A 67,355-nucleotide genomic window follows, 5' to 3' on the forward strand; every position below is an offset into this window, starting at 1 on the left:
AATCAAGAATGAAGACGAAAGAAGGCAATTGGGGACCAGGACACGATAGAGCTCACTTGGGAATGGTGTTAGTGCGGAGACTACAGGGATATCACAAGAGACTGTGAAGCGCTAGCTTCCTTTTGGGTATAAGAACCGGTTTCAAGTGGATGAACTGCGACGTAATTCCGGAGATGCTAAAAGCTTCCAAGTATTTCCAGATCTCCGATTCGTTACTGGGTGACCAGAACATCTAAATAGAGGATAGCACTGAGTTCGAGGTAACGGCAGGGCCACCGCAAAACTAATCTTAGGACTAATACTGTGGAATCCCATTTACATAAGACAGGACCAAGATGGAACTAGAGAATGAAACAAATATAGTTTTGGACAATGTGGCAAACTGGATAAATAGACATCAGTTTGAACCAGTACCGGAAAAGATAGAGGTCATACTACTTATTGACAAAAAGAGATGTGGAAAGTTTAACATCGATCTAGAAAGGCACACAATCAAACCAGAGAAAATAGTCCTGATCGAAGGAATGACGCACAATCAGAGTTTAACTGGAACCCTCACGCGAAGAGTAAAGCGTGAAAAAGACGGCTTTAGCTGTACAAAATTTTAGCAGGCTGATGCCAAGAGTCAGGTAAGAAAAACAGGAAGGCACTTACCTTCGTGGCGGATTCCATAGTTCTCCAAGTAACCTCCGTCCAGCTAAACCTATCAGAAAGCTCCATAAATGCTCCCTTTCTCTGATAAGTAAAAGAGCCTGAATCACTTCCACCCTTGCCGTCATGGTCGACAGTATCACAGTGCCATTGGGCATCATAATCGAAAAGCAGGAGGTAATGTATGAGATCAAAAGCTCACTTGAGAGGAGTGACTAGATATAATGCTAGAACGAATAAACTAGATCAGAAAGCAGAGGAGGAGATGCACAAAAGATAACACAGGAAATTACTTTTTTGAAGAGGTGACCTGCCACCTAACCCGGATCCCTACTGCTCAGGTATGTTTCCAGGCTTATCCTCACGAAGTAAGAAAGGCATCGAACGACTCGTGCATCACATGCAACGCTGTCGCAACGATAAAACTCACGCATGTAAAGTACTGCACATTTCTTGAAGAGGACAGGGCAAAAGCTAGAAGAAAGCCGTTTTCCCCCTTTGAGCTCTGTATCGAATTAATAAACGGTTCCCCTTCAGTCAGAGTAGTATTAAAAAAAAAGTACCAGCGTAGAACCAGCAACAGAGGAAGGTTAGGTAGCACTACCATAGCAAAGACCAAGCAGCGAGACTTATTATTTATGAATGAGATTTACATATAAACCTGTTATAAAGGAGATAAACGTTGAACCATTTGGCTTTACGATAGTGGATATCTATATTTCGTATTCTTACAGCAAAATTATGATTGATTCTATTGAAAAAATTCCTTTGGTTAAAGTAAATACAGCGAAGCAACAAGAGTTAATAAAGATGAGCCGGTCCTAAGCCATTCCTAGAGCTTGAAAATAAGCTGTAGAGCTGCACTAAACAGGCTTGGAAGACTTTTTTATTCGATAGACAAGCCGAAATATACTCAGAGACTAGTTCATCGTGATAGGATGTGTCAAACGATTGTGATTTTAGTGCTTTGAAAAACTAGCAAATACGTTGCAAGCATTTGCGATCTTTTCAGGAGTGAAACTAAATTTTGGAGTTTATTCGGATCAGTGAGCTAAATATTGTCAATTTAGAGAGCTTCATAAGCGTACTCTATAGTGTTTGTCTTAGCGTACTGGGGGATCAAGGAAATTATTCATAAAAACTAATTATAGGATGCTAATAATGCTGAATGGAAAACAAGCGCAGTACTAATCTAAGAAAAAAGAAAAAACAATGTTCTTGAATTTAATTTCAATTAAAAAACAATTGCATTTAACGTGGTAAAAATACTACTACGATAAACGACGTTTTATTTATAAGGAAGTTATCTAAATACATGAAAAAATTTCAATTTACAATCCCGCCGTTCATTTTTTGTCACATATATACATACTTTAGAAACACGTGTCTCTATCTTGGTAAGGGAATCGGCCTTGGTACTCGATTTTCACAGTGGAGCAGATCGGGTATATGCTTTCTGGAGACAAGTTGGTTGGCCCGGTAGCGGTCGGCGTCATTTTCGTGTGGAATATGGCTTCGCAACCTGTTCCGCCTATAGAAAAATTAGCGAATGTATGTAAGCCAGCAGATTCATTTAAAACGTATGTAATGTGTGCAAGCTTTGGTTTCTATCTGAAGCGCGCCATATAAATGCGTAGTTATATTAGTTCATCCGCTTTTAATCCAGAGAGTGTATTCAGCATAAAAACGAATAGTCCTAAAGAAAACGTTCTGATACCCTTTTTTTACCATCATAAATACTTTACCAGATTTAGAAAAGGATTTTTTTAAAATTATCTTAAACCCTGAGGAAATGATCAGCGAATTAGGGACATTATTTAAAATTTCTGTATACATGTCAACGTTGATAAAAAAAATTACACCATATTTAATTAGTGTGGTTAAACAATTTTTTGGAAAGCTAATAGTTGCTTGAGTAGCAGAATTAACGGCTTGATGAGTTTCTACAAATAATGTACATCAATAATTGCAATCTCAATGCAGGCTGTCTGCACATAATTACATCGAATAGAACAACAACGCAGTAATGACTAGATGCAATGGCGGCTAGCGACGCCGACTGCTGAGACATTGAATCAGGAACTTCAAAAGTGCGTTCCTAATCGCCAATCGTTACCCCATCTTATAATTCGTAGCGTCAACCTAACCTGTTCGTTATCCAATACAAAGATCAGCATCATATACAAAAGAGAGTTACTACGACGGACTAGCTTAGATTCGTCGCGACGTAACAGGCTAACTGTAAAGGTATAACTGGGCTAGGTCGACAAGCTTTGCCACACATTCAAACACAATTATACGAGTCAAACAAACGATATTTGTAATTCATGTCCAAGCTTTGCTTGGCCTTGTCTATTGTGTGACAACACAAGATCTTCGTACTTTATGTATAAAATTATTACATAGTGCTGAAGGGCAATTCATTTATCCTGCATAGGAATTTACATTCCTGTGCTTAAGAGATTAAATATAATTTGGAGTAAAAAAACATATCGTAGTTTTACGAAATTTATTATGTTTTTCCTTTATGGTCCTAATGTAATGATTCAACACTTTTATTTACACTCAAAATTATATTTATACCAGCAATCCCATTTGTCTCAGTAATCATAAATAAAGAGGTTAAGGCAGAATGTTATGGAGAGTGCTGTATTAATATATGACAAAGAATGTCCTCTCGAATAGGAGTAACACACTCCATAAATTAGCTTACTATACGTAAGAATCTTTAGAGAGCAGACACGGGATATCTTGGGAAGTGTTGAAAAGTTAAGTGTTACGTCGATGTAGTTCTATAACAGCAAGATGGACAGCGGTGAAAAAAGTAATGGCGATAATTAAAACTCTTAGACACTCTTGAGAATCTTTTTGCTTCAAAAATTTTCTAAACTACTTATAAAATCATTCTTTCTCAAAGGTTGAGCGGCAGTCTAGTTAACCGAGAAGGTCGAGTATGTTGTAAAATAGCACCTTTACGATATAACCTGGTTTTTATGATCGCACTGATACTTGTGGCGCTATTTCTATGATGATGGGCTTGTAATTCCTCAGGGTATGTCCATGTTATTTTTTCTCATGTCAAGTTCTTCACACAGCAAAATTGAGTAGGCACACAGTGTCTTTGTTGCATTAACAAAGTAATAAAAATAATATGGCTATTTGACGAAGACAACAATTATATTCATATAGTGATATCTTTTTTTTTTAAATATTGAAGTGACTCCACATGTCAGTCCCATGCTTCTGCTTCACTTCCCAGTAGGACGACTATGAGGAAATTTTTGAAAGGACTGCAGAAACATTATTACTTAGCAAGCAAATGCAACCCCACATTTAACAGAAATGTTTTAGTGGCGCTGCATAAATATATCATAAAAAGACGTAAAACATTTAATATAACTATATATTATGGTTGCCCATATTATATTAACTAATATAATATGGGCAAACTTGAATAGCTTAATATAGTCCGCATGTCTAAGAAGCACGAAAGATGAATTGGTTGATAAGCTACTTAATCAAAGCTATTGATATTTTTTTATTTTTCCAAAAAAATAGCGAATGATCGCGATAAAATGCTTAAGGCATTCTTAGTATATGTTGCTTAAAGTGAAATCCTAGAACACATAAAGCTTGGAATTTTCTCTTGCAGACACTGGGGCAAGAATTATAACAAAAGTTTTTCCCTGTTATGATGTCATTTGAGCAACTATAGTAGTTGCGGAAGGTTAATTATGGTAAGAATGCGTCCCATCTAAGTGAAATATATTCGAGTAAGAAAATTATATTATTTTCTCAAGACCTTGATGTTATCGTTAAAAACTTCCCCGTCCAAGCTCATCGCCTTTGCTGAGAACATGTTTCCATGTTGACGCAAAGAATGCTGATCGTGCCGTACCCAGAAATCCATCACTTAATTCCTTCCAGCTCTCCTTTAGCGTTGCCAACTATCCGGTACGTTTATGCTCAATTCTTTTTCAAGCTCGTACATAACTGACGTTGCTTTAAGCATGATACAACCTTGTGTGATACATGCGGTTTAGGCATAGTATACTGCTAATGTAACCTCTTAAAATACATCAAACACACGACACGAATGGACGTACGTTGAAGTGTTTTCGCTTCTTCGGCCACAAAGTTCGTCTGTTTTCTTTGTATAATTGGTGATTGATAACATTTTGTTTTATATAAACCGGAAACGATGCTGCTCCACATAAGTTCTAGAGCAGTCGTATATATTACTCAACTTCCACTATAACAAAACTTACTTCAAATCTTTCTTAGATAATATAGCTCTGAAACGGTGCCTAAAAACCTTTCTGCTTTAAGTCAATGGTTTATTTTGTGGCAGCTTCCGAAAATGCCTGAAGAAGTGCGTTGGAAAATTCCCCATGAAGTTTTATTTTAAAGGCTCGGAAGTTTATTACAACGAAAGAAAAAAAGCCAAATTTGATAGTTTACATAATTGAAGCAACAATTAGCAAACCGTTTTTTTGAGTAGTACTGTCATGTATACTTTTGTCAATTGACTAGTTCAGGTGAGTTTATTAGTACTTGGTTAGTGCTTTGAGACTTTTTGCGCTTTTTTATACTTTTTGTGCTTATCAAACTTTCGGATTTTTTATCTTAGGCTTGTTATTGGCGCAGAATTTCATTCTGCTGGACCTTTTAATACCACGTGCTTAATTCATATTCTAGCGAATCTACACCGGTTAATATTTATTGATTTACGTTTGCCATTAAAATGGCAAAAAAGTGGCCTGAGATTATAGATAAAACCTAGTACTATGACCGTGAACAAGACCCCTCTATCGTATGCAAAAAGATTCTCGAAAGGTCCTTGGTATTGTTAGATACAGCCTTAAAAACAGAAAAAAATCAGGACTTAAGCCTGGTACCTCATATATATTAGGTAAGTATGACTAACGCTTCATAGATACTCTTTCTGTGCTCATATAGTTGTAAACGTATATTCATTTTTGAATTTTTATTATAACAGTTGATATGTGAGATTCGGCCACGTTTATCCGGCGAAATATCTTTACCCTCGGTCGGTATTCATTACTGCCAGGTGAGTTTAACTTCACGTTGCATGGTTTAGGCCTCTTCATGATCTGCCCACATACATGTCAACGGGATTCTATTCTTTCCAAAGCCGGTTAACGCGTGACACAATTAGCCTTTGACGCCTCCAAAGATACCCTGCATAAGGCCGCCATAATAGGCCACCACAACCAGGTTTCCGTCGCCTTTAAATACAGCTTGCCCAATGAACTTCACAGACAAAGAAAGATCGCAACTATACAAAACAAAAATATTTTTTTTTTGTTATTTCATTTCACCTTTATCGGCTATGAAATTGTTGCACCTATACCGAAATATATCAGACTATCAATATGGAGATTAGGGTGTAATAAAGAGATGTTTTTAACAAAATATACTGCACTGATTTAGGGAATCAAAAGCAAATTTATTTGTTTTGTTTACAGGTATTCTGTTATCTCCATCTGGACTTGCTAAAAAGTCCAAGAGATTAATAGGCAACGAATCCCATATCACAGGAAGTTAATACACCAGATACCATCGTAGTAACTGGTATCCGCAAAAAAGTGTGTCTAAAGTCATTTCTGTTCGAAAATGTAATGAGTAATCCAGGGGCACTTTTGTGTTCTAGTTTGATGAAGATTCTAGTATGATCGCGACCTAGATTCAAGCGTTGCTTTTATAGAGACTGGTCTGCTCGTTTTATCAACTGCTCTTTCGATTGAACAAAACACCTAGCAAACAATATTCGGTAATAAGCTCTTCCGAACAAATTTTAGATATGCTCAACTCACGAGACGTTCTAGTGGGGTCAAATGTTGGATAATGATTCCGAGCAACAAATTACATAGTAAAATTAGCCAAAGGCACATCAAAAAATAATCTATTTGTCGCGTAATGGATTGTCAAACCAAATGCTCATGCTATCACAGCCCGTTAACTAATATCATGTCAAGCAGTGACGCCTAATTACTAAGCCTTATGCAATTTTGATTACAAATAATAAATCTAGGATAAATTTGGTAGCTGGTGGCATATCCATATAACATAGCAATACTCATTACATCCGGTAGTAACAATGATGACAAACAAAGAAGTTCAAAGTTGGGCTGGACGGCGGCGTTCCGTACGTACGGTTTAGAGTTGATCTACAATTACAGCGAGTATTCTGTATGGTTATTTAATACGATAGCATTGGAAGAAAGAGTACTTTACATAAATATCAAGAGATCAAGACCTTTGATGTTGCATTTGAGTGTATTAATGTTGATGTCACTTGCAAGCCCCTCAGTCAAGTAAATTTATATGGAGTGCCAATCCTAACAATTCAAGTATGATGGAAAAAGGAAGAAAGAATGAATTTGTTTATTGAAAATTTTTTGGATAACGATACCAGACCGGCGGCGCATGACCGGTTTGTTTCTACATCACTGAGTGAAAACCTGAGTGGCAACCAAGCTTCTAAACTATACTTATTAGATCTGTTGATATCTTTGTGACTGCCTATAAAATGCATTCTCGACCTTTTGCTTTTTTGTCATTGTCTTATAGAAAAGCTAGGTGTTTTTTTTACTAGCCAAGCTTAGTTCTCCTAAGAAAATGGTGCTCCTTTTTGAGTGTTTCTGTAAGAAGGTGACACATGTTCCTATAGCTGAATTTAACTTCTCAATTTGAAAAAACGAGAACATCGATGGTAAACAGATTTTTATTAACGACGACGACGTTTAAAGATGCCAGTACAGTTGAACAGCCATGAGCTTAGTCATGTGCGCCTCAATGTGCTCTGTAGTTAAATGGTGTAATCTTTTTCCCGAAACAGTGTACAGTTGCAATTACCGTTGTAGCAATGGTCAAACGGTCCCCAGTCAAGTTGACGCATAGTATATAATAGAACTATTTGATGTCTGCCTGTCCGACTATGGTGACCATCACTGCCTCTGCAGGAAAGACTTTAAGTATTTTTTTTTAAGATTTAACTAATTTGGGTAGCTAATGAATCTATGGAGTAGGTTAACTTGCCATGCATATTTCTATAGTAGCACGACGAATTCGCCAAATCACTGCTTTATGCTGATACATCCAGCTTCTACATCTGAATGAATTACACGTGGGCTTGAAGGAGTAATGGTGTACCTGTCCAACGTCGGCCGCGGCATTACCAAGCAAACGTTTTTAACCTATTAGAAAAATCCGTTGGGGCGAAATCTATTACCTACTCCTTCTACTACCTTCACGAGTCAATCTCCTTCGACATACTATGGGAACTGTGCATAAAAGGCTTTCCTCTGTACTGTCAACGGTGCCGCATAAACAAAACAAATGCTGGAAGCTATTCAGAACCTTATTGTTATACTCCTGTTGATTGGGGAAGACCTATGGAACCTAAAATTTGTTAACAAGCGGCTTGCCTGGCGCAACGCGCCGTGACTTTCTATGGGCACGGTTTGCCAAGATCTAGCCTGAATTAAGCAAGTACGACAAAACTTTAATTCATCTCGACTTGCCGGATTTTGAGCGCCTGGAGGGCCGTTCGTTAACTTTTATTACGTCACCAGACAATCTAAAATTATCATAAGCCATACACGTTTTTTAAGTGAATAGAAAAAATCAAAAATGAATGGCATACGCAAATGTCTACGCACAAATCAAAGCGCATACATATTTATCGATGCACCTGGTGGTACAGGTAAAATTTTCCTAGCCAGCCTAATGTTGGCATTACGGAAGGTGGCCCATGTCGTTGCATTCTTCCGGCATCGTGGCAATATTAATGCCTGACTGCCGCACTGCTCACTTCCGGTTTAAGATCCCGACTTAGGTTCACAAGCATTGTGCGTACAACAAAGAAATTGTATTGCTCAGCAGGGCTCATTGTTTCAGACAAGTGCCACATAAGATAAGTGGCCTTTTTACCATTAACGTATGCTCGACTGATGTAGCTTTTGGTGGAATTGTACAGAAGACGAGATCGAGGACGTTTGCGTCCAGCGATGACCTTGCATTTATTGAAGCAATGCCACGTGCACAAGTTGGTAGTCAACATGCTGCTCGTTGCGTTTTATGCTGCATACTCCGGCTTCCTGCTCGAAATTGGTGAAGACAGGTATCTTTAAAATTCCAGCGGCACAACTACGCAGTTTAAGAATATTATAGTTCAACACGATTCGATTTCATTTGAGTTCAATGGTCACATTTGGACAGACGTAATTAGTTATCATTAATAGAATGACGAGGGATACTGACGTTGCCTCGATCGCGAGATCATCTGATCACTTTTTGAATGACGCGTTTTCAATCACGTTGCGGATGAAGCCGACACAACTCACTTTCTTTACAACTTCGACATTAAAGCTATCCCGCCTCTCACTTCATATTCTGAACCTATTACCCACCATCCTTACGCGCAGCCTGGGCATCCCCAAGCTTTGCAGCGACACTAGGCTAGTCATCTACGATAAATCATAGACGACTAGTCTGGTGCTAAACCCATGGTCGTAAAAATCGACATGGGCGCATTCCGAGAATAAGTAGTGTCGCTGTCAAGAATTGCGCTCTGACTCTCCGAGGACGCAGATAAAGCGCTAAGCTGATAGCAGTTTTCGGTACAGTTATGCTTCGCCATAGCGATTCACAAAACCTAAGGTGAAGTAGTCAACGACTTTCTACTTTTGCCAACTATAACACGCTTTAAGCTGCGACCGCACTTCCGACCATGCAGTAGTGTTCTTAATTATGGCACTCAAAACACTGTTATGCACAGAGTCTTACAATTACTTTACCTTTGTAACGCCTACAAATCTACCCGTGGGCAACAAAGTCCAGCGTTGCTTAGCCTCGTACACGTAAGGCGCCTCAGATTATCGGTCAAGCTCTTGCTGCTCACTAATTTCACTGTTGAAATTAATAAAGTTTCGCTGAAACGTTTTTTCAGTTAAGTCTAGTTGATCTTCTGATTCTTAGCTTTCTCTAGGATAGCATACAGTTGTTGACCAGTGTCCATTGCATAAAAGTGACGCAGTTACGTGGAGACTTAATTAGGTCGAATTTTTTTATTCTTATCTTCGCGGCAATATCGAATAGCTATTGTTGAAAAAAGACGGGTTGCTTGCAATATATAATTAAGTTGACCCTAACGATTAATAATTCGATGAGCATAATTTTGCAGTACTGTTATTTTTTTTCTCTTGCATTGTGCGTAGATTACGATCCTCGCCACCTTCACCCAATAGGACTTATGCGTATTGTACACCGTCGATGCGATTCGCAATTGATCCGAAAATATTTGTTCTGCCTTGTCTCGTTGTTTTCTTTGCTCGGATAGTCTCGGTGCCGTAAAAAAGTGTTTCGCGATGTCGTACTTGATCACATTTTTAACAATAATTCCATTGCTTGAGCATTATACGTTCTCTTATGCTTTCTAATTCTAGTTCTACCTTTCGTTGTTATGTATTAAGTGTAAAGGTTGCTTTTTTGGAATTCATCCTCTAAATTTTGAGTGACGGCATGGAATTCTGAATGACAAGGAATTTATAGCGGCGTTCAGTACTGTTTTGCGGATTAATGAAGCAAGTGTGAATAAATTGGGGTTGCTGACTGTGTATTTTTTAGCGAAAAGCTTTTCGCTAATAGTGTGTTTCTTAGATACGAGTCGTTCGTTTCTTCTAGACACTTGTATGTCATTTAACTTTTTTCTGCACACAACAGTAGCTTCCCGTTACATTTTTGAATAGTTGTGCTTTATATTAAGGACAAATTTTACCTATTCTACCGATATCTGCCGAGATATTTTCGTTTGGTTGCTACATTACCTGCGGCGTTTAGTACTTGAGCGTCGTTAGTTGACATAATTGAAAGTATCTACTGATACTGAGTATTCGGATATGCAAAAAAGGCTCGTTGTTTTATGATAGAGATTACTACCGTCTAATCTTCATCCGAAATATTGAAATTTATATAGCATTCATGACATCTCTTCGTTTAGAAAATACTCCTTCGTGTAGTTGCATTGCGTGTTCCAGTCCCTGTCACTATTAATTTATTTTATCGGGCTCTAAGTAAAGGGAGATATCCAAGGACCTTAATTTGACATAGTCATTAATGTCGTTTATTCGAATCTGTAGAGTAAAGGAAAATCATCTCGACACTTCAATTAATCAACACGGAGTATCAGTTCTTTCTTGTTCATTTCAACCTTATACATCATTTGACCACCTTTTCCAGACTGATGTCATATGTTTGTCTTAGCTCGGCTGAAGTCTCTAACCCACCATTTTTCTCTTATGGCGCATATAGGTGTACATATATGCTCACCTTTACTCGAGTAGATTTACTGCCAGACACTCGTAATACTCACGATGTACCGACATGACCACGTGACGAAAGGACCGATAGTGGAAAGGGTGGACTTATAAGCTATCTATATAAGCGACTTGGCTTGTTTGGCGTAACAAGCCAAGCAAGAAGTCTAAAAAAGATAGTACCAAAAAAAGATAAAAAAAATATATATATACCCAACACTATCTAATAAACTTTGCATACGCTATATAAATATATTGTTAACCGAAGTATCTTCATTATCCCTCAGCACGTAAGTAGACCGTATCCTCTTCGTTAAAGGATTCTTCTCTATGTCGTAGTTGCGACCTAAATGGTGTTTAATTTTTTAGGTAACTATTATGCTAGTATTTTATTTTCTCAATAGCGAAGTTTAAAAAAAAATTCTGCAAGAGGTTTACAGGATGAGGATCCGCAAAAGTGTGAAATTGTTATTTTAAGGCTATTAGTCTTAGTTTGCGGTAACTTCGCTTCACATTAGCAAACTGTTTGGCTAGGTTGTCAAATTGTGGGCGAAGTGGAGCCGTATGTTCCAACTTATTTTACAAAATCGGCAAATTAAGATAAATGTTATTTAAAAACTACCATTTAAACCCATGATGAGTGAGTTACAGTGGTGAAAAATTCAGTAAAAAATTATTGCGTAGCGTGTCTGTTCTGCCTGAAATAGCTGCTAATTGGATATGGCCGTCGGAAATGTGTATGTAAAACAATTAAATATGTTCTATGATCTATCGGCCTCGCAAGGTCAACGTATATCAATCCATATGCCTGTCTAGCTTTTGCCCAAGGTTTAGCAGGTACCTTCCTTATTTAGTTAGCTCATATATCGGCGCGATCGTATTAAATTTTCGGTCCCCTCGTCGATTCATTGTCTGTGTAATATATATATATGCACGGGTGATTTATTTTGTTGATGCTATCATGCCAGTTGATTCGCTTAACACAACCCTATTTAAATTCTACTCTGTATTGCCAACAAGAAGAAGCTTATTATAGTGGCCCGAAAATGCTGCGTCAGAAGAATTTGTCTTTAGCCCCAAGTTGAGCCTCTTTGGTGGGGTCTCGCGAAGTGGTAATTGTTTTTTTGGTTACCGTTAAAAGCATCTCCTTTCTCTTTTCAAGACAACAAGGCTTTTTCACTATTTGATCGACTCGTAATCAACAATGTACTCAAAAGCGTCTTTGTTACCTTACAATATTTGGACGTGCAAGTGTGACCAGTGGTGGATGTGCATTGTGTACATGTTTTGCACGTCGTTAAGAGCTAGCTACTAGTGGCACGCGAACGAAGTAACATTCTCCATGAGACGTTTGTGAACTCGAATTTAATAATACATAGTTGCGTCAGAAAAGGAAGTGTATGACGATATAACTGTCGAGTGTAAACGACGCAGTGGCTGAACCTGTTAATTAGATTGCACACCGTCACCTGGGCTGAGCAGTCAACATTTTTCTCTTTGCTATCCTAGTACGATTAGCTATGTAAGTAATAAGGTAGCTGTTCTAATTAACCCATTCATAAGAAATAATATCCAAACTCAATCCAGAATCTTTGGAAGCAACCGCACTTCCGTTTCCAGATTTAATCACGCACTATCTTCATAATGCAACAACTGGATAGGTCTTCAAATTACTATCTATGCCTTAAGCGGATAATTAATATAAATTAGTCGTTTGCAAATTTGTCTATTTTTAGCTTTATCAGTAAAGGATCGTACTCGCCATTCATCCTTTCCCAGCCACATAAAAAGATTACACGACATACGGATTGATATGCCCTGTTTGGACTTAGATCCTGAAATAATGCTACATCACCTACTCTTAATTCTCATCCTTCTACAGGCTCTCTAAAGCGCGCTGATCTCGAATAACAGGAATATTCTTAGTTAATTTTTTTCCAAAAGGAAGTAAATTTTTTTATGTTCAGCACTTAGTAGTGAAAATAATAGCTGGACTTTCAAAGCAACTTTCGATACTTAGTTCGTCCCTGGTAGAGGTGGTTTCGTTGAATAACAGCATCGACTGGGTATAGAGCAGTAATCATAAAGAGATGATGCACACGTCGGCGGGCGGTTGTTAACCAATATTTCAACATGTAAAAGTACTATCACAAGTTCTCTAAGTAACAAAATGCTGAAGAACAGAAATTTTTCGGTAATTAGGTGTTTCCTGTTTGGGTTGTTTATAACTCGCAGCACTCCACCCGAATGTATGCTAGTAAAGGCATGTACCACCAATTGTGCCAATGGTCTTGCGAAACTGTCCCTTCCCGGAAACAGTATGGGTTATTATTCTCCTTCGCGTAAATAGGATAAATTCTCCAAGCAAGATTATATACGAATGGGTAGTACTTAAAGATCATACTCGTCTTGGAAATATTTTCAAGTGTATGTTCTTTCAAGTATATCTTTTCAATATACTTGATTAAGCGATTTCGGGTTGGCGAAAATTTATCTGCGTTTATTTTTTTTCATCTTCAGCGTTCGAGACAGCGGGTACTAAATTGTCTGGTGTAAGCTACAACTAAAACTAGTTTATTCCGCGACGTAATTCATGCATAAAAGTCTCTCTGTTACAATAGCAAATCCCTATATAACCACATTAACCGAACTTCCATTTACTGCATATGTTGCTGATTAAGATTCGTTATCAATGACAAACGTTTGCTTGTGTCGTCCATTCTGTTTTATCTTAGGCCCTGTGTCAATATCCTTAATGTGTCGTTACCATCCAAAGAGAAACCCTTATTAAAAATCTGCGGAATTTTCTTTTGGAACTATTTGCTACCAATCATGGGAACACTGAATATTTCGAAAATTCCTTTGGTTCAATTGTCGATAAATACTATTCGCTGTTTTGGCTTATCTTTAGCCAACGTAGCATTATAGCGCAGTCTGTTCAGAAACGGCAAACACCTATAGGAAAATCGCGCCCGTTTCTTAGTTTTCAACAGCTCTAGAGTTTCTCTTCTAGAGCTTCTAGAGTTTGTCTTATGTATACTTCATTTTCCTTTCAATAGGGTTACGTGAGACTTAGCTCCGTACGTGTATTTACAAATGATACATTTACTGACCCATCGTCTACGTAAATATACTACGCAACCATAGGCGTGTCAGCTGACGTCGTCGAAGCAATGCAATTCCCATTTATTAAGGATCTGTGATTTTTGCGAAATGATTTATAGATCGCTAACCCTTTGCCGATTGATTCCGTGCCCCAATCGACTTCATTGACTCAGAGCTTTAGGAAAAAAATGTTTATAGTTAACAGTTGTTGACGTCAAAATCTATGATCGAAGAGTTAAACTAATCCTTTCAATAGACATATTTTTAGAAAAGGCTAGCTGTATTGTGTCATTAAAAGCCTTTTTTGTGAAGACTCCGATTTTATTAGAAGTTTGACCTCATTTGATACTTAATGTCTTTCTCTATTTAATACTTAATATCTGTACCTTGATATGAGATACCCCAGGTATCATTAAATTTTCTTTCATAAAAACAACTGTGTTGAATTAATCCGCAAACAAAAGGAAATAATCAGAGTTTGATATTTTATTCAACAGATTATACTGGTGTATTCATTGAGGCGCTTATTAGGATACCATTTATGTAAAAATGCTTGACCACTTCTTTAATAAATTTTGCGTTACTGATAAGCTTTAACAGCTAATTTTTGAATTAATATCTTAATCTCTGACAAAAATCTACAGGCTGCAGATAAATCCAAAGTCTATTCTATTACCACAATATTGCTAATTTTATGCGGTAGGGTTTTCCGAAATGCCAAAATACCAGAAAAGTCATTTCCAAATTTGCCTTAGTATAACTTTTACTACATCCAGATATAAATTAAACCACTGACGAAGAACATCGCTTACTAACGGTTGCTTTTGGCGTCTAGCTTCGGCACCCTTCACTATTCTAACCTTCGACTTTTCAGTATAATCTGAAGGAAAATGGAACGCAACCAACCGGTCGAAATCGTGATTAAAAAAACTAATCCCATCTTCAAATATCAAGATAATACGGTAAATTTTCGAGCTTTGGAGATGTTCATCCTGGAGTATTGTGATCAGACTTTTAACAACATCGAAGGATAAGCGCCCTTCGAGCTTAGTTTTATGTTAAGCCTAGTGTTAGTGCCGGACGTAAAAGCTTGAAAACGTTTATTCAAACGTCAATGGACTTGGGTGCAAATCGTATAAGTACGAGGCCATATTAATTTTGGTGCATTTGTTGTTTCTGATGATCAAAATCTCTTCTATGTTCTTAATGTTGATTTTATATCCTCAGAGCAAGATCCGCGTATCTAAGAAATTATAAGGCTAGCAAGTTCGATATATAATACAGCATTTTACTGCTTCTATGATACACTAGATAATAGTCTTGTTAATTCTTAAATATATAAATAAGGTTCCGCGTATCGGGTTTTAAGGGATGAAGGCAAACAAAAAACTCAAAGCCAAATTTATGACATTCAAAGACAATGTCACCCAGAAATATGAAAAAAGTGCAATATCTTGTGAAAATAGGATTAAAAACGACACAGCGTTATACGAGATTAGAAGGTAATCTTGCAACTAAAGAGCGACTATGTCACTGCAAGTCATTAAAGTTCGAGGACCTAAGTAAATTTTTAAAACTAATTTTGTCAAATGCCTCAAATGCGATCCTTCAAACAGTAAAGACAGTGGTCCTCACTGCGAGGGGGTGACTAAGAAAATAGCTGGTTGTGGTACTACTGATAACCCACTGCGAAAAATCCTGCTTTAAATAAGAAAACTTAGAAAACCAAAAAAGTCTTCAGAATCAAAACGACAGGAGGAAAGTGCCAGTGGAATAATTCAGAAGATCTAATTATAGGTTAATGAAATAGGTAAAAGCGTTAAGTATTTTGTATAGAGGTCGCTCAGAAAGTCGCATTTAAGTGGCTGTCGGCTACATGATGAATCGAGAACAGAATTGCAGCGCCAGCAAGGTTGCTTGCGCAAATTGATGTCGTTTTAAACTTATAAATTTGCTAATAAAGTGAAATATTATACTTTAATTGGATGTCAGATGAAAAAGACGTGAAAGGGAGAAGAAAGAGTTCATAAGAAGAATATGTATAAATAAGTGCTCGTAGATCAACTGGAACGCCTCTACCAGAATTGCTGACCATCAAAACTCGAATAAACACAACGAATTTTTATATAGCCAGAACATGCTTAAGTGTAACTGCCGAAGAGCTGTACAGTAATCCAAAGAAGAAGAAGTATATCCAAGCTTAGTGAAGAGGGTAAAACTCATGGAAATTAGGTAAAGTTCTATGTTGAAGCGTTAAACATTGACTACGGGAACGTAACTTAACATGATCTATGAGAGGAGGACACTGAAATACATCTTTATTGCGATCCACTTCATAATAGTCAGGGAGGGAATCCTTCCCATCGGTATGACTTTGGTAGCATACCCTACTTAATTCACGTCATAAACATTCGCCCGATTCTGTTCCGATACTGAACACCAACGCCACTGATCTCCTTTAAAGAAGAGACAGGTTTCCCGTTTTAATAACCAAAAGCTGTCTGTATTTTAGTTACCGCTCTTTCACATGAGGTGGTTGCCTGCGACATGACCTTCAGCGATAAAATATGTCTATTTTTTGTCGATTGAGTTAACCGTCAACAAAGTGAACCGAGAAGCTGCAACTGCCCATAGATCCGAAAAGTATCAATATATCAGCGGGCGATCTCAATCAACCATTCATACATAAATAAACCTTTCAAAAACCTTGAACAAAATGTTTAAAGAGCATATTCTACTCGAGTTGAATGCTGTACAATGTCTGAACAATTCGTAGTGGAACAAATCCGCTATGGCCAAAGAACCGTTTACATACTGAAAGTTGCATCGCGTAGCCGTGACTCAGTCTTAGAAGTGAGGATTCTACTCGGTCTCCTATTATCAGGCTACTGGGTTGAAAGATTCGATCTCACTTGTGCCTCTACTAAAAAGACCTATCTAACCCAAGCCCTGTATCACAAAAAGGAAAATTTGATTACAATGAAATAAATTCTAGACCAAGCAGACTGGTTCTCATTCTCTGTGAGCTGCGCGAATACAAATAGTAGGTATAATCGACTGGTAGCGAATCTGCAAGCTCTAATGAGGAAGTTCATACCAAAGGATTTCATAGGTTATCTATATTTTGGGCATATCACGAGACTGCGTCACGGTCTTATAGAGATCAAAAGAACTAATACCATCATTTTTTTAGAAGGAAATCACTAGTGCAACAAAAGCCCAACGCTATCCTACGCAGCCCAGACTTTAAAAGTCTTCATAAATAGGTTCACAGGAAGAATACAATACACGGCCTTTTAGGCGCAACACGCCGCACCGACAGAACATTCACCACAGACGCTAAAGGAAAGGCTGAGATCCCGAGGAAGCACTTTGAGGAAACATATTCGATAGTCAACAAAATTCGGCGGCGGAACCGAAGAAGTCGGTGTCTATGCACTGGAAAGAATGAAATGCCAGGCATTATGGCGTCCATCATAATAGAAATGTTTGGGCTGTCAATATACGTGGGTTCTTCGGAGATTGGTTGGTCAAGAAATCTTTCGGATAGCTATGAAGTTTCTCATCCACAAAAAAAGTTTAGAGGCAGACGTCTCCAATAAGCGGCTGTTAATTTCTATGGCCTGCAAAGCCCTGGGAAATATCATCGCTCAATCGATATACAAAAATCTCAATGCACAGGGACTGATGTCGAGCGCACAGTTCGTTTACACAATAGGATGCAGCCAGTTACTACATAGTTCGATTCAGAAACAAACTGCTATAAAGGTCAGTGCTTCGACGCTATATACTTTGATTGAACACGTCGCACAGTCGAAGCTACTGGCTTTTTTCTGGGAGTTCAAACGAGTTCTCTCCTAGTAGTTTGGCCCAAAACTTTTTTTTACCAATAGAAATAAAATTCGTACAAAATGGTCAATATTATGACAGTGCTAGTGTAACGTTTTGGCGTCTTCAAAGTATATGTATTTGACGTATATGTTGTATATAAATCCTCTAATTTCCTGCTGGGAAAAATATATGTGGATGATGCAAAAATCTACGGTATGTAAGTAATCCACAAGGGAGATCTAATATGCGGCAAGCTTTGCTAGACTTTTATAAGTGCGCCGAAGGGCTTGGCTTTGAACAATATATTGGCAAGTATGTTGTTTAAAATTTGAGGCATGTGAGTGCAAAACAGGTATATTCTCAGATAGCGTAAATGTTAGATCTTAGAATTCAACTAAAGACCTATGTCATTGCATCTACTTTTTTCTTTTAATATTCAAGACATACGGCGGACGTTGTGTTCTGTGCGATAAAACGTTCCAACTAGATTCTACGTATTTAATAATAAAAGAGCCTTATTTATACGTCAAACCATTTTGTATATATGTTGACTCCATTATAATCCACGTAGCGCCAGTAGAATCCAGATCTAATTGAAGATGAGAAACTTCTATAAAAATCGTGAATCCATTTATCAAAAAGGCCGCATATTAGTTAGCGTCAACATAATAGAGACTTGGTTAAGATCTTTTCGAGCTCGTTTTAAGATTGTTGGTGAAGTAACGTTTATAAGAATGGAGAAAGCACAATCGCATATAGTCAAAAAGCTGTTTAATATTAACAAGACCAAAAGCAAAGTTAAAAAAAAGCAAATGCCTTGAAGGAAAACAGTGCATGAGAAATCTCTTTCCATGGAGCCTATTGCGTGTATTCGGACATATCAAGAGTCACACCTAGCTACTGTACACTCAACTGCGTGTGGATGCTCATGTGATGGTGCAGTGGTAACGTTTTTACTTACTGAACTTGAAAATCTGCGACGACCCAGATTTAAATTCCGACGCAGGCGCACTCTGTTTCGTGCTGGAAGCAAGCCATCTGAAGCAGTGCATAACAGCCTAAATACCGTACATAGAAGTCAAATCACTAAAAATCTATATACATCTGCTTTGCGTTAAGCGACCTAGCAGTGTATGCAATTTCTGGTTTTTCTATTGATGACGAAAGCGTGTGTGTGCAATCCTTGTAAAGTGAGACAATGATTCATCTTATTGCTTTCGCTAGGATAGCGGGCCACGGATTTTTTAACGGGACTACCGCTGGCCGTTCCGGCTTTTGCTTGGTCGCCGCTTCCACTAATGGGCTGCGTCTCTTCACATGGAAGACGAAACATAGTCATGAGCGAAATGAGTGCACGAATTTTGTAAGCGTAGCAAAAACGCCTTTGAAAGAAACAAAGAGAAACGGGAGACAGTTGGCGAACCACTTTGCGTAGGAATATAGTCGTATGCGGTAGAGCGGTAGACAAAGAGTTTATGTCCGCGACACTTAATTACGACCGAACGATCGTCGACGATCCGTATCTATTGTTGTTTTGACACCATTCGAGTTTTTGGCACAAGACCAGCTCAGCCAGCTAGGCTGGCCCACGAACCTCTAAACGGCTAGAAGCTTGTTATCCACTGTAATTGTTGTAGGAAAGCCGCGTCAGTGCGAGTGGCAGCAGCTGAGACAGAGTTGGAAGCTCGGCAACCAGTTTAGCTGGTTTGTCTGGTTATTAAAGTTGTAGCCAGAAGTTTGCGGTTGCTACTTCTACTGCAAGCTACTATCACCACCATTACAAACGCAGCGTTTAACTCGGCTGACAAAACGGAAGAGATGTGTAGAAAGTTAAATTAAAAAAAAAGCAAAACGTTCTTGTCGGCGGGTTTCGTGGAAACGAGCCTAAGAAAAGAAACTTAGGAGAAAAAAGACGAGACATAACCTGAAGTCAAGCAAGTTAACAATAATAGCGGCATGTGTAATTCTACAAGTTGTCAATGACGTTTTTCCGATAGCCTCGGCTCTGTCTCAGAGATTCAACACCTTTGAGAAAAAACTAGAAAATATTTGCCTTAAACCTATTTCTAATCTTCTAGTCTTCGGTGGGAATGAGGTCTAAAATGATTAAACAAAAGTCCAAGAATAAAATTAAAACTCAGTCAAAAGTGGCTTGCAACATTCAGGTACGGAGGACGAACTTCTATAATGTCTCCGAGGCAATTGCACAGTGCTTAAAAAATAGTTTCATATAGTCCAAAGGTTTTTTTAGCGACCTCATAAAAAAGCAGAGTGTTAAATAAGCAGTGAAGCTCCGTGCAGTTAGAAGTCTACAATAACAAGTCTTGTTTGCTTAGGTTGAATATCACCTGGACCCTCGCCGAATCCAAAAATTGACTGATCTCACCTATCTGATTAAAATAACCTATGATATAACATTAGGCTTACAATCTGACAAAGAAAAAAGCTTTCTGATTATAAGTATTAATGCTATGATTTCCTATTTTAATGAAAACAGAAGGCATGCCATAAAAAGTGCGATTTGGTTGTAAGAACCTCGGAATTTGTTTTTAACTGATCTGTAATAAATGTCTGTACAACTACTAGCATGTCGGCATGAGGCCTAGCATGTAGGATAAATTAATACCGATGTTTTAAGTAATCTAATGTCAGCTTCTGTAAAGTATGCAAGATTCCAAAGACCATATTTAGAAGCCAAGATTAGTTTGACTCACTTTCATTACTTTGTGCAAAACTTAGCTTGCTATTAAATTCTAGGAGCCTGGTTTAGGCGGAAAGACACTCAAGCTAACTAGACTGGCTGATTTAAAGAAAAAATTTTATACATGTGGTACTATGTTTATGGATATTAATAAGTATTTTGCCGGAAAAAGGGGTGGGCATTTACTATTGACAATTTAACTAAGGTGCATACGATCTCCCTGAGGTCGAGTACTTAGAATCGGCTGGCACATGCTGGTTTTCGCTACGACTAACGGAAGTGCATTAAATCAACCTTAGATTCAAATTTCTTCAAGAAAGTAAACTATTGATTTTGGCTGTAACTTTTAAACTTAGCATATTTTACAAAAAATTATTTCAGTTTTCTTTTCATAGCCATTACTAATCTCACTCATTCTATGAGTGAAATTCAGGTCCTGTTCAGGTTTTCAAACAGACGCAGCTAAGCTTCTATAGTTGTATATATTTCTTTTAATCTAGACCCCTTCTAAGACGAGAGTTTTTATCAATCGAACTTTTGGAAAATCATATCAACAGTTGACAAATCGTGACTATGTGTTATCGTTCTATAGCAAAATCCGGACACCCACTTTTAAACCACCCCTGCGGTATAGTTATGAACAAATAAATATCTATAGAAATTTGTCAAATCTAATATTCTACAAACTGATACGACGTATAAACTTCTGGCTTACGGTAAACTTTCCAGTTAGTCGTCATTAGTTTTCTCCGCGCTATTTTAGGCTATGGAAAAAGACTATGTGTGCCAGGTTTTGCATCGCCGGAACAGTGAGTGAACTTGTGGCAAACTGCTTTGTCTAAGGCTAATACTTTCGATAGAGTTCATCATTTTATGCATATACGGACCACTCCTTAATTATACTTAAATTTATCTTAGTGTCGGCAACTTGCCTTATTCATAGCCGATGAGCTTCTGACAAATTAGAGTAGCTTAGTTTATGACCCTGCATATATGCGTAAGTGAGGAAATTCAATGACTCATGTAGGAGGCTCCTATACCGCTCATTTCAGCCGTAAACATGTCCTCGCTTGTAAACCATTATACTACAGTGTTTTATATTTTATTTCAAATAGCGTTACATGGGCATACGTCCGCTTAAAACTAAGGAAAATATTTCCAGGGCTGTGGAGACCGTAAAGGTATACGATCTCAAAGGACTTTTATTTCATAAGTTGATGTCGCACTTATAAACCTATTATTCGCAGGAAGAATTTCTTATGTAAAACCGGTCAGTATTTTCGACTATTTAGAGCCGATGAAAATGACACACTCATTGTTGCTGTTTATTGGATACTGCTACATATAATACATCGCTACTTTTTACACTAATAGCGAAAAATAATAATAATCTATTGTATAAACGTTCGTATAAATAATAAAATATTTTTAAATAAATTAATTAGATTAATTATCTTGTTATGCTGTGATATCAGAAGTGAAGCAATTGGTTTTTGAGTTTGAAAATGCCGGCGTAGACAAGTACAGGAAATACCAACCAGTTGTTCAAACAGAGGAATTTAATTGAAAGGACTATTTAATAAGAGAAAATAAAAATTTACTTACGCATTGTCATGTATTTGTAATTTACATATTGCTCAACTATATGCAATTAAATTGCTTGAATTATCCTACTTTTTTATCAATTATTTCTGCAGTTACTTTTCACCAATGTGAACGCCGACTCTATCCGAACTGGTAAAGATGCAGCTGTGCAACGATCTACGATAATAGAGCATATATGTTGACACGGGTATTACAGAAGCATTTGCCTTAAAAATTAAGCGATTTTTAATATAAATATTATAATAATAAGTCGAAAAACTTTATGCATATAGATGGACAGAATATTCGAATTTAAGATCAAATGTTACTATTGATATTAAATGAACAAGGATTCTTTTTAGGGAGGAGACTCGTCTTTTACTTCGGTTTGCTCCGAAGAATTTTTCGGAATTTGCCGAACTAAGGTCTAAAGAAGCACAATTGAGAGGAGAATACGCCTATGACATCATCATCGTTTGCAGCGCCCATCAGAGCGAATACGATAATTATAAGTAGCGCGTAAGTTCGAGGACAATTTAAAACGACCATCAAGGGATATATGGATGCCTCCATGACTCAAAATATTCAGCTGATCGTGCTGGAACAACACGGGAACAACACAATATCGAGGTTAACCCGCGAACACGTGCCGAAGATTACTCCTTAATCGTTACCAAGACTGCCTAGTTGTTCATCAGGCAAAAGTACGTCAAATAGTATCGTCCCTGTTCTGTAGACAAGCTGGTTCTGTTCCCTGATTGCATGTACTCCTTCAGTTTCGAGCATCTGATCCGCTCTTACGATAAAGCTTGTCTTGACCAATCGCCGCGTAGCAAGCGCAGCAAGGGAGGTCACTTGAGTATGGAATGCACGGAGCCTGCATCGTGCTACGTGTGGAAGACGGGTATGTACTGAACACATGAGCAGTAAATTCTTCAGACCTCAACCGCTTCCTACACGCCCACAACCTGGCAACCAAATACGTCAGTACGAACCGCATTAGCTTCCTATCGATTTCGAATCAGCCCTCGGCTTGAACAAAAAGAGTCTTCATTTGTGGCCTAACAACCAAAATACCTAAATAAAAAAATAACCTAAAGGTCTGTACCGCAAGCATAAGATAGAGATATCAATTCACCTTCAGCGACATGAAAGACACCATCGTCTGCTCTATCTATATCCCACAGTCCCACAACAGACAAGTATATATATCGAAATATTCTGAACGAAGTTCATCCGTCGATGCACAGCAATGCTATTTGCACTACTGTTTGGAGAGACTAATGTTCGTCACACATTATGGGAAGCTTTGATCACAAAACGAAGATAAAATGTTGGTCAGCTGAGCTATACAATTCGACTCAAGCCTCAACGTTCAGGCAAAACTTATAAAGGTTCACTCTGGGCCTAACTTTCTGCACAGATTCCCTTCTTCCGTGAATCGTGAATAGAATATGGCACAGAAGCCTTGTCCGATCATTTCTACATTGCCAACCGCCAAAAACATATCTAGATCAGGCAGACGCATAGACTGCGATAGACTAAGAGGTACATACAATGGGCGGGTTTCGCACATATCGAACGCAAATTCGTTAACAGTTTTGGGAATTCTAGAAAACGTGAATGAAGCGCTAGCTAGTCGACAGGCTAATAAATTCGCCCATAAACTGCCACTGTGCCCTCGTGAGATGGGTTCGAGACGACCGCAATTATCAGTGAAGCAGGTGCACACGACTCAGAGCCCGCCACTCGCCAAACCTGTTTCCATTGTGGAAAAATACAACGAAAAGCAATGGCAATTTTGGAAAGACACCTACAAGACGGAGGAGAATTACTGGAAATTGCCCTGGAAAAAGTGGAGACCAATTCGCAGGGAAATAGGTACAAAATCGTAAGAATATGTTACAGCGTGCTTAAAAGCACCCCTCTAAAAGCATTAAAGCAGCTTAAAAGCATACCTCTACTACGAGAAAACTGGCAGAGTCATAGCCGCGCTTTTGCTGACAGATCTGCCCCCATCCTGCTGTTTCCGCTGACGGCAGTCTCAATTTCCTCCGATTACAATCGGTGATGGTGAGAAGTCTCGATGCAAAAATAAAACGGCAAAAAGTTTCAGGCTCCGACGCGATCTTAATAGATGCGGTGCCAACGCTCATTAGAGATCACCTGAAAATCTTTGATGGCAACCGAAATACTTCGGAGCTTTCAGCAGGCTTGTGCTTATCCTAAAGTTGGGGAGACTATTGGGAGACCTGCCAGCTTCCCGACCAATAAACAAACTACTTACGCTGTCGAGGGCCATAGAGTACACAGCAATAAACCGCAGGTTAGTAAAGAAGTAAAACGCGCGAAAAGCATTTTCAGGCGACCAGTATGACTTTAAAAGAGATCGTTTCGCGCATACTGCTGTCAAGAAAATTCAGATCACAGAAGCGCAAAGGGCAATACCCTCCTGATTTGAAGGGCACCGCTTTGCACTTCCTCGGGAAATAAAAAGTACATTTAACTCGCTATTTCACCAATTTACAAAAGATAAGGAAGTCATATCTGAGCGAGAAACGGGTGATTCACGACGGGACTGCGCACTAAGTCAAGGCAAAATCGCCAAAGGGTTCAGTCCTTGAGGCTATTCTATGGAACATTACGTGCGAGATAATGCTACGCCTATCTCACGCCTCGAGCACTCACTGAATGACGTATGCAAACGATCTTGCCCTGGTCCCAACTAACCGGGACCCCAACATTGATAACGAATGGTAAATGTATCCCTTGCAGACATCTCGTCCTAGCTAGGGGCCCCAAGACTTACGTCTGGCGCTGAGAAAAACAGAAGCGGTGCTGCTTATTGGACAAAAGCACTAGGTAAAATTGCACACTGAATTAAATGGCTATCAGGTTGGGCTATCCAAACAGGCCAAGTACTAGGGACTAATGGACACATCATACGCCTACTACGCGGCTAAGAGGGCCGCCCAGACAGCGACTTATCTTCAGTGTTTATTCCTACAGACTAAGAAAATCTCTCCTGGGAAACATACTATTTGGCGTCGGTGATGGGTAGCATTATGCTATACGTTGCCGCGACCTGAAAAAGATGAAGATGCTACGCAGAACTTCTGGACAGAGCACGACGCCAATAGACTGAGCATCTTAAAAGGAAACTGCACCGCAGCAACAGTTTCCGTGCCGACAAATCCTTCGGGATCTTGAAATTGCCGAGCTACTGGTGAGCATAACGATAAGCTACAAGAGACAGCAGATAAAAGTACAGAGTGCGGCTAACAAACTGTAATTCCTTCTTCGGGTACTCACTCACCGAAGGTAGTTACAAACACCCAAATGTGGTACTGAAAGGTATTCGATACGCTGATCTGAAAGCTTTGGTCGAATTCATGTATAAGGATGAAATGAGCCTAGTACAGATGCAACTACCGATGTTGCAGAAATGTTGAAAATCAAAGGCCTCGCGGAAGTTACTGGCAAAAGCAAAGCTGGCGATAAACCTCATGCATTAATCTCCCCCTCTCTCGAGTCGCTTAATTTGCAACGTAGACAGTAGAATGGGATGCAAAAGAAGAGATAGAAGCTTAACCGTAAGTAAGACCTATTTGTTTAAATTCCTCGCAATCAAGCTTGCGGATTTTAAAACTAAAAATTACGCTTACGGACTTGTTCGAATTCTTCGCAATTAAGTGCTTCTAACTCTTCGAAGCATACTTTAAATCGTTTATTCGAGCCTTCCATAACTACCAATTATGGGCCCAACAATTCGGCGACCACGACCGACTAAACCGGATAACCCTTTTGTACCTGATGGAATGGATAGCATACAAGTAGGCAAAACTATTGATCTGACAATTCTAAAACTGCCGAGGAAAGTGCAAGGGCCGTAGTGAACCAAGCGGTCAGTGTTTTAGGAGGCGAAAATTGAACCACCATAGATAACACGGATAAGTCCAAGAAATATCACCGAGCAGGTAGTAACTAGCTCAGCGGCACACCAACACCAGTACCGTTAGACAGCGTTAGACAGAAATATGTGATCTCAGATGGGGCATCTTAACATAAAAGATATTAGAACTGAAAAGGTTCCAACGAGACTCTGAGATTACAAAGACAACCCAAGGGCCAAGAAACAAAAGGGCCGAATCTGTGGGAGGGACAAAAAACACGCGACGTAGATCAGTGTACTCATACTCTGAAATAACCAAGTATTTAGAACATGATAGCACAGGTTCTACAGCACGCGGACAGTCTCGACCTGCAAGAACCGAATAGGAGGAAGTATTAAAAACAATTTGATAGAATTGTAAAAGTTCTTCAACGTCTGTAAATTTTGTTTCAGCATTTGTAATCTAGGCAAAACGTATAATTGTTTTTACCAAAACTCGGAGCCCAGCGACCTTTGTCTTGCAACTGCGTCGTTCATAGTTTACCCACGTGTTGCTTGTTAGGGCCACGTCCCTTGCAATCATTGAAGGAAAACGTGCCAGCATTATTGCTATATATGTGAAACCGCCTAGAGCATAGGAGACGGCAGTCTCCGTTAAAAAGCTTACTGGATGCGTCCGTTTAATGCATACAAAAAAAAATCACAATTCTTGCCAGAAATTTTAATATAAGGTTAGATTTATAAAGACATTCGTTAATTACTGCAATATTAAATACACTTAATAACATAGGATATTGGGTAGCGAGCTATCCTTAACTTCTAACTTTTGTTGAACCGATGACGCCTTGATTATGATTGTATTACCAATGTACATGATGAAAACGAAAATTAGGCTTCTAGGTAACGAACTTAGCGAAACAAGGACAATTAGTCATCTCACTCTAATTAGAATGGAAGTCTTAGTGAGAGCGAATAAAGACTACAACATAAAAAAGACCCTTGCGCCGAAGAAGCTGAAGCTAGATCGTATAGGATAAGTAGCTTTCGCGATATTGTCGTACGACTAGAACAGATGAATTGAGTACACTTACCTTCTTTACAAAATGATTTAAGGTTTGAAGACCGTGGTGTAATCATTATAGCGCGAGGAGCAAAGTTTTATCGTATTAAATCCAGCTCGTTCCAAGATGAACACCTACTGTGACGCTCAGAAATCAAATTACATACATTAAAATAAGTAAAGTAAAAGTATAAGCAGTTGCAAGAAGAACCTCTACTATAATAAGTTTAGGCATATCTCTACGTAAAGCTACGGAAGGCACAGAATACTAACGCCACGTAGACTCCAAGCATCTGAAAATGCTATTCAACAATATATCGTAAAACCTTATATTGCGATATCCCTCTGTAACTGGTAAGTGAATAGTGCTTGGTGAAAGCAGTTGAAGCAAACCTACATTGTAAAAGCAGCTATACAGAAGTTGATAAGCCTAACAGTCCATCGATAAGTCTTTGGGCCCGGATGACTTAGTGGATAAATATCTCAACAAAGCAATCATGCTAGCTCTATGCTAACATATGCTTAAGCACCGCAAGCAACCATCACTTATACGAAATAGTAAATAATCACCGAGTCTGAATCTTGTCTTGCAGAAAAATAGCTAAGAAATCGAATAATTGTAAATTTACGGAAGGCTCCTAGTACATTAGCTTGCATTATATTTCAATTACAAGAAAGCATTAGCAGGCCAGCCACGCGGATTTCGATCAAAACGATTTTCCTTGCGGGTCTACTCAACATCCTTAGATTACGTTAAAGGAGCACCTTGCGCATTTGTATATAGTATGTTCATAGATTTCCGGACTGCATTGATTTCGGATGTCTCGAAGCGCAAAGGCACTCACTAATAACTGCAATACTAAATAAATTGAATAACTAGGATACTAGGTGGTAAATTATTAAGTTGACATTATGCAACGAAAAGTTGGTATACCATGACGTCCCGGTGAAGATACAAAATCTTCAAATAGCACCATATTAGATGACAGAGTGAAAGGGCACTAAGCTATTTCCCAGGTCATGATTTTCCTTAGCCTTAGTTCATTGTTATTGGTATAACTAGTCCTCGACCTTCCACCGATATCCGCCAGTGTAGGTCATTATGTACGCGGACGACGCTGTACTGAACAGGAGAAGCTGGTTTGACCTGTAACAAGTAGCTTAGACTTCTCATATCGCAAATATTGGTCTAGAAGATTCAAGCAATCAAATTTATGCGTGGCTGTCGGCTAGCGGGGTCTGATGTACCTCTTCTAAATGACTAAACTTTGACGTACGTGAACAAATTCACATATTGGGAATCATACTGATCTCAAGTCATACATCACTAACGAGATTAACAGTGATTAAATTTCAATACGTTAATTAATTACGTAGTATATATACGTATCATATATGATACCAAGTGACACGTATATACACTACGTAATTAATATTTATCAGACTTGGAATGAAAATAAATCGAATAGAAACATTAGTTCTCTAGAGAAATATCATAGAAAATGTCGTAGTTGCTAATAGTTTACATGTGCCTTGCAATAAATCATGCTCAGTAGCTTGGTTAGAGTGACATGAGAGTCACAGCATATAGAGTATGAAACGAAAACTTGTAGCTGGAACTAAAGGATTTCTTTAAATAAAACATTATTCAGTTCGACCTAACGCTGAGAGCAAATATCTCATAGGTAAATGGCCTTGATGAGTGCCACTTGCGGGAAACGTTTTAGTGGTCAGGTTTTCTTCAAACATGTGTCAAGTAATGTTCTAATAGCACCATTTTGAAACTGATAAGTTAGGAAGTGTGCGCCTAAGGCCATATAAGAGTCGGTCTATGTTACATTACTCCTCATGTCATAGATTTGGGTCAGGAAAACCTTGAGCAATGTTTATAGTTGCCAGGGTTGACTGATCAACCATCCAGTTATGAGAAGCTTGATGCCACCGTAGACTATGTAGGCGTTTCCTCCAAGACCATCATCATCTGAGCATCATAGGTTAAGGTCTAATATGAAAGGCTTCATCACTGTGCAAGTGACCAAGCAGAAGAAAGCAGGACCCAGAGTATCTTCTTGTTAGACTCCTGTGCTTGATCCGATTGCTGCGAATTCTTTACGCACACCTTTCTTAGCGAATTTTAAAACAGCCTCATGTGTCGAGCGGAGTAAAAGAGCGCGGCGTACGATTATTTTTATTTTATGTTTGCAAAGCAGTTAATATTTTCAATTAACTGTATGTTAGCTATTTCGTAGTCAAGCCCTTCAATACCAATGCAAGGACTTTTCCATATTTAGTTGAAGACGTATACGCATCCTATTAGAATTTTTACATTGCCCTCTTTCTTAATGTAGGATAGTTTATAATGTTTTCGTTGGCCATGCAGTTGTTTTATTACTATGTTTATTGTTTATATACATCTATATGTCACTAAGCTGTACTTAATTTTAAAGTTATGTGGACAAATTATTGTCACAATGTCTGGTCAGTTTTTTCATCTAAAGCATGTACACTGTTGACATTATATCCGATGCATTTAATGACTATGAGTACTGAGCAGAACAGTTTCGTTGCACTGCTATGCTCTTATTTGACTCGCCCAATTTTGTGTGTGCACTATTTATTAAAACATTTTTCAGCTTCCAATATCCATACCGCCGCTATTAATTAGGTACACTCGGTCTTAGCGAGAGAATTCAAGCGAAAGCACCGCCTATGAACTGAGATTTTATTGACTCTAAATCAGTCGTAGTTACTGACATATACAATAAATACTAAATTTTTCATCATAGCAAAACAAGCCGTTTTTATTTTAGGCGCTTACCCTTATTTCTTTTAGCTTTCTTCAATAAACTTCAGCCTAATTAGTACTGACGAAAAATATTAATTTTTTAAATTTAAAGAAAAATTATATTTAGATTCCATTACCCCACTTCCTTTAATTTTGTATTATTTCATCAGTATATAATATTTTTTGGCTATAATAAAACTGACACGTTACCTGCTTGTTCACTATTAGTTTGCATTCCTTGAGCTACGTCAAAAGTTTAATTATCTATCGTTTTCGTTGATTTCAAATCAAGATTACAAAAATACAAAATTACAAACTCTATGAAGGTTCTTATCTCCTTTGCTATGCCTTCACTGAACCCTAACACTTACAAACGTGCCAAGGATAACACCATACAATTTATAATTCCGTCATCCGCCATCGTCCTAAGCGTCACCTAGCAGAAAAGATCTTCGTTAAGTAGGAACTAAATGTATTTCCCAAGGTGTCCAATGAATAGTAAGTTTTGTTCTTGGCTGATTTAGTTTGCTATTTGTTCCCGGCCACCGTTACGGAAATTCATACGCTAGTATAGGAAACAAAGGCTAGTTTTCGTTGTCCTAATGCGTCATGCAGCAAGCCTTCGTACTTCACTTTACCCATTGCGGCCAACTGTCCATGGACACCTATATTTAATGGCTTGTGCCCGCGCTACGGTGCTGTAGCATAGTGTCGACGCTATGTACTGCCACGTTGAAAGTATAGTACGATCTCTTGTACATTCTGAAGTGGTGTAAATGGGGAAGGATGGAGGTTGAGATTTGCCCCGTTCGGCTATTTAAAGGATTGACGCGTCAAAACAGTTCTGACGAACATTACTAATCGTAATATGAATCCATAAACGCCCATATGTGAGTCCAGTAAATATACGAAATATGCTGTTAAAACACATATATTTCTGGACTAAGTGTGAGAAAAGTAAACTGTAACAGAACTATAGGGGAAGCGTGAAATTAATTACGTTGACGTTATCTTTAAGAACGATGTTCTTAGCGTAACGAAAAAGCATGTATGTCAGTAAACTCATATACCTAAACCAAATAGCCTATATATATATAACAACTAATAACTGGATATTTGCATTGAGTGCAATCTCCCTAAATTTTTTTACTGTGTAATTACTTCTGATAATAAAATGTCCTGGAAAAGAATATTTACATATGTCGAACGAACATTTGTCTGCAGCATAAAAGCGATCTAAGTTACTGCTTATTTGCAAATGGGCCCTAGCTATAAGACGCCAGTAAATATGGTGCCAACTACTTAACAGAAGACTCGTAAAGTTAAACACTGGCATGAAACATATCGCGGGTGGCATGAGACAGCAGCTAGTGTTTGTCAATATGAAAGTTGCGCATCCAGCTGAGTGATCTTAGCTTGCCATGGGTGAAACTCTCTACTGTGAGAGACCGTCATACAATTCAATCTGCAGGTATATGATAACAAAATAATACGATCTACTAATAGTACACAATACAAAATAGTAAGACTTCTAACGAAAAAGCGTTTAATAACTCTGGGGATCGAGCAATTAACGCATAGTCTTAGACCTTTTAACTTTGTCTGAGTCTTTAGTGCATGGAAACGACGATCAGATAATTGTATGTCAGTTGATATTACTAGTAAACTGTTTAGTTCCACGACTACATTGAGGAACGACCTAGTCGTAAAGCAATTTCTAACTTTCTGTAATACAAGGAGATCTAGAAGAATTGCATCGTACAAGATGGCTCATCTAAATTCGGAATTTCTATTCAGGTGTGTTTCAAATTTGTATTTAGACAAAGCCAGATATTTGTTTGCTGAAAATGTTTGTTTAGCATGTGCCAAAAGTGGAACTTTTGACAGTCATGTTTATTCAAGGTAACCACCATTTGCCGCGGTTACAGCTTTTGATGGAAAACCTAAATTGCCTAGAGGCTCATTTCAATGTTCATCTCGGTGGCCTTTTTGAGGGCACAAGTAAGTAAATCCGTTGTGAGAGCAAGTAAGACCTGTTGGCTCTTCGCTCAAATAAAGCCTCATATCAGGTAGTACAACAGATTAAAATCTAAATTGTTCTAGATCGCGCTCAAATGTTGAAGCAGATAACCCCGCATTAACCAGTTAAAATGAATAGGTGTACCATTTTGGTGTAAGAAGTATGCCCTTTTTGAGGTAACTTAGCTATCTACCGTTGTACAACAGTTCCTAGAGCATGCAGACGACTTCTTAGGCAATACATTCGCTTTTTGGAAGGGGCTTGGTGGCATGATGTCTCCGTTTTTTGTGCGCCACATTCAGGACATTAAATTCAAAATGAACTCATCAATTGTGCAAATTTATACCTTCTAAACGCAACAGGCCGTTTCGCTCAAAAAGCTTTCTGCTTATATTTACTTATAATCAAGTAAGGTAAAATTCAGCGAAGAAAGCTTGTTACGTCGTATCAATTTCTTTCAAGTAGTAGGATAGTACTAACGAGAACTTCATATTCAAAAAACGTATTGCTATTTTCTGGCGGCCGTCCTTAGTTATCTCAAATACAAGCAGCACTCTATCATGTTTTTTGCGTATAAAAATACACACATTAATCAAAAAATTGTTTTTACCCACAATAGGGACATTCTGTGGATCATAGGGAAGCTAGCCATCATCTTTTGGGTGGATCTATACATAAAAGATTAACAAATTTCCGCTAGAGAAAAATTAAAAACGACTTGCTGCTTCGCTCTTAGAAGAATTAGGACCTAAAAACATCTATCAAACCTTTTGGTTTTCGCACCCTCTGGCAGCGTCTGTTTACCTTTGATGACATATTCGGTATCTAAGACCTTACTGAAGAATCTGTGACATGATCGTCCTCCTAAAATAAAAATTCTTGGTTGACGACCTGATCATCGATTAACCTTTGAATTCGTTCTCTAGTTCTCGCTCGTTTTTTCCTTAGAATTACTCAAGAAGGAATAAAACCAATCTTTTGTCCTAGTCAATTGCAATTGAATGTATGCACTCTATAATGGTAGTTCTGGTAGCGGCTGATGGTAGCGAGACTGGTATGAAGAGCCTATAAAAAAACAGAGTATTTTTTCAGTGAGGAATTCGTCTATGAGTTACAAATACATTGACGTATGGTCCTTTTAAATCTGAAGCGAGAGGGCAACCGGAAGTTCACTAAAAGTTCAAGCACGAATAATACAGAGCATACGAATGTAAACACGAAGATATTCGGTCCTACAACCTAAAACATCAGGTCGTTAGAAGTCTCAGGAAGAAAAGAGAGATGTTCTCTAAGGAAGGGAAATGCTTTTGTTGAAGCGTAGGTTGAGGTTTGAGAACTGGAATCACTTATACTTTCGCATCTTTTCTGTTGACTTGGAGAGGCCGCTTTTTGGTCCCTGCAGTGATTCTATACAGAAGTCAGTCATTATGTGGGGGTATTATTTTTTGCTGGGCAAAATGTTGAGTGGCAATAGTAAGTCAATTCATTTTGGACAGACCAAGAGGACCCGAATGTTAATCTTTTCGTTGCTGCTGTAGTTTATTTTTAGTATCCATTCGTTTAACGGCCGTTTCACAAATGCCTTTAAACTGTCCTTCAAAGTACTAAACGTTTACTGGAGAAAGGTATACCACTCAGATAAAAATTGACATTACTGCCTGTAAATAGTACATGTCAATCATATGGAACACTAATTTTTCAAAGCTTAGCGTGATGCACTATACCTTTTCAAAGCAAAAAGGGGAAACTGTGTTTTATGTGTAGATATAAAGCGCGGATGGCAGGATATATGAGCCGGGCAATGGAGAATCGAAACGAAAGAGGATAAGCTCATTAGGAATAGGATCATTCAATGTATTAGGTTAGAAAAAAAAAAAGCCCCTGCACTTAAAACCCATTTTTTTCTCATTTTTCTCAACCTGATGTTTACTCCTGGTACACCGTTGTGCTCTATTCGCTCCTGCCGTGAGTGCAATTTGACTCAAAAAAATTTCTCAAAGATGGATTTTTCAGGCAGTGGAAAATGCATCTTTGATGACTTCCGCGTCGTTGAAATTAGAACGCTGCCAAAACAGCTGCGTATATTTTTTGCGTACGGTAACAGCACTGTTGCTGAAAGGGCTGCTTAAGAAGTTTGAAAACAATTTTCAGCACCTAATAAACACCCCCGCTCTGCCTGAGCGTTTAAGTCTGATGACCACAGTCTCCCTACATTTCGAGTTTTACTTCCGGCATCGCCGCTAGGCATTCCACCAGATGGTTGGTTTCCAGCACGAAACGAAGTGCGTCTTTGCCCGGGTTTGAATTTAAACCACAACGTGTTTCTAGGATTAGCAAGCAAATGCGTTACCTACCGACCAATCATGGGCATGAATGACCACAATTTAAAAGCACTTTTGAAGGAAGACAGCTGACAAACCACTTGGGAACTGAAAGATGGTCTGCAGGCACACAATTATTGTTAACGGTTTCAAGTCTCTTGGATTGCAACACATATTTACGGCTTGAGTTTTTCATGGATTATCTGAATCCAAAAGGAGTGGCGGCCTAAGGTTGCATCATACCATTGGCGGTGTCAAGCGACACACGGCTACAAGGACCAGATTTTGCACAAAATTGTTACCGGCGATGAGAAAGGGTTCCTGCGTATCAGCATAAACCAGAGGTCGGAATGCGTGACTCAGCAGAGAAGTCCAACAAGGTTTTGACCCAAAATGGGTTAGCCTTTGTGTCTGATGAAGTTGCAAGGACTTGATTTACTGGAAACTACTTCCTATTTGTTTCGAGTGTTACGTTCGGTACCCTATTAAGCATTTCATCAAACTGAAATTGGTTCCTGCAAAATAGGATAGACAGGTTTATTTGGCCCACTTGCATCGAGTCAATTAGGTTATTCAAAAAAAAAAACCGACAAACAAAATCAAGTCATCCTGCTCTATGAAAACGTAAGGCTATACACGTCATGCATCGTCAAAGCTACGCTCCTAGACTTCGAACGGAAATTTTCGTTGCATCCTCCATATTCTCCAAACCTGGCACAAAAAATTTTAGTTTTTGTCATTCATTGAAAAACCAATTACGTAGCTGTACTTCCGACATGATTAAGTTTGGAAAACCTTTTCGAAGTGAAACCCGCTACCTTCTTGCGAAGAAGTTGAAGTCATCAATAGTGATGGAAACACATAGAGTAATAACTGGTCGTCACAGCAATAAAAAATGTGATACCTTCCATCCAGTAAAAACTAATTTTAAACCTGACACATGTATTTTGACTTACTTATGATTTATATATATATATACTGGTGTAACTATACACTATTATCGACACGAATATCTTTTGTGCAGCATCTCAGCTTCACATAAAGATCGCAGCAGAAACATCTAGTGTTACTATATATATATATATTCCCACCTAGAGATAAACAAATCTTTCATACGAATTCTAGCAACAAATCAAGGTATTATGTATTCATTGTTATTTTTCTTAACCTTTTTCTATCTTAACAAATGTATTAATTTTTTTTGCCAGAAATGTTGAATCCCGGTATTGCAGAACTCATATAGCTCGTTTTTGGAACCCTCTTTTCTTTCTCACGAATTGTTACGAAGTTCACTTGTTGGTGGCCAGAAAAATGGTAATTTGTCATCGTGGGGTTTGAAGAATATAGTGGATATGAAAGGCAATTTACGTCGAGTCAATCAGGCTGTTGAAAAAGCTCGAACAGGGTGTTTCTAACACCCTTGGCCATGCGTGATCTGGAATCGTTGTAAAGGATAGCCTTGCCTTGTTTATTAAGCTTTTTCCATTAAATAGTTTTCGTTAATTAACTCATCTGCGTCATGTAGAGATCCTGCTGGCTGCCTTATTTTTCTCCAGTATTTCTAGTATATAAAGCCCCTCCAGTCCCGCCAAACGCAAATCACGATTTTATTAGGATGGAAACCTAACTTAACTCTAGGCTGAAGCACATCTATCAGAGCTACTTATTTCTTGCCGTGCTTCTTATCAAGGCTTATCATGACCCATATAGAACCCTGCCGTTGTAGCTGCGCTGGGCGAAATGCCGATACGTGACGATATGATGTATTTTTTTATGCTTCAAGCGTCCTATGACACATTCTGGCTCATACTTTCTTAATTGAAGATGTCTGATGACCGTCAATTGACCACAACTTATTTTCGAATTCAATTAACAAGCTGTTCACCATTCTCATGTACCTTGGAGGGCCAACCCGGATGGAACACATATTCCAGGTGCAGGATCTGACTTCAGCAAACCGGTTCGAGCGGCTCTTTTAGTACGCAGTAAATCCTAGTAGTAAATCCTTTCCGTACGTAGAACTATGTATAAGGCACTATCTCGAGTTTCTATGATGTCCTCTAAAAAGGGTAATATATTAGTCGAACTATTGGTAATTCTATGCGTCACCTCTCAAAATATAGCTAAGAGTACTTTTATATGGAGTAAAAAACGGTTGTATCTCTAGGCCTTGAAAAGTAGTTAAATACTTTTCTTGATTTATCATCAACCCCAATGTATAAATGTGTTTTTACGGAGTTAATGCTTACGATGTATTTTCCGTCACTTAGGGAAGAAAAGATTTCATCCATCGTTGGTAGTAGATAATTGTGGTCATTTAAGATATTAATACGACCGGAGTAAAAATCTGCCCATATGTTAATATACCTGTTTTCTTCTACATTATTGCCACTAAGAAAAATAATAATAATTATTATTAAAAATACCTGTGTTATTATATTTTCGTTATTTTCCCCGTGTCGATAGGAGAAAGTATAAAACGAGTCCCGAGTCCATGAAAAAGTTTCATGTATAGGGTTTAGCATTTGTATGATGTGTGTGAATTTTCCGAATTTAGTAAAAACATTATTTTTTGGTATTCATGTTTCATACGTATTAGTGATTTTCTAGCATTTTTAGGTTTAAATTAATTGTGAATTTCTTCTACTTATACATATACAGGGTCACTAATAACAGTTATATCTGCTCCAGTGTCTTGTCATTCTGTCTTCGTGACCATGTATGTTCACTACTCTGTAAATTCTCAAATATAATTTACTGCCATCAAATATGGTGTTTAAGCGTTCGTATTTAGATTCATATTAATGAAACTGTCTGCTAAAACATCAAGCTCCCCTAAGTACTTGAACATATACCAAACTATTGACAATATGTTTGAGAATGTTCGGTTCAGGATAATTCTTGCGTGTGTATATGCTGTTTATCCTATTGTCCGATCTTCTAAATAGTTTGTTAATCTTTCCGAAGCGAGATTCGTTTTTGATAACAAAATAATGTTTATTTGACATTATGTTTTTCAAGGTAAAACGTCGGGTTCCTCATCTGAGTCTGACAGTTTTTCTTTTCCTTGTCTTTCCTTTCTGACGGTCCTTAGCTTTCTCTGAAATGCTTCTGGTTGAAATCGTTTGTCTGTTTGGTGTAAGGTTAACCTAATAGATCCAGCAGACATATGGCTGACTAGTGAAGGTGCATCTTTTTGTTGTATAAATTGTTCCACATGAGTCTTCAACGCAGTATGTGTGGTGTAAGCATTTTCAAGAAACTACTGATTCTACTTACCCTTACTTGCTCTTCGTAATCTGTTTTGACCAGCTACTAACCCATATGAAATATAGTATTTGGGTTGCGTGGTCTTAATCTAATTCAGGGTTGACTGCGTACATACCATTTAAATGTAAAATTTTGAATCATTTCCATGTGTTTTTTTGGAAAACATATACTTTCTCGAATTAAAAGGTTCTGACCGAAAAGAATATCGTATTATCGAGACTTGCCAAGCACGTAATAGAAAGGCCACTGAAAAGGGCCCCTGCAAAACACGTTATGTTAATAAAAAAACGGGAGAGATTCATTTACGTAAATATGCTAAGGAACTTTTAGCAGGAGGTCAACCCTTTGCAACGCAGCGTGGTACTAACGATGGAGCAGATTAGAGATAAGATAGAACACTTGTGATTTCGCAAAGAGCTACATGGGATGATGGGCCTTCCGGAGGCTCTTACAACGAAGGGGTAAGCAGGCGCACAAATGGAGAGACTTAGAATACAATAATCAACCCGGGAAAAAGCATCACTAAAAAGGACGTAATTTGCGCGATAGATCAGATATAAGACATGAAAGGAAAGTATGAATTAAATGAACCTCTAGGAAAAGCTTTAAATTGTTTCATTGAGGTTTTACTATTCTCAGATAGTAGTATAGTAAAGCATCGGATAGGGGCAGCCTTCTAATTGGTTCGGTTGTAGAGTTGATCTCTATACCCTACTGCGTCAGGTTCAGAAGTGTAGGCCACAAACCAAGAGGTTGCACGCACTAAGCAATTATGAATATGCCGAATATATTATATATGCAGAATGTGCCGTAGGTGTGGAATCTTTGAATATATCGCGAACCAACACAACTACGTACCAGTATGTTACAATTGTGAGACAGGTTCCAGCGCAGTCAACTCGGCGACATGTCTGGTCAATAGAGGAAAGCAAATAGGAACCCATTTTGATGATTAGACTAACAAAAGAGTTACCTTCAACGGATATTCAGGACCCTCTAGAGCAAACTACCTCTCACAAGAACAGATCTTTTAAACGCGATTTAGATTCCAAAGACAGAAAAATTCTAAGAGAAAGCTACTCCCCTACATGAAAAGAAGGGAGAAACAGTCTTCATTATTAATTATACTACTAATTTTATAATTTGTATTTATTTTTATTTTAATTTTTATTGTTATAATCAATTTTTATTTATTTTAATTTTATAATTTCTTAATTAACTATTGTATTAATTATAAAACATATATGTGTTTTATAATTAATAATAATTATTATAATAAACTGTAACCGAAGCAGTCGCGTGTACTATCTCATGAATGTAATAAGGAAAATCGTTCAATATCAAACGGAGCTAACATCGAGCTGGTAACGAGAAAACCTACGTGGATGAAAGGTCCCAGTATTATTGGTTATTTTTTACGCTTGCATTGCACATATGTCAAAGACCAAAAAGACAGGTGGAGGCTTTTTCTGGGTGGAAATACAGGAGGTATAAAAATTTTATTCCTGCTACAGTAACTCGAATCCTACAAATCAAAAACTAGAAGAATACTTGAGGAAATTATAAAAAACCACTAGAAGTGCCAAATGTCTTCTTGTATCTTTTCCGGAGATTTTAATAGAGCTTCATGCAAGAAATTCTGGGAGCCATCTACTAAAGGACTGGATAGTAAATCATGATATTAGAGAGACTGAACGACAGAGAAACTCCCATTCTTGGTGGGTCACAAGCGGTTTTGCAGATCTTACGATGTACAAGTTCCTGTAGGAGTAAACGAGCCATATTTTGATACTAATCGGGTAGAAAAGTTAAGGCAACTTAAAGTAAACGCTTAAAAGCTCGCCGTTGCTGCGAATAAGAAAGGGCAAGAGACATTCATGCGTCGCAAGACAGCCTTCACAAATTTAGGGTAGGAAAAAAGCACTTCTTAAAAGAGAAGTTTCCAGAAGAAAGGGAAGACATTAGGAAGGATTTACCTCAGAAGTAAGCATCCATAATTATAAAGAACCATCCACGCTGCTAAAGGACATAATGAAAAAACAAGCACTTCGTCTATTTGAGCATATACGGTCTTCAGCAGAATCGATTGCGAGGACTAGAGCATAGACCCAGAACAAATCCCGGAAGTAACTGTTGGCGACGGTATGACAAAATGGAATTTACCGTCGTAGGTTTTACGTGCATACCGAATGCTTCGCTAAGGTAACTACTTTATTGTTATACTTCGCATGTAATTAATTATTGTATAAGAACTGAATCGAAAAAGTATACTTTGTAACAATACACGAAATAACTGTATGGCATTGGCCATAAGGGCGAAGAGGCAAAGCGTCCACTAGTCGTAAGCGACGTATATAGTATAGATCATCATTACCTTGTTAAGTCCATAAAACGTTCACTCCGGAGAATTAAGACGTAGACTGTGCCCCTATTCTACATCCAAGCTATGCGAATAATCTGAAAAAAAAACTAAATTTTTTGTGTCAAGATTAACAAATAATGAGTAGTGCGTTTTATGCTCTCAGAAAAGAAAAAAATAAGTGCTGGACTAGTTATTCGTGCCCAGCTTTGTTTGAACGCACAGTGCTCCATTGAAGTCGTTCATCATGTGGAACGGTGTGCAATTAAAACATAATATATGCTTATGGCCTTTGTGCTTGGCAGTAGTCTATCCATAAATGTTTGCACGACCTAGAACGAAACAGAAGTTGGAACAACAGAAGAAGTGCCTATCGACACGCAGAAAGCGGTGAAAAGTAAGCTTAACGAATTAAAGTAAATTGTAAATTGTGAGAAGCTCGATTTACAACATATAAAAATCAGATCGAAACTATTGTTACAAATGGTATTGCTGACGAGTGAAAGGCATAAGGAACTAGTGATATTGATTTGTGAGATACTGGTTTCCTGATGCTGCTTTAAAGAGGATTAAGAGAAGGACTTAAACCTATACAGTGTACAATTTGAGGCCCAAATTTGCCAGAGATACTAAGAGTGTGCACCTATCGTGATATACACCGGCCAGAGGGTTCGTGCTTAATAAAGATATCAAAACCTCGGTCGCTTTACGTCGTTTACTATCATGTCCTATTACACTAGATTGTTTATCAGGGTGTATTAGGTATAGGTTCAAATGGCTCGTTGAAAACAAAATAGACTACCTGAATGCAATGGATATAAGCTAAGTATTCTGTATAAATTTTCGGTGAAACTTGCGAATATAAAATGAGCAACTAGTGTTAATTATAAAGATAGATTCCATGGTCAAAGGAATCATCTCATAAATCACACAATGCTAGACAGTTATCATGCGATAAGGAAACATTATCAAGTAAAGGTATAGTGAATTAAGAGCACGGGTTTAAACTTGTTACTGGTCAAGTAGACATTCTGATGTGGTCTACGGCAGCATTCATATTGGTGGCAGATGTAAAGGAAGCAATTAACTGAGTGAGAGGATACGGAGATTTCGCTAACGAGTGTTGAGATGAACTAGTGAAACAGTATGGTGTAATACGCCCTAATACACTAGTTTAAGCATGCTTGTCTTTAGAGTTGGCTATTATGCTAAAAAATATAATAACTATATCGATTATTCATCATTATAGACCAATTCCGCTTGAATTTTCCATAACGGTAAGCGAATGACAGTTGGATTCGACACAGAAGTACAAGACGCATTATCTTTTCGTTTGTAAAATAGACTTGAAATCAATAGCTGTTAATAGCAGTAGGCGTAAAACATTTGAAAGCTCCGAAGCGTTCTTCTCCATTTATCACCTATCACATTAGGCTTTGAACCCTTTCACTGGTTGTATCGAAAGCGTCTATTTACCTAAGATCAACACGGATTTCATGTCTGGACGAATGACAAGCAGCAGCGAGGCATGATATCCGGAAAGAGAATTTCTATTGGGTGGATATTTTGAGGCAAAGAAGCTTATAAGATCGAGCCATCACAACGATGACTAAGCTATGACTTAATGACTTCACGAACATTCTAGCAGTCTCTAACACTATCCACTTTATATCCACAGATTAAACAGCAACCTCAATCTAATATTAAATTTTTTTAGATTATTAAAATGATAGGTGTTTTTCGAACTAGAAAAAAGTCAGACAAAAATTGTATTGACCCAATCTGCAGATAACCATCCGGCCGTTATCTGATGGCCCTCCCATTTGGAGAATGTACGTAGTTTTTAAGAGATAACCAAAACCGTATAGGTTTCCTTTTCACCACAGATAAAAACAAGGAGCTGTTGAAGGCGGTTTACACAGAGACTCAGAAATATATGACAAATAGATTTGCTGAAGAAATTGTTCTGAGAGGAAAAGGTCAACACACTCATTACCTAATGCGTTGCAAAAAAGTGCTTTCTCCGATTTAATGATGCGCATCGTCAAAGATGCAGAAGCTAAATTCGTCAAGACAGATCTGTTTTAAACAGAAACAATAATGTACGTTCTCAAAATGTGTTACCTGATTCTCAAAAGTAGGTTATTGCGATCGCTTCTGGCACAGAAAAGGCGTTCTCTACAGTTTGTTGCCAACGCAACTCACTTTTATCAGATCTTTTCGGCCACCGAATAGCAGAGAGTTTTACAAGATAGAGGAACAGAATCAAACGTTTATTAAATGTCACAGTGCACGAAATAAATATTTAGGATTAGCGAGGATGGGTCATGGGCTAAAAGGTGAAACGCCAACTAATGGCACTCCAGAGAATTAGGGCATAGGCGTTACTTGTTTTATGAATCCCAGCTAGCCGAACCATTTGAAAAAATGTTTACATTTAAATTAGCAGGATATTGGTTATAACCAGTAAGAATTCAGGTTTGGACAGACTTACGGCTGATGCCACAAAGTTATTTTTCTCAAAGTCTGCACTGCTGATAGCTGAAGCAGCCGCAAAAACTCTTAAAGACGGTAAATTGCCGTTCGCTTGGAGAAAAGTAACTTAAGAAACGGAGCCTCATACTGACCCATGCGACTGCTTAGCACTCTGGCTAAGAGCTTTGAGGTTCAACAGTAGCTCACAGTAGTAGCTCACAAAAAACACGGTTTTCTATGGGACAATCAACTGACAGAAGTCTAAAAAGTAAGAGGCAAGGCCAGGACAATCAAGGATGCATCAAAAAAATTCATGACACCTTTTTTAGTCATTATCTTAGACGCGAGAAATGCGTTTAATAGAGCCCATAAATTGCGATAACTCAAATGGACCAACACATTACCGTCTCCTCCAAAAACTAAAAGGACCAAAAGGTTCAGAACAATCGTGATAACTTGCAGATGACAGCAAGCCTCCTACAGAAATCGATTCTTGATCTCTTGCTGTAGAGCCAAGCCTATTACTTACAACTGAAAGTTTTCCCGATTGGCGTAGAACTCATCACATACGCAGGTGACATAGCAGTCGCTGTTGAAAAAGGAACACCTTAGGACCTGGAGATTCACGCGAACAACACTTAGGTTAAAACTGCTTTCTGGTTAGATAACTATAGATGTGCCCCATCCGAGACCCCATGGTACCTACTACGTTAAAGCAGTGGCAGTTAAAGCTGAAAAGACACTAGCCCAGCTATTCAGACTAATACCGAATATCGATGGTTCTAGAGAAAAATAGAGGCACCTTCTGATATCGATAGCAGAATCGATTACATTCTTCAGATGTTCGGTCTAGGTGACGCTAGTAACAAACGCGGTGATCGTGAAAGATTTTAGACGGAACACCCAAATGACTTTAACTATAAAACTTGTTCAAGACTACTTTACTATAAGCACCGCTCTCGCCCGAGTGTTCACGAGCTCCATACTACGGGACCTGAAAGTGGCGGCGGATCCTGCGAGGCAACCCAGAAACGAAGGAACCAAAAGAAAACGACGCATCAATGCGGGCCTGGAAAGAATAGCAAAACCATATTTCAAACGGCCAACCAGGAGTGGAAGTACGAAACGCTATCTTATCTATTAGTAAATCGGTTGACAGACCCAGAGGCAAACTAACCTACTACCTAACTGGGATACGAGAATTTCCACATACATCGGTACCGTGTATGGGTCACATCGACGGCCTCTTGCATGCATTGCATCAATGCGGAGAGGATGATCCCATGCACGAACTAGCAGTCTGTACTCCAGTAGATATCGTCAGAAGTGAATTTATTAATGCGAAAACCAGTGAAGCCATAACCATGGGGTTAAGTGGTCTAGTTCAGTTTGTAGTCGAATCTAGAGGTTTATGAAAATTGAAAAAATACTTATGCAGAAAATTCTATGGGAGAAAACTAGATTACGTTAAGAAAGATTTAGTAAGATAAGTAGAAAGGGGACCACTGAAAACGAGGCTGAAGTGCTGGGTTCACAGGAGGAGCGTGGGTTACAACCACGGTAGGGAACCAGCCCGCCTGGAAAGGCGGGAACCCCGGCAAGAGTGAGCTTGAACTATCTCGGGTTCTGCCATTCTCTCCCACTACCCTACACCGGAAAATAAATGAGGATTTGGGGTGGTTTTAAAGTGAAGTATAAGTTTAGAAATTCAGAAATAGCGGGTAGTAGTCTCAACGAACATAAATTCAATCGTTAAGGCCGAGCCCCACATGAGATATGTTTCGCCCTTTGGTTTCCGTACTTAAATGCATTAGTCAAAATCTTTTTTAAAAATTGAGAGTATAGAAGCAGGCAAATACATATAGAGATATTAAAGGACTAGGCAGTTTATCTGAGCCTGATATATATTGGTTGTCGGCTAGGTGTTTCAAACTTTAACCAGACTTTAAATAGTTTATTGCCGTTTCTTAACAGTTCGGCTTTAGTCAGTCGGCTATCATTGCCAGTCATGCTGCGTCCACGCGCCGTTTGTGCATCGCCCATGCGGCTACGTTCTTTGGAAGTGGGTATGCAAGTCTTGCATGCTATTACGGCTTTCGGACGGCCACGACGCGCGCGGCTGCACAGTCGTCCAAGATTCCCCCGCTCTCGTTCAGTCATCCGTCATCGTTATACATCCCCAGTGCCTTCTGTTCTTAAAGTTTTTACAGTTAGGGTCTGACGATTTTGTGTGGTATATGCCCGGTTGCTCTTTGTACGTTTTGGCTTATTTTGTAAGCCAAGTCTTCCACCGTCAACACTAGGCTTTGCGATCGAGCCTGCTTCCGCCTTTTGCTTCAAGGCTGACGACTTTTTTCGTGGTCCACGTTCGTTTTAGCAAAAAGATCAGAGTTTCTGCTACACAGACGTAAAATGGCATAGCAATTTAATGCAATTTTTAGTTTACTGATGTTATTGGGTAAGTCTATGTGCTGAACATTTTGCGATTTTTTTTTAGTGAAGCCATGAGCATGCATTAAATCTTATGTGAAAAATAAAGTCAGCTTTACAGACAGTAAAAAGATGTTGTAGAGTGCTTACGGAAACCAATAAAGCTCAAGTAAAAATGCAGTTCAAGCGTTTAGAAGACAGAGAGTAGGTAATCGAGAACGATTCTCATCTTATCATCATTTGGAGGCGTGACAGCGGCTACGGACGAGAATATGGAAAAATGTGAACCAACTCGTGATTGCCGACCGCCGCATCATTATAAGAGAGTTAGTAGAATCAAAGTTTCAGTTGCCTCACGTCAGACCATGTCAGACCGTTGAAGCATCAAACGGCTTGTGGCGATGTTTGCGCCGAAACAATTGAATGTTCAGCAAATAAGCACCCTTGAAAAACTGTGTCAGGAAAACCTTTTCCCACTTCTAAAAAAGCAACCTTTTCTTGAATCCATCGTTAAGAGGCATGAGACGTGGGTCTAAATCTACGACGAAAAGACCAAATGCAATCTCCTCAGTATCGGTTCAAAAGCAAGCTCATGCCAAAGGAAGTCACATGATCCAAGCTCAAAACCAAAGTGCCCCTCGGGGTTTTTTTCGGCCAGCGGGAAATCAGTCATCATAGGTTGGTGCCGTTCGGCCGCACAGTCACTAAAGAGTACTACTGAAAAGCTTTAAGAAAACCGCGCAAATTTGTCCGACGCAAGGGACCAGAACTGTGGTTCGACAAGTTTTAGGTTTCCCATCACGACAATGCAGCGGGACTCACATCACCTCTCATACAACAATTTTCGCAAAAAAAACTCAACGTCTGTATTGCTCCAACCGCCGGATTTAACTCTTTGCGACTTTTTTCCTTTTCTCAGAACTAAAAAGGATTCGGAAAAGAAGTGTTTCAACATTATAAAGAAAATGAAAGAAAAATCGCCGACTGAACAGAGAGCTATTCCAACGATTGAACTTGAAGAATGTTTTGCGGCTGAGAAAACGATGGCATAAAGGCGCTGAATCTGGTGGCGACTTCGAAATGTGCACCATTAAATAAATACTTATGTGAAAAACCAGTTACAGCTAAACAAAGTACACTCATGTACTCAATGATAGCAAAAGAAAGGTGGGCTAATGCACTTGTGTCGTTAAGAGAAAAAGAGAAAGCTACGATAAAATATAATACAGTACAATAAGAAAAAACTACATGCACGATGTATGGCAGTAAGTCCTTACATCGAAAGACCACATGCTGACGACGTGCATTACAATAGTCCCTGTCCAGCCAAGAAAATAATCTCAGTGTAAACAATAGGGAGTCAAATTCGAATTATCGTCTGACTCAAAAGTTGCAAACAAAGTCAGAATATAAAGTTAGTAACGAAATACATGCAGGATTAAAATCAAGAGCGTTTAAAGTGCACAATGGCTAGTAGCATCTAGACCAAAGCAAAATTTTATTTACACATAATGGAACTTGTGGGTTATTTAGTAAAAAGGTCTCTCTCAACAACCGAGATAGGCATCGTCGAGCCGGGTGTGAATGCGACTGTTTGAGGCTAAAAAAAATAATAGATCCCTCGCGGATATGTCGATGAATTTAGAAGAGTATTCAAGAAAGGGCATCTGATCTGCAAAAGAGTGTACTTGAAAAGTTGAACTGGTAAGATACATTGGCCAGTGGACAAAATTGCAAGTGAAAGGTATGTTGTTGGACAAGATAGTTGGTGCAGAGCTTTTGTGCCACCCTAATCATGGATCAAAAGAGAACACATACTGTAAGTGGGAAAGTAAGTTTGTATCCGCATTCATCCGAAAGCAACACATAGAGACCTTATGCGATCAGTTTCAAAAGTGTGTAAAGACAGCATTTGCAACGTCGAAGTGCAAATGGGTCACACAGATGTAGGGACCACTTTAGATCATACAGCACTTTCTGTCACCTGCCAGATATCAGAGCTTATCTGTTTACAATGAATTTAAGCCAACGGGCCGCATAGCCAAGCTGGTGTATGAGCTGAAGGCGTACACAAACACTCGACAAGGCTGCCTCTGCTCGCGAAGTCAGAGAAAATTAGCACTGATCTATTCTGTAGCACGGCTTCGCACGTCTGCAGAGCAATCGGCGGGAAACAAATCAGCGGTGACATCACACAAGCAAGTGCATCAGATCGAAGGGAAGCACCACTTACTTTCTGTCATCGCCGCCAAATAGGTCATTTGGTTGTCACGAGCAGCCCAAATGAGGAGCGTGAAGACTGGTTTGATTAGCATCGACCACAAGACAAACAATAATAGCAGTACAACTACTGAGGAAGAGGTCAAGGCGATAAGCAGCAAAACAGCTATCGCCAGAGGTATAGGGTGATGCGCTAAACTAGATAGAGGAACTCAGGTTCCCATAACTTCTCTATTGCTGCTAAAAAGATGAGGTAACATTTGAATTTATCAAAGGTTCGAGATGTTGGTAGCTATAATTCCGCCAGGGCAGTGCACAGACACTTCGTATAAATGGATTACTCATATAAATGGGAGAACGTATGAACAAACTGTGAAACGTTCAATGACGAAATGATTCTTTTAGGCAAGCATCCATTGGTTGAAAACGAAATAGTTAATGCTTACAACAGCGGTTAGGCATCAGTACTTAGTGCCGATGCTGATCCTGATATTGTCAGTTTGTGTCTGCACAAGGATTCGAAGATCGTGCTAATATCTAACTAGGGCATTGAATTGCCTCCGCAAAGCGTAATGTTTGCTGGAGTTGAGTCAACAGGTGAGTCAAATAAAATTGCACCATTAAAAGCCAAGCTTTGTAATAAGTTACGTCAAGTAACTGAAGAACAGACAGTAGTGCCAGTTAACTTAAGGTGTAGGAATGTCGTTATATTGAAATAGACCGTGGTAAATAAAGAAAGAGTCGTGCACGAGGAAGACGTTTTTTGTGGTAAAGTAATAATAGGATAATCAGCAAGTATCGACTATTTACCGCGTCACTATAATAACCGCAATAACCGAAAACCAGCTAACCACTACAATTATAGGAACCCGCCGCGCTTATTGCACCGGAAGGCCAATTTGCCTAAAGTGTATTGATGATGCGGCTTGCCAACACCCTCAGAAAATTTCAGAAAGTGGTGGCATATCTGGACGAACGGACTGGCAAAGGTGCGCCATTCTCGTTCTTCGGTGCTTTGATTACAGTAGGGGACGGGTGCGACAAGCATCGAAAAAATATTGAGAGCGTTACCCGATGTCTATTTAACTGTTTTCTTAGAAACATCTAATTTTTTATAAAGACGATGAAGTTCCTTGGTTTTCCTTTTTTGAAAGTTGGAATACAACCGAGAATCAAAAAGCTGGAAGTTGCATCCAAGTATCTAAAACCGAAAAACGGAACCAAAATGAGAAGATTTCTTGAAATACCAAGTTTCTTTGGCGATATATAAAAGGATATGCTATGATCGGAAAAAAGCACACTACTAAGCAAATCGGCAAAATGTCTGTGGAAGGAGCGATGCCAAGAAGACTTTAAAACAGGAAAAGGTGCTCTTCTGAGTAGACCAGTGCTGCTGACTTTCAAGGTTCATGCTAGATGAACTGCAGGCTAACATCAATATAGTTGAACTGCTGCTTCACAATGATTGGCGAATGGTATGTGCAATTACTGGATACTGTTGTCAAATGAGTGCCATAATCATATGACGGAGTCGAGGTAACTAGCTGTGCTATAGGCGTAACAAAGGCTTAAACTGCTTTGAACGAGTTGGTTCCTACTCATTCGTATACGGTAAGTTCTTTATTGCCGTGTCTGACTGTACCGTTGTAACAGCTTTCAAATCCAGCCATTGCAGATAGCGCGATCATTAGGCCAACTGTCATGCTCACGTTCGAAGTTCGATAGTGACCACGTACAGCAAAGAAACATGCGGATGCACTGAGTCGAGGCCTTACAGAAAACCTTAAACAAACACAACACTGAAACGGCATCTGCTTATTCACAGTCGTCTATGCTACACACAGGAGATCTGTGAATGAAAAAAGTATTTATTATAGCGGGAAAGAGAGGAACGAATTGCTCTAAATCAAAGCATACTTCAACTCTGCTATCCTGCGAATTCAACGAAGAGAAGAGCAACGGTGTGATAATTCGAAAAAAAAAAAACAGCTTGTGGTATTTTTATCGATGCGAAAATACATGTGCATTATCTGCTATGATCGGGCAGGCCCCGATCACGAATGAATCCTTGGCGATGGTTATTTAACGATACTGATCTTCGAAGTTGCATTGAGCAACACATTCGGGCGCGTGCCGGGTGCATTTTCAATAAAAATTCAACGGGCCGAAGGAGGATCTGTACCTGATCGTGCCCTGACGCTGATCTTTCCAAAGACTGTTTATCAATCATTTAGAACCATTATCTAAATTCGTAGAAAAAGGAGAGGTTGCCGTTGATAGCCCGCCCAAATTTGCCTTATTAGAGGCAATCAGTTCGATTAGCACGGTACAGTAATTCGGTGTCTGGAGCAAGCGATGCTTCGTTATGGCGCTGACGTAATAGTTATGTACGGGGAAGTGCGTTGACATTTAAGCAGGTCAATGAATTCATGATCCTGCAAATAGGCATCCTTTAATCTTCACACAGCATCCGTAAAATAACAATCAGTGTGAGCGCCTTAAGAAAAAAAAAGTGGCAAGATAATTTTGAGCCAAATCGCAAAAATTGTCTAGGCTAGATCGTTTGAAGCTTCTCTTATTTTTTCAACAGTTATTCACGTGTAACAGCTTCCGGAGTCCAAAAACAAGTGTAGATGTCAATCGGATGAGCTCGGTTATAGATGGAGATCAGCTCATTATAGATGTGATGCTCGAAAGATGCATTGACGAATGTTAGATGTATGAGCTATAAACGCTAATTTTGTCATTTAACGTTATGGTTTAGTTTTCGTTAGCGCTAAATGTTGGCACGTAGACGACGATAATCAACGTCGTGACGATGAAAAATCATCGTAATAATGAATAATGCACTTAAAAACAACTACTATAATATTAATAGACTTGATGCTGAGGAGACAGAGATGTCAATGGTTTGACGGAAGAACGACAATAATAATAACATGAGAAATGAATAGTACTGGCAAAATTATGAACAATCGTGCTTCCTATGAGAATTGTAACGATAAAATTAACTATCGCAATTTGAGAGAAACAGTTAATGAGGACACCGACGAGCAGAATGGTCAGCTATGAGAACCTAATTAGAGCTAAAGTACGTCTATATATCATTGCCCAACTGCGTGCGTTGCTCTTATGTCCGTCTGACCGTGGAAGTGATATCATCGTAGGAAACACAAGCTCAAATCTCAATTATTGCCTGACCCTGTGTTTTTGCTTTATTTGCTATTTTGCCCTATTTATTTTTAAAGGAAGATTGTGATTTTTCCAGTGCCCAGCTCAGCTTCTATAGTCTTTCGCCTGCCACTCGTAAGTGTGCGTATCTTAAATGGTCGAAAAATTACTGGTGGTTAATGGTAATAGTTAAAGTTAAAGAAAATAATTTTATATATTAAAACAACTGTACTAAACTAAATATTTTCCGCGCTGGTCGACTACTTTCTGCCATTTTTCTGGTAAAACCGTAATTCTATTACTGTAGAACCCTGTGATTTTGGGACGAAAATTTGTGACAAGCGATTTCCGTACACGTTTATTGAAACTAAATGACCGACATTAAGGTAAGTCTGTTATAGGGCAAATACATTAAAATTTCATATTCGTTTCAGTTTTTGTCGGATAGCTAAATATGCATATGGTTTGGAACTGTCATGATGGGAAACGACGCCTTCTTGTTCACTGGTCTTAATCGATTTTTTTCAATGGCATGTTGTCATCTTCTTAGTCGTTAACAGCAGAAATCCAAATCGATCGTTTTGCCGAGCGGCAGCAACTCATAATGCACATTTTTTTTCTAATCCCACCAAACACAGCATCACATTATCTGACGTCAATTCGGGCTATTCCACAAACTGTAGAGCCTTCTCGCATTTTGGCGTTGATTTACTCCGCACATCACAGTCGTATCCGATCCACTTCGTGACCAACCGTGTTAGGTGTAACTCTATTTTTGTTTCTGTAGAGTTTCGCAAATTAAAATATGATGATGTACTCTGGTGTTGCTTTGTACGGCACCCAAATAGAAAGTCTTTTTATTGTGTTTATTTGTCTTTAAAAGACGTACCTTTTACCATCTTAACGATGTCATAAGTACTCAGATGTTAAACTTGCTCAACCTTGGCAATAATTATATCGTTATTTTTGTAATCAGCCGTCCACTGCGAGAAGCACGTTTCGCAGTTCAATTTCCAGAATGAAAGCAACATAAGGCCATTTCCTTCAATAAGGTATCCTGACCACTAACAGCACATTTTTTTAATGGGTTTTGGCAACATCTGTGCCTCTATCGTAACAACATTATCAACTGTAACATATTTTTGCACAGATATCACCTCTCTTCAAGGTGCTCTATCTTAAGTCTGAATAAAAGCACATCCATTATCGCCAAACCTCATCTTTCAGATCACGCCAAGGTCAACCTGATACAACTTATATTACCTAAAACAAGTAAGCCGTCTACCTAGAAAAATCGTCGATACCTTGTCGACAACCCGAAATTACAATGCGTTTTTTTACACAACGTGACCGATCTTTGAACCTCATTGACGACATCTATATGTATATAATTAATTGAGTCCGGCTTGATATATAATTACCGCCAGTTTCATTTATGTGCTAGTTGTTTTCATCAGTTGTCTTTTTTGCTTTTTTTCCTCTGAAGTAACGGAAATTCATCTCTTTATCAGCCTACATGTCAAAGGCTCGCTGCTGTATATTACTGTCGCATGTTCCAAGCTTCTTTTATTCAGCTTGATGTTTCTGGTTTGTGCATAGCCCCTTTGAGGTTAGCGGCTGACCTGAGATGATCCTGTGGAACATGCGGACACTTAATGAAGAAGTATGACACAGGAAGGTATTGATTTTAGTGTGTTCGAAATCCAACTAAAGAAGTAAAGTGACTTGCTCTTTTTATCGTATCATTCAGCTTGCTCTCATTTCTTTTCTGCTTTGTTTTATAAATCATTATTAGCAGATAGCTTGTTCGCTCATGGTGGATCGCGCAACATGTCAACAGTACACTATTCTCAATCCACTCTTTGATTTTTCTGTTTTTACATTGACCAATACAGATTTTACAAATAATTATTACAAACATTTAACCAATATTTACAGTCCGTTATTGTAAGACGTTTTACCCATAGCGGCGTATAGACAGAGCATGGTAAATAGTTCGTATGCTGTAGAGCCGCAGAGGATGACATTATCTGGCACCGCTCGTTGGTTTCGAGGCATTTCGGTGGCGTAACAATGCATAACGCTGGGTTGTTCGATACTTCGTGGAAGACGTGGGTTGACGTTAGGGTAGAATGTTCGTCGATAGCCTCACGAACGTATTTCGGTAGTCAATGCTGACCAGAACGGCAAGCTCACCAACTATAATGTGTCAGTCCCCAAAATTAACGAAGCTACAACTGAAACCTTTCGTAAATGTCACTTTTACTGGTTTACTAGAAACGTTTAACCAAGATATACGTAGGCAGCTCAACGTCAGTTCAATCGTTTGCTGTGTCAGCAGCTCCCGAGACTCACAATCGCACACCGAGTTAAAGGGTTATTTTACGTCACTGCCAGCTTAGAGAATGAAGGACCGTTGTCAAAGATCAAGTTGGTGCAAGCCAAGATCGATGTGAGAAATCGATGCACCGTAAGGGAGTCGAGGTGACACCTGGATATTCGTTAGAGGTGGATCCATGGAATTCTTTTTTAATGAAGAGTTCGAGTAATACAGGTGACGCGCTATTGTCTACTATTAAGTAAAGTAAGTGATAAGCACTGAAAATTATCTTGATGAAATGGGTGAAGAAGTACGTTAGCTCACCTTCTGCGTCTACTAGTCTACACGCTGATCGTAGGGGTGACATTTCCTATTGCACTCAAATGTTCGTTTACGTTAGTGTCCTATATCTCCTGTAAGACAATCATAAAAACTTCCCTCTTTATTTGATTTTCGCTTTCTGGGTTGGACCATAAGTTTTTCCTATCAATAACCTTAAGGTTTCACAATGCCGTGGCTGTGAGCACCAAAGTAGCTACTGTCGCTATCGTGTGGTAGTACTGGTAATTTTCAGTGTGCGTTGGATCCCTTATGCAAGACTTCTGAAACTCGCTATCGTCGTATCGGTGCCGCCAAGACCGGGCATCCCAAAAATGTCATCGATTCTAACACCAACATCGACACACGTCTTTTTCCTTTGCTTAGGTCGTGGACGTTTAACAGTAATCCAGCCAGTTGCCTATGACCTTCTTAGCGTCAGCTATTACTGCCTTGACACGATCCATGCCTCTAAGTCGTAAGCCTGTCGCGGTTTTGCCTTGTGTGCCATGATCATCAGTAGTTGCCGCAAGAATGAGTTTCTAGGTCCTTGCTTCAGTTATCATGATCGATCCTATCAAACGCCTGATATGCCGGGGATACAAACTTAATGATAACTCTTTTTTTTTTCTTTAGGTAAGGTGTTTTTCCTTCCCTTTCGTTTTGCTCCACAGCAACTTGTGCGGCCTTCCGCAAGGACCATACTTTATATTAGTTAAAAGTTCTTCCCGTTTTCACTTTAGGAGACCTTCCTTCTCGGCTGTTTTTATCTTTAGAAAGACTACTAATAAGTTTTATTGTCAGATATGGGTCTGCATAGCTTTTTCTTGCTTAAGGTCGCGGCAAGCTCGTAGGCAGCCTCTCCAAACGTTCTCTACGTCTACGAGATTTACTTCCCTTTGGATGCCTGAGCTCGCAATGTTGTTTTAGTAGTTCATACAAGGCTGCCAAATTTGGCGGGGGCCTCTAGTCATAATTCCCGTCTCATTGCTGTGCTAGTTTCTTACTCTCTTTGGTGTAATTTCTTGAAGGACAGGGCGATTACGTTCTAGGGGTGGAGCCTCCCTTAAGCATGTTGTATTTAATGCATCAGTGATTATTCACGTTTCCTTATTTAGCACCCTTAAGCGTTCAATCTCCAGAACAAGTGCAAACTCACAAATTATGAAGTAAACGTGAAGGATTCCTTGGTCACTGTAGAAGGTTTGTATTTCTTGATCGTTAGTTGTAGTCAGATTGTGTTCTGCCACCAAATCCTCGATTAGGGAGTCGCTAGTGTTCGTGGCGTAGGGATCTCAAGTTGCAGAAGCTTGGTCGAGGTCTCCTGAGAATACCAAAAAAAGGGATTCAGTATCTTAAACAAAGCCTTATAAATATTTCAGCAATTGTTCAAGCTCTCCATTGTGCGTTTTGAGCAGCTACAGCAGAAATGAAGCCTCCTTACCCTCTAATATTTCGACGCAAAAAAGCCCTTCTCGGTGGCATTTGCTCTTGTGAAAGCTGTTTTTGTTAGTATGTTTCTTCCATTCCTTTTTTCGGAATGCAATCTATATTAGATTCGCTTTTAAGCAGTAAGTCCATTTCTCCATTATTGTCACCTCCGTGAAATCGTCACAATTCACATGTGAGGCTGTCCAACAGTTATAGAATTTCGACGTTTCATTGCACTCACCTGTGACATCTTTTTCCCGTAATTACATCATTTGTACATTCCTTCGCTTTGTATCCGCTCTTTGGCGCTTGAGACGGCGAGGACCCACTCAACAACCAAATATGAGGTCCAACTGATGAAGAGGTAGCCAGCTTCTGTGAATTATTTCATTGCGTCGTCGCCTGAAAATCGTACTGTTATGGGAAGTCATCTGGTAGACCCCGTCATAAGTTTATCTAGAATAAGTTTACCCTTTATGCTTGGAATCCGGTCTCTCGTTCTAAATACGGCTTTTTTGGTGATACCCTTCCCTTGATTCTTAATCATTGCCTCCCTACGCATCTCAACTTGTACGATTGTCTTCCTGTAGTCGAAAGAGCTCAAGAGAACCCCTCGAGCGCTCTCCGAGCTTGCAACTGATGTAGCCATTGTTTAGTCCTAAAACGTTGATAACGACTCCGTTGTGCTGTGTCAAATCAGCTTCCTGCTCTAGTTTTTCGAGTATGTCTGTCTAAATGCATCCCGCGATTCTAAACTAGGATGGAGCTTCTTTGAAGGCTTTCTTTGCTTATTGCCAGCTTCCTATTACGTTTATTATTTATGACTATAAAAATAATTATTAGGCTCTGTCTAATAATATAGCTATGCATAACGAATAGTAATAGAATGTATATATTAGTTATTATGTAGCTAATATATACATTCATAAATATCCTTGATGCCGCTATCTTCGCCGTCGTTTATCAGATTACTGGGTATTTTCTTCGTGGATTTCGGGGCAATTTTCTTGGCCGTCCTGAGCATATGGTTGATCAGTTTTCATGCTTTCACTCTCGTGGCTTACTTTCAGAATCTGATAATCTAGAATAAAACCTAGTGTGAGTTTTCTCCTCTTCTCCCATCTTTATGTGGTTCTAAATTTAACATCGCTTGCTTTCACCGGTGAAACCGTAGAATTCGGTGGATATATTTTGAATGTTAGTGCGTTCGCGATGTCAGCATCTGTAAATTTTGTCCCAGCTGGGCATGTTCGCAAACATATTTCTAGATCATTTCATATTTAATAACAACTCTAGGTTTTTCTAGGAGTTCCCTGTATTAGTTAGTTTCTCGATTGTTTTTATCCTCGGGTCCTCTGCAATCGTCTTTGGGTTTGCACGCCGAAAATGTGAAAATTTACCATAGGTTCGCTTTTTGGATCGTTTTGTATACTCTTGTTCTTTTCTAAGAATCTGCGCTATTTTACCCGGCTATGAAAGGATTCGCTTTTTGATTAATCGGTCTGTGCGTATTTTTATGTAGTAGTCTGTCATTTGTTTAGGAATATGGTATACACATTCAGTTTATTGCTATAATGGCCAGTTTATTCTGTTTCCTTAGCCAGCTTTGTGTGCTGTGTGTAAGATAAAATCCAACGGTTCTAATGTACTATATGACGTATCAAATTTTTATTTTTTTGTTAAAATGAAAAGATAACCAGGATATGCCACTGTGTTTCGCCTGCTTAGCCGGAAATCGAAATCGGAACTGACTTTATAAGATTTGCGGCAGGTAACGAAGCTGTGAAGTAGGATTTTGACGATTTGACGATCCCAAATGATCCACAAGTAACGATGGAAGATTGATAAAATCACATAGATATAAAAAGAAGCAATTGTATAATAATGGTCTTGCATGAGAATGCAAATGTACACGATATTTGCCTAAGACTATTATAAATTTTATCTTTTCTTAAGAGAAGTACGAGCCCTTTACGAGCCATATTTTCGTATTCAGCGATCCGTGTTTATCGATGAAGTGAATGTCACTAGCTTTGTAACGATTTGTGGGCCTTCTGTTTACATGGTCTGGTTGCTGGTTTCCATCGCCAAAGAAGTGTACTTGTGTCCATTAAACGCCTTGCGACTCGGCATCTGTAACGGTTTAGCACCGGTAGGAAGCCAGTCGCAGAGGCAGCAGGTAACAAACTTCAGTACGTCGACGATGAAACGAACAGTGCTTTTCCAACTGCTGAAGCGATCGAATTTTATGATAATGGCGACTGAGACATTATAAACAAGTGTGAAAATTTCAAGGCTATCCATAATGCGTAACAACTTACAGGGCCAATCAGATTTACAAAACACAGCTAAGACGGCCTGAACTACCACGAGATATTATACTCGGGTTTATATACCGAAATTCCGCGCATGAATAGGTCAGTTATATTGCACGTTCCAGGAATATGATGCCAATCGTTTGCAAACAACGGCTTTTGCAGTTGAGTCGTGCGGTTGTAAGCAAAAGGCTTTCAGGAGTCCGCTTAGATTTTCCTGCACCAGTAGCAAATAGTCGTCAGATTCAAGATATGGGGAATGCGGTTTAACTTAATCAACGGCCTCTCAAGGATATGGGAGTATGCAGGCAGTCATCAGCTTCAAACCAGGCATAAACTTTTTTTGGAGAGGCGAGCTGCGATCTAAGTAGTAAACATTTGTAAATATTGTCGACTTAAGCTAATTGCAGGTAGGCCATGGCAACGTACGCAGCTTTGGAAGCCCCACCGTAGACATGGAAATGATAATCGTGATCTGATTGAAAATGAAAGCGCGGGAGAGAGTGTCATGTGGTCAGTCCACAAAAATCATTGAATACTATGAGGAGCGCATTTTTCTACCAGGCTGCCCACAATCATTGGCCGACGTAACATTACAATCAATTTCTTATGCATATGTTTTCCATTTGGCTAGCGGTATATGACTTGAACCAAACCATAAGACAATCTTGTTGGTGAATCTGAAGACTTTGTCCTCGGTGGCGAATCTGCGCCGAACGTGACCCGGATTACTTGAAAGCAGCAAACACAATTATCAGTTGCTCCTTACGACAAAAGAAATCACTTCATTATAGCAGCGTTTAAATATTTCGAAATTGCGAAGAAATTATTGATGTCTACAATTAAATAGCGTAGTGCAGTTTCTATTGTTTAGCAGTTCTGTAGTCAAATGTTGCTTCAGTACTGCGACAGAGTAAGAGCAGCCATTTTAAGACAGAGAATCTGCCTTAAAGCCGCAGTAGCGTCAATGGATAGTACAGATCAAGCAACTTGATTCTTAGATCCCTATTGCTTCTAATGATCAGAATCTTTCCACATTTATTGCCGACTTATACAACGAGGCAACAACCCAGTATATTAGGCGCACGCGCACAATGACATCCTGGCTGACTGAAATACAAATGAATTCAAATGACCAGTCTAGCTTCCTGTAGCATTACTGGTTACCAACTGAGAGGCTCGTTTATAAAAAAAGTTGCCAAAAGCAGTCCTCACTAATAATCGTGGTACCATTGACGCGTCACTGAAACTGTTAGGGCCACTCGACTATGGACCCCGCTGTTCGGCGGGCTAACGCATAGTGGTGCAAAATTTATAGTCTTCAAACACCTGACACTTTTTACGCTTTCGAAAGCAAGATTCAATTTTGTCAAAAGCAGACACGACACTTGCTTTACCAACCTATAATCTGTCTTCGCTTTTGGTAGGCGACTCTTTTCCACGATCCCTCTCTTTGAGTGCATGCTATTACCACGGTCAGTGTCGCCTGTGTGTGAAGGTTTGCTTTTTATTAGATCCGTCTGTCGTTGCTGCCGATAACCCTGTTGCGTCGCCAATCCGCGCTACTGATGTCGCTATAATGGCGATGAAGCGACGACGAGCGTAAACGCTGAGTCTGAAAAGCAAAAGTGGCATACGTGATGCTTAAGATTAACAAAAAGACTGCTTATCTGGTCAGCTTTAGTACCATCTATTTGCGAGGTCATCTGCACTATTGGGCTGTCTTTTCCGGCTGTCTTAACATTCAATTACCAAATTTCCGAGGACACTTTTACGCCATGTTCCTCGAAATTAGCTAGCGTATTTAGCTAGCGGAACACTTACCTCGGTTTTTGTCATCACCGAAGCTTGGACATCATTAAGCAATTGGTATAGCAGCTTGCTGCCACTATTGTCTCTACACACGATTGTCATACAAAAATTTTTTAGTCCACAACCATACACACAAATGGGCAAAAGGTCATATTTTAAAGTGCTCTTCCTGTGTGCAATAACTTTTTTATTAAGTACTACAAACTAATGCTAACAATTTGGCTACTGAGCATGTTGTGACTTCATTACGGAGCATATAGGAAATTTTGGTTTTATCAATGGCATCATTTGTAGCACTTAATGAAGGACAGAGATATACAATAATATGAGAGAGATTTAATTTTTCTAGACTATTTGGGTATCTGAGTAAAAAAACATACCAACATGCACCATTCGTCGCATTTTATTTTCTAAATCATCATTACCAGTAAATCATGCGCACTCCCGATGGGATGTAGAGCATGTCAAAAATGTATCATTCCCAGTATATTAATTAATTTTGCTATTCATATAACGACCAAAACAGATTTTGTAAATTATTATTGCAAGAGAATGAAAACCATTCATTCGACAAATGTCATTCAGCAAGATCAGATGAGCCCTGGTCTTATTCACTTTTTTTTAGCTCCGTATTGCTTTCACTTGTTACGCGCACATTTTTCAACTTCTTTTGAAGACTCCTTTCCAATTAAATTTGCGCTATCTTATGTGCTGGTGTGGAGAGCTGATCCCGTGTGGAAGTTATGAAAAGTCAATCCGCATGAAGCTTAATAGTCGCAACTAATATATTGTACCCGATTCAGATCGTCAACGAAATTCAATAAGTGTAAACAATTCTTATTTTACTTTTCTCTTGTCATTTTTGCCTTTGCGTCGTTGTCATGTTTACCTACTCCTGTAATCCGATATTTTTTAGATGATTCAGACAACTGATGGCATACCTATTCTGTTTCCTTCAAGTGTACAGTTTTAGCTACGTCGTTGGAGAAAAAGTGTGTGAACATTTTTGAGGAGGGCATTATACTTTTTCAGGCAGGGCAGCTAGACTGGGTGACAATACAATATTTTCTATGAGAAATTGATTATACATCTAGATTTCTCCTAACACTAAACATCTAAAAATACTGTCAAACAAGGTTTTTGTAGATTTGACTAGTAGCGCTGCGTGTTTATTAAAATCGAATTGGGCGGTCACTTGTACATTTACGCTTTGCGTTACAACAACAAAAATAATGTGACACAATCCATTTCATAACTAGAGGCCTAATATTTTAATACAACAGAGTTTTGGTTTGCAAAGAGCATCCGCAGTGTTTTCATAACACCTACGTACGATATCACGATATATAGACTGCGAGAACCTTGATTTACAATTGCATAATAAATCTTAAGGTTCTCAGCACACTTGAAGCATTTTGTAGTTTTCCGTGGATATTGGTTCATATTTATAATATAGCATATAACAGTAGAGAGGCACCAGCCCCATGCGGAACACTAGAAATAGCTGAGTAAGACTGACTTATATCATTATCGACTTGACTCAGCAGGAACAATTCGATTATAAGGAGTGAAACTACTCCACCGCAGGCGCTTTTCTGATCAAGATATATACATGAGAAAAATGTACGCGCATTTGTGTACAGTTGTGTCCAGGTGAAGCGGTATGTAGAGAACCGTACTCTACCGGATCAGGTATTCGTTACTTGTTATTTTGAAAACGTAAAAACAACCTATGGAACATCGAGATAGAGGACTATAAATCTCAATATTGGTCTTAAGTCCTTTCTTACAAACTGGGACGATTATAATTTGTCGAAGTAACCCACGTATCATGCCATCAGAATACGACTTTTTGGGAATCGATTTAGGAGCGCGACTATGAAGAAAGCCTACATCCTGTAAAAAAATTGGCAGGATAATATTGGGAATGTAATAATTTCGGCTTAACAAGTTAAAAATCGCTATTTCAAAAAAACAACGGCCATGTCTGGATTATCTAGAGGTTCATTCCTACATGTAGAAAGGGCTAAAAGGAAACACGTGACCGGTACAGATAGGAGAAATGTTCGGAAAGTAGAATTTCAATGTATGAATGATGGGTGCGTCCTAAGAATTCTAAAATCAAAAAAGATTTACCATCTGATAAACGGCCGTTAGTCAAGAAGATGCGGATACTTTGAAATTAAGCTCCTATTCGGTTAATACTTTTTTGCGACATGCATCAGTTTCCTGGATAGAGCATAGGAACATTTTTGGGTGAAGTGCATTCAGATTTCAATACACTTAGTTTTCAATTACACGAATACAACCGGTCGAGTCGGTAGATACGTGTAAAGCTCTTAACAAGGAAGGTATAGCATTTTATAAACCTGTATATTCCGTTCATGCTATCATAGTTCTAGACAATGAAGTCCAATTTGTGATATCAAGGTAAGTAGCTGTTCCCTTACAATCAATTTTCCTGTATCTGGTTTTTCATGTGAAAAAGCAGACGTTACCGACTCTCTCAGGATGTTAATAAGGATAGCTTTGTGATTTATTTCAATAGAAAAAAGCTGCAGGATGATTCTCTTAAATAGGTTTGGAACATATTATGGGGCATAAAGCCAAAAGTAGGTCTAGAATTGAGCCGGACCATTTTTACATAAACAACTTACCGCTAGGTGTTTCCTTGTGATGTGATATCATAGGATAGCTGTTGTCCAGTTGATGTCGGATAAAAAAATAATTAACAACTATCACATAAGCTCTACTATCACAGTAGTCTATTATAGTACATATATCTCAGAAGTTTGTACGAATATCCACATTTCCAAAGTTTTGCTATGTAATAGCAAAATAAGGTGTAGCTTGTTGTGGCTACCAACAAAGGTAACGTATTCATCAGAGACTGTATGGCTAGCTCTAACTGCGTTGAAATGGTATTTGCTAAAAATGCGAACTTTACCACCGCACGAAGAACAGTCATACCGGAACACATTGTGATCGCCATTTTTGATAACACTGTGTCGTGTGTGGACTAATCAGTAGGAGTCAGTAGGATCGAGCATTTCGAGTTTCTCGATGAAACAGCCGTTGAGGTAGAAAAACTTTACTTCCTCCTCTAGCTCGTGAGACCTGACAATTTAGGTCAAGCAGAACAGTACAGGCATTCACAAGAGAATCATTAGGTTGATTAGTGGTGTCATCACATTTGAGGTAGATCTTCTTCGTAAATGGTCGTCCCGCGTGTGGTTCGATGATGCTCCCTAAAACTAGGAAGTAGGGTCCATTATGAACTTTTCTCGCCACTGTAATTGATGATTCCTAAGTTTCAAATTGAGTGCGTAACTTGCATACTGAAAGCAAGGGTTTTAGTTTGGGCGTGACAACTCGATACAAAGTAATTGTAGCGCAATTTAGAGTGATTCTTGAAATAAAAACACATTTCTTGAAAATGCGGGCAATTGCGGGAACAAGAACGGTTCCATCAGTAGCCGTATCGTTCATTGCGTTTCGAGTCAGATTTGCACTCTGTCTCTCACTGCGTTTACATACCAACAGAGGAGACAAGGTTCCTAGTTTGTTAATAAACAAAAACAGCTGCGTACGTAAAGGCAATATCTGTAGAGACGAAAAAAGTATGCTAGCAATGGACGCTCTAAATGCAGGATCGACTTTATGTACGACCGTGAACTCGAATGCCAATTGATACTGTTTATTTAAAGAGAAATCGACTATATTGACTCACGCATCATGCAAATCCTTTTTGCAGTTTAGACCTAATTGTAAATAGAGTTGTCAGCTCCGCGATACGCCACGGTACAGGGACATAAAAGCCAGATGGGCTTTCTGCACTTCATATAAATAAGAATTTATACGTGATCCATGCGGATAATCAACGGCCTCCGGATGAATCGAGAAATCCAATAGCTTTAGGTTTTGACTATCAATAGATTTTCTGAGGCACCGTTTGACTTACTTTACAATTTTTGTTTTGTGTAGTCAACCAATCAAAGTGAAAGAGGGGAATTATACTTAAATTAAGTGTAACTCAATGACTATCAATCGCCTAATGGGTCATAATCCAGTAATACAGAACGGCAAATGCCGAATGGTTAGTCCGTAAACTTAATATAGCTTCTCATGCAAACTAAACTGTCGTCGTCGACAAACAGCCTGAAAGCGTTGACTTCCGTACTCATAACAGACTTGAAGAAAAGAGTATCATATGTTCTCCCGAAATAGCAAGCCTAATCCAGCTTCAGGATACGCCATTTTGTAGAAGAAAGCTCCTACAAAATCGATAAAGGATTTTATAAGTGTGCTTAGGATTTAGTTTTTTTTAATTTCTCATATCCCATGTTTAGGAAACTCCAGAATCGGAAACCTATGAGACATTAAGGGCCTCAAGTCAACTACGGAGAGTTTAGTTTATGCGTGCGAACGCACTCAGCACCGTGTTATCCAATGGAAAATCATTTGGGATAGTTTTTTAGTAACTAGCAGAATTCGGGCCTTTGTCTCCTGTTCATTAAAGTGGGCCTCTGGTTTCAAAACAAGTAATTTCCTTTCAGCGCAAAACGAATCAGGCTTATCTTTCCAATCTGATGATCCAGCTAACCTATGTATCTGGATAAAAATATCTGTACAAAAGATCGGCCCACTTGCCGTTTCTCGGGCGATGCGTCCATTGAGCAGAGCCGTATGTTTCAATTTTTCCTAAGACGAGTTCTTGCAAAAATTTCCAAGCATTATATACATATATTTATAATTAACAGCTTGGATTTGATTATTAGCTATTATCATATTGTGCACAGCCAGCTTACACATAATGAAGCTTTTTTAAAACCTCTTTATAAAAGGAACCTAACCTTATAACCTTATTGTACACATGACATGACACAACAATGTTTTACAGATAGTGGAAGTTGATATAGCTGCTTATAACTGATCTTATTTGTATGATATTGATAAACGATCACCATGCTACATCAAAATTTATCCATTCAACTTATGTCTCGATCCCTTTTCCATCTTTGGTTCTTTATCCAGCCTGGGCGAGATACATCTAAATAAGCAATTTAATCATCTAATGACTCCTTCGACATCGAAGTCTAGCTGAATAGAACGTCGCGGTTGAACTCGTTTTGTGTCGTCTTAAACTATTCAGACTATTTGATATGATTATTTGATATGATTGATGAAGTTTGGTGGGTACTTCTAAGAAAGGTTTTTTTTCGCTTTGAATGCCTACATCATGTATTGATAGATCTTCTATGCGTCACGCGAGCGATGTACTGTATTTCAATAGGCCAGCAGATCTTAACTATTATGTATCTTATTGTTCACAATGCATTTTATTTTGTATTGCTTTTCAGTTTTAGTTACTTTACCTCAGAGATTTACAAACTGGCCATTATGGGTGCTGCGATCATGATTAGATCACGAATCATTATATATAGCAGCGCCGGTTTGGGGAGTAGTCTGTGTTGAGTCATACGGTGAAGACCCTCTGTTGAGTGACTATTTTTACAGACGGAGAGTGAAACGTTCGCCTCTGGTAACTAGCAAGTTTTCCAGTGGCTGGAAGCAAGGGTTGATTATGTTTTGTAAGTGTTCTAACAGCCTAATTGATCTGTGGTTCTGTAAGATATGTCCCCGCTTGAACCATAAAGAAGTACCCCGAATAATTGAGTCGACCAGATGTAAACTGTGTTGGGTGTAACCAAGTCAAAAGTGTCAAAATCCAACGAACTTATTTAAGATCGGTTAATGAATCACTGTGATATCACTGTGAAAAATTTGCAAAAAAAAAAAGCAAAAATTTTGTTATTGGGATTTCATTAGACTGCTCGTCACAATTAACGCTTAAAAGCATAGAGAAGCATTTGGTGTAGCCGACTGCCAGCAAATTGTACTCGCAAGCTAAAGAAAATCGGTGAGTCAATCAATAACGATATTTAACGCCAGAAAATGTATGTTTTCAAGTTAAATAACCTAAGCCATTTTATTTGGGCTCTAGAATAACAACTAAGACCTCTTAACCACGACGATTTGAAGCGCAAATCGAAAAATTAAATATATATGCGGTCCGACGAAACGCTAACTGATAAAGCGGGCCAGCCAATAGTCGGCATGGAGCATATGTAGAGTACGCAAATAATACCAACGGTATTCAAGCAGTATTAGCAACATTTCTCCAGTGTCATTCTAGAAAAGGGCTATAAATTGACTCAGGTCTTTAAATTACCCTAAAATGGTAGGGCACAACAAGCGGCCTTCGCAGACCCAGGGGCCGATTCAATGGCAAGGTGCCTGCAAAAACTAGAGACCTCGCACAAGAATAGCGAAGGAGTGTGACGGTTGGTGACATCGAACCTTTTCATCGAACAATTTCCAAATGCTACTACATGGAAAAGTCGGGTGTCACAGACCGCCTAAAATCACCATTCACGAACACCTAACAATTATGGCCTGCCAGCACCTAACATTGCTGCTGATTTATTGTTAATAACTTTTGCACTACCAACACTAGTTCGTCTTGAAATAAGTGACTCGGCTCTACCAGCTAAACTTTTCACAAGCCGAAAAATTCTTAGACCAAGGCATCTTGGCAACATGGGGGAACGTTACTCTTGGAGACTTATGGCATATTACAAAGCTGAGCAGGTTAGCAGAACTCGATAGAAAGTACAAATTAGAAAGAGCTTTTTGGTTCCCAAAAAAAAGTCTATAGGAGCATGCCGTTTTTATTACTTGGCAAATATGTACTTGTTGAAACTGTTGTAGAATGCGTCCTGACCGAGTTGGTTTTCCAAAGAAAGAGATCTTGTTGTTGCCAGGTCAACGGATTTCTATTAACATTACGCTTAATTACGATAGGACACACTACAAATATGATGCATACCCCACTCTACTGCGAATAATACCAGTTAGCAAATCGATAGATCTTTCGCCAGAGGAACTAGCAGCATTTGCACAAACGACAACACACACAGAAATTCGGCATCACGCATTGAACTCATAGCGCTCACTTAACAGCAGCTCTGTATGCCAAATGTTTTACGTTCAATACCTCAGCTGATAGGCATTACTTCAGGCAGTTAGCTGAAATGAAGTGTGTCTATGCAAGCTTATGAATGCGGACCAATTCATGCGTCACTAACTTTAGTAGGCAACTGCTAAGACTGCACCATGACGGGGAATGCCCTATACCCTTGCGCCGGAAGACCAGTCGAGTTATGTGGTCACCACAGTGGCCACAGTTACAACGAAAGCAGCAATAACCATTATAACAGCAGCTGCTATGGGAATTCCCAGATGAGCAACAACGGTGACCGGCAGCAGAGCCAAGACTGCGTGGAGCTGGAGGAACCGCGAAGCAAAAAAGGAGGAACAGAGCTAGCAGCCGGTTCTTTTCAGATAACGATAGGAACTAGGTGTATAGCATTGTGATATCTGTAGGTAATAGACAATGTATTAATTAAGCAAAACGATCTATTAATTTATTACTTGTCTCTGGAGCACTAACATAAACCCCGTACACGCAAACTGGTATGCAATAGTTGCCAAGGCTCACATTGCGATTTATAAGAACTGATGGTGAGACAAGAGAAATTGTTATCAACGTTACATAACGAAGGAACATAGTAAGTCTTTTTTTATCTAATGGGTTGTGAGATAGATCGTACACAATACATATATGTATATCAGGTGAAGCATGAGATTCTTTGAAGTTTATCTAGCTATTAAAATTTCAGTCAGCTCTGAACTACTGTTTAGAGGCCAAGTAAACCATTTGCGACCATTTAAAAATCAATTAATACTACTGCAAGTATCCTCATTTTTCTACTGCTACAACTAATTTTATAATGGCTTAGAAGGTTTCGCTTGTTTCTAAAACCTTATTAACCAGACTAATACAAGATCGAACCGCAGCTATGGCATAAGCAATACGAGATGCAATAATACTCAACACAACATATTTTACTTCGAATTTAGACGAAGAATTCATAGAGAAAATATACAAACCAACCTAAAAACCCAGTCAAGGTACCAGTTGGTGATGACCGCCCGACCATTTTGGCAAGTTTATATTTATTTTGCTGGTGCAATAAAAAAATGTTTTTAATTCATGTAGATGCCTGTTTTAAGTAACTCGAGGTGTATCGGTACGATCAGTTGAGAAAATATTCTTAAGCTTTGGCAATCTCAGAACTATAGTAAGTGACAACGGATTGCAGTTCACTGTGCAAATGCCGATTGAACTATACCAATTAGAGCAAAACATATTAGAACTGCTCCATGTCACGCCCAACATGACGAATTGTCGATATACAATATTTAAAAGAGCCCACAAAAAGCTGCGACGAACAAGAGATCGAGATGGGGGCACGATGTTGTGGCGAAGCAACCCCAATTCCAACTGTTTATCGAACAGGGAATGAAGAACGATCTTGAATCTCTTGATATTCCACGGCAAAAAAATAAAGACTACCGAAACAACACTTTCACCTTCAGATCGTACCCAAAGTTATATGAAGAGAATTCATAATTGTCAAGACGTATTTTAGAGGGATACTAGAAAATGAGAAGATCCTAACTGGAGATCCAATTAGAAAAGGTAATGTATATAGTATAAGCAGACAATTCTGAATTCTTTGCATTAAGTTGAAGTGGAAAGCTAAACTTTTCTCAAATGCGATGTTCGGAAAACTACTGTCAACAGAAAATCAATTAACCCTGCCAAGGATCACTTCAGAAAAAGTTATACCATTTTGGATGACCAGAACCTATCGAATAGCACATTTTTTTCGTAAATCGCTTCCTTGAGGTCTGAAAGAAACTGCAAATAGCGGAATAATTAGCTGCGATAGGCGATAAGGCACTTTGAATGTCCCCTAATTTGCTTCAGTCATAACCAACAGGCAAAATATAAAATGATAAGTTTTTCCACTGAATC

General features: G+C 38.9%; 2 long non-coding RNA genes across 7 annotated transcripts in view; both read right to left on the reverse strand.

Annotated features, from left to right (window-relative positions):
- Positions 1-1,901: 1,901 nt before the first annotated feature.
- On the reverse strand, positions 1,902-27,500 carry LOC111260486 (uncharacterized). Of its 2 annotated transcripts, XR_002680363.2 has the most exons (3): positions 27,438-27,500; positions 27,196-27,302; positions 1,902-2,182 (listed from the first exon to the last, which is right to left on the reverse strand). It is a non-coding gene; the product is annotated as an uncharacterized LOC111260486 (long non-coding RNA). The 2 variants fall into 2 exon arrangements; XR_015311091.1 differs by lacking the exons at positions 27,196-27,302; positions 27,438-27,500 and adding an exon at positions 18,889-19,532.
- Positions 27,501-50,233: 22,733 nt separating this feature from the next.
- The window catches only part of LOC111260485 (uncharacterized), a 39,883-nt gene continuing 22,761 nt past the window's right edge, over positions 50,234-67,355 (reverse strand). For 2 of the 5 annotated variants that reach the window (XR_015311086.1, XR_015311089.1), the window contains exons 3-6: positions 58,001-58,214; positions 57,256-57,330; positions 54,526-54,686; positions 50,234-54,177 (exon numbers count right to left, since the gene is read on the reverse strand). This is a non-coding gene — a long non-coding RNA (uncharacterized LOC111260485). The remainder of the gene's footprint in view (positions 54,178-54,525; positions 54,687-57,255; positions 57,331-58,000; positions 58,215-67,355) is intronic. The other 3 variants (XR_015311090.1, XR_015311087.1, XR_015311088.1) reach the window with 3 other exon arrangements.

This window comes from Varroa jacobsoni, unplaced genomic scaffold (genome assembly GCF_002532875.2).
Source record: "Varroa jacobsoni isolate VJ856 unplaced genomic scaffold, vjacob_1.0 scaffold_445, whole genome shotgun sequence".
Classification (NCBI taxonomy): Eukaryota; Metazoa; Arthropoda; class Arachnida; order Mesostigmata; family Varroidae; genus Varroa; species Varroa jacobsoni.